Raw genomic sequence first — 72,089 nt, 5'->3', positions numbered from 1 at the left:
AATGTACATGTACGTTGACAACAGCCAAAACCAAAAACGAGTCCTCACTTTTTTGTGTTTGGAGGTTTACATCTGATCTGGAAAAACACAACCCCATCTCTGTACATTTCTGTGAATTCATGCTCAATTTTATAAACTTGAAACGTAGTACAGATTCTTGTGAGATCTGCTTGCAGACATTAATTATTTGTATTGTTAATGCTAATGTTCTTAGCGTGTGAGCTCATTTATGAAAATGAACTGCGAGCTTTTTGGAACTAATTTAGTAATATTGAAAAGCAAATTCAAAAATAAAATTTTGACATCAAAATTGCGTGAGTAGTTGTATAAAAAGCATCACTTTAATCCAACAAGCAAATTCTGATCCTGAGTCCTCTTTTTCTATTTTCCAATATGAGTCTGAACCATATCAACCATATCTATAGTCGAAAATGAATTGTTGCTTTTCATTGATATTCCTCTTTTTTTTACTTTAATATATAGGGCTCAGCCCTTAATGTCTAGCCAAGGGTTAAGATTAGAAATGTTATTTGTAATGATTCATTAGTTATAGTACAGGATAAAACAGAATTAATTGTTACTTGCTATATACGTTTGTACGACAACGATGCCAATTTACGGTGGCCAAAACTACCTGTTCTCCACATTCAAAGTCTGCGTCGAATTCAATTGTTTTTCTCTCACATATGTCTCGTACGGCGCGCCAAATGTTTCAAAAATATTTATCGATTCAGTGCAAAAATAAACTGTCTTTCTCAATTGACATAAAAATTCGGTGTCATTAGGAAGGAAATAAGTAAGAAAAGTATAATTAAAAAACAAAAGACAGAAATGTCATTTAATACTTCATTTTAACTTGAGAAAAAATCTTTTAAGCGTAATTAGGAAATAAACAATTTTCAAGGTTAAGATTAGAAATGTTATTTGTAATGATTCATTAGTTATAGTACAGGATAAAACAGAATTAATTGTTACTTGCTATATACGTTTGTACGACAACGATGCCAATTTACGGTGGCCAAAAACTACCTGTTCTCCACATTCAAAGTCTGCGTCGAATTCATTGTTTTTCTCTCACATATGTCTCGTACGGCGCGCCAAATGTTTCAAAATATTTATCGATTCAGTGCAAAAATAACTGTCTTTCTCAATTGACATAAAAATTCGGTGTCATTAGGAAGGAAATAAGTAAGAAAAGTATAATTAAAAAACAAAGACAGAAATGTCATTTAATACTTCATTTTAACTTGAGAAAAAATCTTTTAAGCGCAATTAGGAAATAAACATTTTCAACGATTTGAAAAAGTCATACATCATACTTATCGACATACATACACGTATAATAGTTCGCGAAAAAGGTGCAATGAGTGCTGATTTTACAAAAAGAAAAAGAAAAATATGTTATACAGTGATACGTTCACAAAATTCACAAGAAAATCACTAAAAATCACTACTACCACTCGGGAAAAATAGTACAAAAAATAAAAACGTGAACAACATACAGAAAATAATTGTAAAAGAATCAGACAAAAAAGCCATGCATACATAAAATTATTTATGTACTTAAGAAAATTAAAAAGCACTACGTCTCATAATAAACGTATTATAGATTATCAAAAATATAATATGAATCACCAGCCGCTTTGACAGTAAAGAGAGAAAATCGGTGAAAAAATTCGGCAGTGATGGCTCTAGACAAAAGTGGATCTCATCTACAAAAAAATAAAATAAAATAAAATAAAAACGAAAAAAATAAAAAATGCCATGAACAGAGATACAAAAAAAAAACGCGTGGGCCTGTGGAAAGAAAAAATAAATGAGGACTCGCCACAGCAAGAAAAAAGAAAAAAGAAAAAAAAAGAAAAAAAACGAGCACTCGCCACAGAAAAAAAACAAGCCCGAAATTACAATTATTTTATTCAAAAAACTCATGGTTCACGTTTCCTTCGATCGATGAATCCCCAACAGCCGGGAATTCGATCACCACATACTCCAATGTTTGACGAAATATTAATTGAGCATTTCAGTGATAACGTGACATCTTGAAACCTAGCTCTGTTTGGCTGGGCCCTGCTCTACTTGAAACCATACTTGATGAAATGAAGTGGGCAATATCACCTAAAGAACGTCCAAGTTAACAGTGAATAGTTCCAGAGAGTCAAGTTAAATGAGCCAATTTCAGGCAGTCCACAGGTCAGATCACGAGCGAGACGTACAACCCATGACCCTTCATAGCAACACTGCGAACATATCGATGCCTTAGGCGCGGTATGGCAGGGACCCCACTGCAGGCCTTCCACCGAGCCGCACTGTCATCGCCGTTTGGCCTACATGATTTCTACACAGTTTTATAAGTATGGTTCGATACATCGGGTTCAAATACCATGATAATAAACCACCTCGTTGTTTGCTAATTCCTCGTCTATCCTCAAAGATCACCCAAATCATGATAAAATGAATAGTTTTGAAGAAATCTGCCGCGTGTTGAGACAACGTCCATGTTTTCCGTGTTCGACAAGACGAGCGACGCAACTGTACAAGCCTTACGACTACGAGTAGGAGTATGGCGAGAGTGTCCGGCCTTCGCAACGCCAGACACTCTCACTATACTCGCAGGGCTAGACCGGCACATACACAACATGTCGATCCCCATTGCAGAAATCTTTATATCCACACAGTCCAATATATAGAGCTACGATATTTGTGCAGTATTGTGGAGGGACTGTGCCTATACATAGCTCTGGGTGGCAGAGCAGGGCTGTGAGTTACCGGCCTGGCCGTATAATGCCGGTGTTATACGACCTGGCCATATCCGGTAACTCACAGCCCGTATAATGCCGGTGTTAGACGACCTGGCCATATCCGGTAACTCACAGCCCGGCCTTGCTGCGGTTCCGTAGCCCTACCACTCCCTTTGCTGGTTGTGTTGAGCCTCAGTGTACAGAGAAATAGCGGCTGCTTGATCAGTGTTTGTCAAGTCGGGCGCGTTCGCGTTCTACAGGTACTAGTGAAAACGTTGCCTCGAATTTAAACGGCGTGTTTCAGCCCGAGTATTTTTGCCTTTACCATACTCCGTTTAGAGGCTAAACCCACGGGATACGTGTGTGGTTCGATACATAGCGGCCGCTGCTAGCTTTGCATGGCAGGGCTGTGTACGTGTTACCGGCGTTATACGGGAGGCCGTGGTATGCAATTTTACTATGCATACCCACACGGCGCCCGCTGTGTATCGAACCACACGTAACCGTGGGCTAGCGGCAAGCCATCGTTTTCTTGGGGTTTGGGCACAGACTGTCTATGATTTGGGAGATGCGGCCCTACACTTTACAGCGAGGGGATCGCTAGTTGCCGGCGTGTAGGCCTACTGTACTACCGACGGGACCGCCGGCGGCTGGCTTACCACCTCGAGTGTACATTGGAACGAGGGGACCGCTGGCAGCGTCGAACCACCACGAGTGTTTTGTCCACTTTTTATATAGAATGGGACGTGTCGGTAACTTGGACGTCCATGAGATGATATTGATGACTAGAAGCTGAGAGTTATCACTGAAATACCCCAAAGATCATGTCCAACATCCGAGTGTGATAATCCAAAACCCTCTGGCATTAAACTGTGACAATCATGACTTTGACAATTATCCAATTTTCATGTTGGGCTTTTTCTGCGGGGTGTCCCTCTCTGTTTTCTTTTCTCGAACGGGCCTCTTTTTTTTCTACTGTTTTTTTTTTTTTTTTTTTTTTTTGGTAACCTCTTTTTTTTTTTTTTTTTTTTTTGTAACCTCGTTTTGGTTTTTTTTCCAAGCTGACCTCGTTTTGGTTTCTTTACAGCCTCAACGCCGGCGCGATCTCGGTCGACTTTTCAATTGTGATTCTCTTTCTTTTTTTAGTCAGACCTAATGGTGGTTCGTTTTGTTTTTTGGTAGTAGTGCAAGTGCTATTTGTGGTTTTGTTTTTAATCATTTCAATATTTTTGTGTGTGTGCTTGATTTATTTTTTTTCTTTTTTTCCCCCTTATAATCAGCATTCATTGCACCTTTATATCAAATACACGTGTATGTGTACGTCAATAAGTATGGGAGTGTGGTATTTCCAAATTTTTGAAAAGTTTATCTTCTCATTACGGTTTAAAGAATATTTTACAATTAAGCATTACATAACATTCTGCCCTTTTTTGCAATAATACTTTTCTCGTTTATTTTCTTACGTAATTCCATCGAATTTTTATTTCAATCAAGAAAGAAGGTTGCACGTCATCTTTATCTGCACAGGCACATTCAAATATTTAATGACACGTATTTTCAAATGAATGCTATTTTTATGAAAAGGTACATTAATAAAATGCAATGATATGGACGAAAGAACTTTTTCCTTTATTAATCATACACGTTTAAGACTTTTTTTTAGAAAGAAAATTTGACAGTTTATTTTTACTCTATGACGATAAATATTTTTGAACATTTGGCGCGCCGTAGTCTCCGCATTCAAAGTTTGCGTCGCATTCAATTGTTTTTGTCTCACATATGTCTCTGCACTCAAAGTCTGCGTCGCATCAAAGTTTTTCTCTCACATAAGCTTATGTCTCCGCATTCAAAGTCTGCGTCGCAATCAAATGTTTTTCTCTCACATATGTCTCCGCATTCAAAGTCTGCGTCGCAATCAAATGTTTTTCTCTCACATATGTCTCCGCTTCAAAGTCTGCGTCGCAATCAAATGTTTTTCTCTCACATATGTCTCCGCATTCAAAGTCTGCGTCGCAATCAAATGTTTTTCTCTCACATATGTCTCCGCATTCAAAGTCTGCGTCGCAATCAAATGTTTTTCTTCACATATGTCTCCGCATTCAAAGTCTGCGTCGCAATCAAATGTTTTTCTCAAACAATTGAATGCGACGCAGACTTTGAATGCGGAGACATATGTGAGAGAAAAACAATTGAATGCGACGCAGACTTTGAATGCGGAGAACAGGTAGTTTTGGGCCACCGTACCAATTTTTACCCTCTGATGATACAGTTCACGTGCACGATGTCAAACCCTTGAGGTACACATTTTCTGTAATATTATATAGGGCTCAGCCCTTGGTGTCGCGCCAGGGGTTAAGATTGGCAATGTTATTTGTATTGATTCATGATAAACTGTAATTGTTACTTCATAACGTTTATATGACAACTATGCCCAGTTTCCCTCTGATGAAAGCAGTTCACGTACGTACATGACGTCAAACCCTGCAGCAGGGCAGGTATCGATTTTCTGTAGCGTGTAAAAATTTTGGACAAAAAATTGGCAATTTTTACAATGATAACAGCCTATTGCGTTAAACAAGGGACGTATTATGCAATCATTATCATTGCAATGGTAACCGCACTGCCCACCTTCCACTTGCAAGCTGAAAACTATAGCGTTCCGTCTAAAACTGCAATTTTTGAATCTAATTATTGACACAGGGGGCGCTCTTCTATAATTCCATCCCAGCATTCTTTGCGTATGCCACCGTTCATATGCACGACAGTTTTCTCCCTTTATCTATATTAACGATATTTTGTATCAGCGATAAGGTGCATAATAACATTTACTGGCTAATAGAGAGGTATATTTTATAAAAGGCATGTTATATAATTGTAATTTGTTTCGTATTTGTTTATTTACTCAAAAAAAAAACCATGGCGGCGCCTATGAAAGAAGGGTACACTTCCGTTACTCGCATAGTATATTATGAATAAGCGCATGCGTAGTCAGTAAACCGCTGGCGCGACTAAATATAAAAATTTGGACAAAAATTGGAAATTTTTACCACGGTAAGTACCTATTGTGTTTAACAAGAGACGTATTGTGCCACCATTATCGTTGCAATAGTAACTGAACAACCCTACTTCCACTTGCAAGCAGAAAGTTAGCGTTCCGTCTAAAAACTGACCTTTTTTGCATCTAGTTATTGACACGGGGGGGGGGGGGCTTTTCTAAAATTCAATCCAAGCAATCTTTGCGTACGTCATCGTTCATATGCACGACAGCTTTCTCCCTTTTTCTATTCTTAGGCATGATAGTAACGATATTTTGTATCAGTGGCAAGTAGGATAATAATACTTACTGAGATATATTTTACTAATGGCATGTTATAAAATAATACTTTGCACGTTTCATATTTGTTTATATACGAATACTCAAGCGAACATAGCGGCGCCAATGAATTAAATCGCGTACACTTCCGATTACTCGCATAATATTATTAATCTGCGCAGTGCGTAGTCAGTAAGCCGCTGGCGCGACTATGAATTTCTCTGCTAGTAATACCATGGACATTATAAAATTGTAAGTCAGTGCAATCAGTAGAAAATCATTCCACTACACAGGGTTATTTACTTTCTGAATAGGAACTATGTTTGCCTCTTTCATAGACGTTTGAACTATCTATTTTAACATTATGTGTTAAAAGATGTCGCATAGGGGAATAGATATATCTGCAACGAATTCCTTAAAGATTGAATATAGTATATTGTCCGGATCGCTTTATTGTTTCTGTTCATTGGCCTTACGGATTCACCTGCTATGAAACGTATATTATTTCTACACCCTTATTGTAGATTTGACATAAATGTAAATGGTATTTCATTGACATAGACCAAAATTTATGCCATGAAAATATATACAATATATCTATACATGGACAAGGATTCTAAAAAAGGTTGCTGTGAGAAAACGAACTATGTTTTAGTAAGCAGAATAATGAATCATTTTTACAGACATACCTCAAAATAAGTTATTGTCGATGACAAAGTGTCCGCTGGTTTATTAAAGATGTTTTTATTTTGTATTTTCTTTAACATTGAAAGATATTCGCATCAAAGAAGCCATTCAAGTATTGGCCATCTCGCAGTCATATTTGATTATATGCAGCTGTAATGGCGCACTTTAGATAAGTTTGGTCGGAAATCCTGAGTGCCGGACAGAGCAGAGCCGTCATCAAGTTAAGCGCCGACCGGCGTGGGCCATGCTAAAAGTAGTTCCGGCAGTGCTTATGTTTTGTTTACACTAAAAGATAATCTGTTCACATATGTTGACATAGAGATTAATCCTCTGATAACCAACTCGGGTTACTCGGGTACTTCTAAGTTAATGGAGCGTTCCCCTTATGGAATACTAACTCTGTATGGATTGATTGGCCGCCAGACAGATTTCCCCAAATCCGGGTTACATTTAATGGACTGAAATCGAGTGTATTTTCAATCTTAATGTACCATCAAATTCAATTTGTAGAAAAATTAACTGGGCTTTAAAGGGACATGTCAAGAGGTTCCACAGATCGCCTATGCACAATCCCGAAGAAGTTGGAGGAATTCATCAGCTGTCATTGACTGGTTCAAGGGGATACGAGGTAAATCAAAATGTAGATTCATTACATTTGACATTGTCAACTTCTATCCATCTATCTCAGAAGATCTCTTGCGTAAATCGCTTGATTTTGCGAGAGAATATACTTCAATTTCTGATGAAGTGGTTGATATCATAATGCACTCGAGGAAGACCCTCCTTTTTTGACGACATAACACCCTGGATTAAAAGAGAAAATAAGGATTCGATGGTGCTGAAATATACGAACTGGGGATCTGTATATACTTAACACACTCGCCAAAAAGTATGATAAGAATCATATCGGCTTATACCGGGATGACGGGCTTGGTGTACTCAAAAATATCACGGCAAGCAAGGCGGATATGATTAGAAAGGATATCACAAAGATATTTCGTTACATTGGCCTGAAATCACGATCGAGACAAACCAGAAGATTACAAACTTCTTGGATGTGACATTTAATCTGAACGACGGCAAGTTCTACCCGTATCGTAAACAAAACGACCAAACAATGTATGTCCATAAGCAGTCTAATCACCCGCAACCATTATTAATCACATACCTGACGCAATAAGCAAGCGCATCTCAACAATATCTAGTGATAAGGGCATCTTTGATAACTATAAAGGGCGACACAATACAGCGCTAAAGGCAAGCGGTTACACCGAAGAAATCGAATTCACCAAGACCAACCAATCAGCGAGGAGAAGCAATAACAGAAAGCGTCATATCACGTGGTTCTACCCCTCTTTCAGCAAGAACGTGGAAACTAACATCGGCAGGACATTTCTCCAACTTGTCGATAAATATTTTCCAAAGGGGTCTAAACTTCACAGGATCTTCAACAGAAACACAATTAAAGTGAGTTATAGCTGTATAAAGAATATGGCAAGTATAATCAAATCGCACAATAAGAGATAATCTCCAGAGAACAGCGTAAAGACCAACCAGCTAATTGCAATTGCAGGGTTAAGTCGGCATGCCCCTTGAAGGGTAACTGTCAAGTCAAAGGCGTGGTGTACAAGGCCAAAGTATCAACGGAGGACAACGAAGAGAGGGTTTATATCGGCCTCACTGATAACACCTTCAAGACGCGCTACACTAATCACATGAAATCGTTCCGTAACGAGAGATACAAAAACGACACCGAGTTGTCAAAATTTGTATGGAACTTAAGAAATAAGGTACAAGACTTTGACATTTCATGGTCAATCATTGATAAAGCATTGAGCTACTCTAACATGAACAAGCGATGTAATCTTTGTATATCAGAAAAGCTGCACATTATCAATGCTGACAAATCTACACTGTTAAACAAGCGCTCTGAGTTGGTTTCAAAATGTCGCCACCAAAACAAATATTATTTATCGAATTTTAACACTACCTAATAATAGAATGGTTCGTCCCAATCATATATGTAAGAGTGTCGAGCTAGTAATCCTTCACTCTATCTGGGGATTGCAAGATGCATGAAACTTAAGTAATATATTTCATTACTTTGTACTTGAAGTATTTATAACACTCTGCTTTTGCATTGAGCACTGTAATTTCCTACGAGGACATCTGTATACTTCGATATATATATATATATATATATATATATATATATATATATATATATATATATATATATATATATATATATATATTTATATCCCTGCATTTAAACTAAACCGCTTCTGGTCATTTTGCTCTGTTTGTGGGAGATAAATAATCACCAAAACAATGATGAGATGGAGCGAAAGGCCAAGTATCCTTGACGTTTTAATGAAATATGAAAAATGAGAAAGCAAGAAAAATTCCTCGCAAGTTTCCTAGATTTGAGAGAAAACTACAGAACAACCCCAAACAATGGAGGTCACAGGTCAAAGGTCAACTGGCGAGGAAAAATTTACACAACAGTAAAACACTGGAGAAAAGGCACATATTAATCTACCACAAAGGTGTGGGCCTCAAAAACGCCAACACCAACCTATGACTAGAAATGGAGGTTGGAGGGGTGGAGGCCGGAGGATAAAATTGTTGGAAAAACCAAACTGCCAGCTGCTTGTTTGGCGGTGTGATCGAAAAGAGGCAGGGCAATGTTGTGACCCCCCTCTAAGGCACTAATGAATGGAACTCTATTTGCCGTAGAGGGCAGTCTACCCTTGAAAATATGAAAACTACAACTGCATGTATATAAATCCGATTATCTTTCTATAATCGTGGTTTTATATCCCTGCATTTAAACTAAACCGCTTCTGGTCATTTTGCTCTGTTTGTGGGAGATAAATAATCACCAAAACAATGATGAGATGGAGCGAAAGGCCAAGTATCCTTGACGTTTTAATGAAATATGAAAAATGAGAAAGCAAGAAAAATTCCTCGCAAGTTTCCTAGATTTGAGAGAAAACTACAGAACAACCCCAAACAATGGAGGTCACAGGTCAAAGGTCAACTGGCGAGGAAAAATTTACACAACAGTAAAACACTGGAGAAAAGGCACATATTAATCTACCACAAAGGTGTGGGCCTCAAAAACGCCACAAGCCACACATCGTGTGGCCGCCCCACCCAAAATGACCAGAAGCAAAGGTAAAACCTGATGAAATTACAAAACTGGTTAACGCAATTCAAGAAAACTTAACTATTTTGGTAAACAACAATGCTAAAATCTAAGTATGGTGGCCCCCATCTCGCTAATGTAGAAATGAGGGAAGGATCAAACCAGAAATGGCACCCATATATAGCGGCCCATGCCTGTCCTATATATGAGTGCAGAGCACCAATTTCCCTTTTTCTGTTCAACAAGTCATAGACAATGACACAATCCCCTCATGTTAATAGGTACTTAAACTCCCTGCCTGTCAAGTCCATATTTCAACACCAGGTCAAGATGGTTAAAATCAATGAAATACATATTCCATATGGTGTATTTTAACAGAATACTGTACATTTGAAGGCTGTTGAAAACAAAATACTGTTAACTTGATGATACTTATCTATTTTATTTATTTATTTATTTATTTATTTTATTTGACTAAAGATGCTATAACAGACCAAGCCAAGTGAGTGATAAAACGTCGTGTTTTGGCTCAAAACCCCTTATACTGACTTGGCTGATGGGGAATTGATACTGTCTGGCAGGAAAAGGGGTTAATTACAAGTCCTCTGAGAGGACTACTGTAAGCTTCCATACTAATAATGCTCATTTAAATGAACCAAATAGTATCTAATCAACAGGATGCTGCCAAACATTTTTGCATCCTATACTATAACTGACAGATTATCACCGGTACCACATTTCATAAAGTTTGATGCAGTACTTTGGACATTCACCCTAAAAACAAAAATCCATTATGTAAATGCAAACTACCCATTAATTTATATATATGTATGATACCACTAAGTGCCAATGATTTGTATTAACAACACTATGAGATCAAAATCTGTACCAAGTTTATTAACGCAGTATTTGTGGATATATCACTAGAATTAGGAAAGTTCATTACATATACAATCACCAATTGATTAACTTGACACTGATAAATGTCTTTTACACTGTTAAAGCAATTTGAGCTCAACATCTGTACCAAGTTTCATGAAATTTGATGAACTATTTCTTGACATATCAGCCTAATTACCAAAATCAAATAAGTATGCAAATAAGCAATTAATTGATAAGAAACTGCAACATATCTTTGCACGGTATTGACCACTGATACAGCATTATTAGACATATGACAATAATTATGAAAAGTTCATTAAATATGTAAAAAAGAAATGAAACTCCTTAATGTGTTCACAAAGTATAATGATGCTGACGGATCAACATCTGCTACACATTTCATAAAATTTAAAAGTATTTCTGGAGATAGCCCACTAATAAGGAAAAGGAACGAAATATGCAAATTACCAATTAACTAACATGATACTGCTAAGTATCTTTGTACACTACTGTAGGGCTATGTGCTAAAGATTTCAACCATTTGTTTCATTAAATCTGCTGCAGTAAATTCTGGACATCACCGTATATTCTAGACATCACCCTAATTGCAAAAATTCATCAAATATGCAAAATAGCAATTAATTGATGCAATACTGACATATGTCGTTGACTGATATTAGAACTCTCTTTGAAAATCACCTGCACAAAGTTTCATCAAATTTGGCACAGTTGTACCAAAAACAGTGCTCTCATCCAGAATTATGCAAATTAGCACTAATTATGCATGCCACACCAATATAAATTGACATGCATATGTATGCTACAGTGTAGTATCCCTGTACCAAGTTTAAAAAGAATTGGCACAGGCATATCTCAGATATCTGCACTCATGAGCCCCTATGCATGGACACGGCACTAATATTAATTTCATCCTTGAACCCCTGTGGATTATACCTGGGGACCCTGTGGATGGATATAGAATACAGGAAAGATGCACAGTCACCAAAATTTACATGAACGAATGCACAGTCATCAAATATAAGAAACAAAATGGCTGCCACACAGCCATTTAGACCGGATACAAACAAATTCAATGTACATATGTATAACATATAGAGTAATCTATGTACTAAAGATGTGCTGTGAAATCACAACGTCCTATGTCCAATGCCCCTGGAAGCAGAAAAGTGGGCCAGGCTCCACTCCCTAAAAGGTCAAAAATCCCACACATAGCCTGTACATGGCAAATGTCAGCCACATCAATCTTCTGAAATGAAATAACAAATGCTGTGCCCGGCCTGCTATGCTTAAAATTGAAAAGAGTTAATATCATTGACTGAGGTTCACCTGAAGTTCCCGAAACTGCAACATATTGAACCGAATGACACCACCTATATCGTGCTTATTCTTAGTGGTGATTTCCCCAATCCTGAGGAATCCATAGAAGGCTGTTAGAAACATTGCTCTGAATAAACAACACTGATAAGCTGAGGTAATAACATCTGGAATGGTCTTAACTAGACAATGTAAAATATCGCGTGTGATAGGAGACGAGTACCCAGTTTATGCTCTAATGTGCGATATAAATGAACCAGTTTGTGTACCATAAAAGAATTGGTTAGGTCTGAAAAACCTGCAAGTTTATGAACATAGCTTATGCCTGACGAGTAAGTTGACACAGTCGATGGGGCTAGGTGCTGTCTGGAAAGGTAACCAATAAACAATGCAATAGCCGTGTCTGAGAGTGGTAGTGATGGACAATGCACCCCAAAGTGGCTGCCTGTGAACTGTATAAAAAGTCTCCATGCACGTCTGACAGTGGTAGTGATGGACAATGCACCCCAAATTGGCTGCCTATGAACTGTATAAAAAGTCTCCGTGCACGTTGGTATGTTTTCCTAGATGAACAGACAGTTAAGGGCTTGCAGCAGAAGCCTGCTCACTTCCACCTTCAACTGATTGGTAGAAACTGTGATGGGATTGGAGTTGGGTGGTATCCATGCCCTGAGCCATAGATTTGAACTGGCCCACCTGCCAGTTGCCTAGAAACTAGAACCCCCTGACTGGTAATGTCATTGTTAACTGATTGGGCTACAGCTGGAGATGTAGTAGCTGTGGCTGGGGTTGCGGAGGTGAAAAGGCCAGCATCCTTTAAACCCTGGATGACTGTTCACGACATAATGGCTGCTAATGCACTAGTATCGGTGTAAGTGACACTAGGTGTTCAAACTGCAGCAACAAGTTGTTCGCTATGTTGACTGGTACTGGGAACTTGTAGGAGCTCTTGAATAGGTTCAGCTGAATGAGAAGGATTGACCGATGCTCTCACTGGGACAGCAAATGTTGTTGTTGATGAAACCTTGCGTTAAGCTGTAGCTGCTCTGGTGGCCGATGCTTTTTGCTTCGGTGGCATGCTGTTGATAAAGAGAAACACTAACAGCAAGTAAAGTGGACTAGACCTTTGGCCCTATTGGCTAATGATAAGAATAGTCATGCCAGCATAGGGAAGAAAAATAAGGTAACGCTTGCACTGCATAATAAAAAGTAAAAATTGTAAATCCTTCACCCTGGTAAACATTAATTTAAGTACAAAGAAATTAAAATAACCACTGCATAAATTAAACAGTGCACGTGGCTACAAATTAAATCAACCCTTGAAACAGAAGGTAAATCCAACCAATAATATTGGTAAACCACTCTCCCCTGACAAGGTATGTGAGAGGGTATAAAAACAGCACTAGTGCAAATGGCCACCAAAATGGTTACCGGTAAGATATTGCACTAATCATGCTGTAAAAGGGAATATACCTTCATAGGGTAATTAAAACTATGCAAATAAAAATGCATACATAAGTAATACGTAATAAGGTATATACAACCAAAATTAATACATGATAGTGAAACCACTCTGTCATGACGAGATACGTCAGTGTGAGTGGCAACAAAAACAACTGAAATAAGCCCAATATGCATGTACGCAAGGCTGAAAAGTGTAAACGAATGTACGGAAACTGATAACATCGACACTACTGGCAGTACTGCACCATCAAAACACGCCCAAATTAACCGTAATGATATAAGAACTGCCCCCCGTAAGCTCCTATAATAAGCAAACGTTCGTGTGCCCTTGTTGATGATAGATGGCGCTTTAAAAAGCAGTGAATGTACCATGGGCCAAAATTCCCCCATGGGTCACAATTGCCCAATTTACCTTACCTGATCTCGCCAAGTGCGCTAAAATGAACCCCATCGGCGCAGAAAATCTGTGCACACTTGCTAAAACACGTTTGTGTTTCCAGAAATGCCCATAGGCCAAGCCTTCTAACTGCGGCCTCTAAGAAAGTGTACAACAGTGAGACACGCTTCGTTAAAAACGGCTACTACATTATTAGTCAGGTGCCTAGCAACAAAAAACAGCAAGATCGTTACACGGATGACAAAAGTGCCAAATTTGCTACAGAGGTTCACATATGTGTGTAGATCAAAATTAGCTATTGCTCCAAAAATTTGGGCCACCGGAAAGGCTCGATGACGTCATAAATTAAAAATGGCCACCATTATAACGCTTAAAAATGGTAAAATACAGTTTATTCAGTCAGTTTTCACTATTCTTGTAAATAAACTGACTCAAACCTTCTCATCATAAATAAAACATTGAATTAATGCAAATTAATTCTTATGATGACGTCATAAAGCCAAAGTGGCCGACCATATTCAAAATGTCCGCCATAAATTGTCTAAAAATGTTAAAACACTGTTAATGAAGCCTGTTTTCAGCATTTTATCACCTGAACTGAAATTGAACACCCCAAATTACAGACAAAACAGATAATTGATGCAAATTAATTATTAAGATGACGTCATAAAACCAAAATGGCAACCGAAAGTTACAAAATGGACGATTATGAAGTTTACTATGCTTGGTACAATAGCCCATTTACGTGACAAAATGATAGTTTAAAGGTAATGTACAATTTGTATTAATATGCCATAAACTTAAAATAAAAGATAAATGTATCAAAACTTAGCCAATAAGTTCAACACAAGTAAAAACTCTTATGAGATTATTGATTACTAAAAATGGTTTGTGTTTGAAAAATCGAATCGATATAAAGGAAATGAAGGCAACTTCACACACTGGTTCTACCTTTGCTTGTGATACGGTATAGTGGGTAGATCAATGTGGTTTCGTGATAAGGGAAAATGGTGAGAAACCAGTGAATCGATAGTGCTTTGACCCTCGTAATGTGACCTTGGTCCCAGAAAAAAGTTTTGTGTTGGTGATTCCTCCTAGCGGCATTTTGGGCCACAGTGGGGTCCTTTTGGCAGTCGGCAGTCACTTGAATGGTTTTGTATTCCCACATGCTCAGTTTAATGGTAGCCATTGTTCATCAAAGGGATATGCTAAAATCATTATGTTTTGGTCAGAATTTTGCGTGAATGTTGCTCAGACCGTTCATTTGTTACTCTCCTTGTGTTTGAATTTTGCTTGAAGTGCGTGCGATGTAGTCTGTGTATTCACGATAGTGTATGGTGAATGTGTGTGGGTGTGGTCGACCCATTGTATGTTTTTCTCCTTTCATACGTTATTATAGGTTTTCTGGAAAACCATGGCCAGCGTTTAATCGCCCTTCATAATTTTCCAGATTCTTATCACACTGTTTGACGTTTAGGCGGGTTTGATGAGGTTGTGCTGACTAGTATTTTGTTACATCATAACTTTGTTGATGAATTATGGCTGACGTTTTTTACATTCTTTTTTATACAAGCTATGTTTTTCTTTTTGTAATCTCTTTGTTGAAGATTTTGCGTTGAGAAATTGACCTTTTTATGAAGTCCATATTGTTGTTGCATGTACATATCTGAGTAATTCACCTTCAATTAAGCATTTGAAAGTCGGTGGCAGATAAATATCGTCAGATGGTTTTTTGTGGGTTTTAAAATCGAGCCATCTCTCTCAATTGCGTCAAGGTATGAGATTTTGTCGATAGAATGTTCAATTATGAATTTCCAAGTTGAACGTAGAGTACAGGGTGTTGCACTCCTCGACAAATGTTCTGAATGTTAAAAGTTGATGTTCAATTCCTGTGTAAACCATGAACATGTCATCTTTTAAATTTCCATACGAATATTTGACCGGATTTGGGATTTAATATAACTTTCTCCGTTTCATGGTATATGATATCAGCTATTTCTGGTGAGCCCATACTGCATCCATAGATTCGTTTGTATTTTTCTAAGTTGAATTAAAATATGTTGCGTTTCAGAATAATCGACAGTTAAGGCTTTCATGTACATTGATGGTGGGTTTTTGTATCATACCAGTTGGCAGTACTGTTTCAAAGTCCAACGCTACGATCGCTGCATTTATGGCTTCATTTTTAGCATGTTTTTCTACATTGATACCACGTCTTATGCTACCAGAATAGAGTTTGCTTGTTTTGTAATTGGTTCTAACTAGAGAATAAAGTTTTTTGTGTCCCTGGCATTTAAAAGTCGTTTTGGACGATTGGTTTTATGACAAGATCTAGAAATTCCGACTTTGTTTTATTGGGCTTGAGCAGCCATTTCTATTGAGACGTAGGGTGATGATTGTTTCTTCTGCTTTGGTTTTGTGTATTTTTGGCAGGAGATACCATCGTGGTGTACAAATTATTCTACTTATGGGAATGGGGAAACTGTAAATCACCTCGTCAATGATCTTCTTGTCGCAGATACAATATCCACTGTATAGTCAATGTCGCCAAGTGTATTAGTGAACATTTTCAATTCACAGCTGTCTATAACTTTCTTTAATGTCATTTATCTTATTCACAATTGCTATTGATGGGTTTCATTAAGATTTGTTTGTTTTTAGACAGATTGTCTATGGCAGTCTTTTCTGCCAGAGGCATATTCTTTCTGAAGTGGGTTGCGCATGGAATTTCCTCTATCGATCTAAGTTGCTTCGAGACAGTTTTACAATTTTGGGTTTCGGCGGTTACTAGTGTTGAACATGTACTTATCTTAGAACAGATGTCTGATTGATTGATTGATTGTTTCTCATGATATCGCATAATGTTATGATGCGAATAAATTTGTTGATATCTCATACGACAATTTTTCTAGACACTCTGGAGTGGGAATAAATTTCAAGCCTTTACTTAATGCTTTGAATAAGGTTTGATTTGAAAAATTGTTGATGAATCTGAGAATCTTTCTGAGTTCTTATCTTTGTTTAACCTTCCATTTCTGCTTATGTTCTTCCTGGTGGTTTTTTTATGTTTTTATGTTTTGGGTTTCCAAACAGCAAAACTCGTCTGGTCACTTTTTTTGCAGTTTCCTTCATCTTTGAATTCCTAACCAGTCTGGTAAGTGAACAACGAAAGGCAAAGACGCTTTTCATAAAATTCATGAAGGCTGCAAAAAAGTCAGCTAAGCTAGATTCAAAAACCAAAAACTAGTCTTCTTTTGTTCATAAAACCCTGACCAAACGATCTTTTCAGGCCGGCACATCCTCCAAAGAGAGAACTACAGTAACTGTAGCACAAAACTATGTCACTACACATGTCATCGAAACATAAAAATCCAAGAAATTCAAACGAAAAAGGCTTCTGAAACAAAGAAAGCAAAAGTCTAGACCAAAATCACAAACATAAAACCTTTTTTCAGGGACCAAGGTCACATGACAAAGGTCAAGGCATGATTTATTTACTGGTTTCTCGCCATGTTTTCATTATCATGAGATCACATCACTATTGATCTACTCACTATAACGTAACACTTTCAAAGGTAGAACCTATGGGTAAAGATAACTTTATTTCCTTTATATTGGTTCAGTTTTTCAGACAGAGGTCATTGTTAAAAATAAATAATTTTATAATAGTTTGTAATTTGTGTTGGGCTTATTGGCTAAGTTTTAGTACATTTATCATTTATTTTGAGCTTATGGATTATCAAGACAAATTGTAGATTACCTTTAAAGTATTATTTTGTCACGTAAATTGGCTATTTTACTAAGCACAGTGAACTTCATAGGTAATTTTGTAATTTTCGATCACCATTTTGTTTTTATGACGTCATTACAATAATGAATTGGTATCAATTATATGTTTTGTCTATAATTTGGGGTGTTAATTTCAGTACAGGGGATAAAATGCTGGAAACAGGCTTAATGAACAGTATTTGAACATTATCAGACGATAATATGGAGGATTTTTTGAATTTGGTCAGCCATTTTGGCTTTATGACGTCATCATAATAATTGATTTGCATCAATTTTATGTTGTATTTGTAATTTGGGATGTTTGTGTCGGTTTATTCAAAAAATATTGAAAACTGCCTGAATTAGACGTATTTTACCATTTTTAAGCCTTATAATGGCGGCCATTTTGAATTTATGACGTCATCGAGCCTTTCCGGTGGCCAAAATTTTTGGAGCAATAGCTAATATTGATCTACACATATATGCGAACACCTGTAGCAAATTTGGCACTTTTGACTATATGTGATGCGCGGGAAAATTTGGCAAACAAAAATAAACTTGACGTCCATGTAATCGAGCAAATCTCCACGAAATGCATTAGACTTGAGCCGGCAATAGCTGCTGAAAGTTAGGACAAATCAATTGCACCTAGCTGTAAAACAACCACACTGGGTTAAAACACTGTACGACATGTAAATCAAAGCCCCGTACGTACATTATTCACCGTACGGCCTCCGATGCCGTGTAGCTGCATTTCTGCAGAACTGCACATGTTGAATGACTGCGGCATGGGACGTGCGTTACGCGGTAATGACATGGACGCCTCGCCACGAAAGAATGACTTAAAATTAACACCTTTGGCTTCATACTGATTGACAAAAACATGTGCCTGGATACCCAGCACTTATATAAGGGTAGGACCCCTAAGACAAAATGAGAGCTTGCCTGAAAAATGTAGAAACGAGGATAAAATTGTTGGAAAAACCAAACTGCCAGCTGCTTGTTTGGCGGTGTGATCGAAAAGAGGCAGGGCAATGTTGTGACCCCCCTCTAAGGCACTAATGAATGGAAAACTATTTGCCGTAGAGGGCAGTCTACCCTTGAAAATATGAAAACTACAACTGCATGTATATAAATCCGATTATCTTTCTATAATCGTGGTTATATAGACCTCCCTCTTATATATAGTCTCGGCGTGAACCACCATGGTGGGTGAACACTTTGCCCACCCCTTCACGGGCACGTCGGACGCCGACCGGGCGCCCACGCAACTCCGACCAACACCGCATACTCAGCAAGCCCTGCCATCGGCTCCTAAAATGGACGGTTTTCAGGTGCAGCCAACGGAGCTATTCATCGAAAAAGCTATTCCAGGAGCAATTTTTGAGGGCAGGGGAAATTTTAATTTTGCTAGGGCAGGGAACATGTTTTTAGGTAGTAGGGGAGCGAATTTAATTTTTTTTTGTAGGGCAGGGCGGATATCGGTTGATTGTCCTGAGGACAGGGCTTGGCGGAAAACTTGTTGAGGGGAATTGTTTCCAGGGCAGGGGGAAATTGGCAGGCAAGTTTTTTTGGTCACAGGGCGAGGGAGCTTCAAAAATTCACAGTGGGGGGGGGGAACAGGCAGAAATAAATGGGGAGTGAGTAAAAATAAAGTTTGAGTGTGGGAGGGTAAGTCGAAAAATTTTCTGTGGGAGGGCAAATTATGAACGGCTAATTAATTACCCTCTTGACTTAAAATTAGTAAGTTCACATTATTTGTCATGCACAATATATCTTATCATTGTTAGGACCTTTTTAAAAGTGCATTGTTCGTTGGCTGCACCTGGTTTTTTTTTGTTTTTTTCTGAAGTCCACTGCCATTATGCTTTCCACTACCCAATCATTTAATAGGGGTGATCAAGAGGTCCAGAACAGCCAATTTTCACAATCCAGATTCACGAACATGGGAAAAGGTGCTAAAAGCATGCGATAGATATAAGTACGAGATAAACATTGAGAACAGTAGGATTACGGGAGGTGTGACTAGTCCAACCTGTTCAGTTTCTGTGTTCGGAAAAGTTGGTATGACTGCGATTTGTGTTCAACCACCGTTTCCCTTCATTGTGGAGGAGGATAACGTAGTGAACGCAACATGTACACAGTCATTCTTCAGCTGCAACTATTTCCTTAACTGCACCCCTTGTCCACCAGTTACAGTAATCGACGGCCTCAACTTTTGCATTCGCTGAAAATGTGTAATGTGTCATGTTTTCCTGTGTTTCACCAAACTGCTAACGACTCTTGTAATTACAATGTTGCTTTCAACCTCACCTACCATTTTAAAGGGGCAATCAAGGTGCCAACCACCGTCAGGAAACTGGGAAAAGGTGCTAAAAGCGTGCGATAGATATATTGACGAGATAAACAATGAGAACAGTAGGATTAAGAGAGGTGTGACCTGTTCAGTTTCTCTGTGGAAAAAATGGAATGTTAAAGAACAGAGGAAGTGGTCTTCCGACATATATAGAAGTTGCTTAACAACCAATAGCAATAGAAGAGAAAGATATATTCGTCACACCGAGGATACATGTTTAAATACTTTTTATTCTTTGAATTCTTCATTCCTGTGGACTCAGCAAATAGATAAAAATGGATTAGTTGCTTTGAATGACGGTGTCTGCTTCAGTGGTGGAAACAGATAACTGCAAGGTAGATTAAGCAGGGAGTCACAGTACCGTGGGCACACAAAGGGGGATTACTGATGACGAAACTTTTGCACACACTTTTGAATTCTCGAGTAAATAAAGGTTAATCAGGAGGTAAACACGATCTGTTACACACTACGGGGAATATGGAATATCCAATTATTACCTTCTATCTTAATGTCAAAAGCGTGGTCTCCGTGACTGAACACGATCATATTCCGTAGCTAGGAGAATCGTAAATCCCTTTCACCGCAGCATCTGCATACCAGTCAGTGCGAACACCGAGTGGGAATACAGCTTTTTAATTCTACAGGATGATGATAGCTAAGGGCCTCGCGGTCAAGAATTGTCAGACTGTCTATACTCTCAAAAGACACTTTTTGTGCTGTTTTGACCTTGCTTATCTATAATTACGAAAATTTGGAGTAAATGCGTATTGCGCTTACACTCCACTTATTGGTAATCGCTTGTAATATTTGTCATGAATCAAATGATTGCTCGACTCTGAGCGTGATCGACACAAACAGACGAAAAAAAATGGCAGTTGAGATGCAAACAGACACATTACTACCGTTCACTTTTTGTAAAAAGAATGCAGTACGACTTAAACATAGTCACATTCGTATAGGATTTTTTCGGGCAGCAGAGAAGACTCAATCGATGATATACAATCACTGCCTCACCGTTCTTTGAACGGGTATTAGGAAATGACTAAGATTACGTTTATCATCATGTAAAATTTGATAAATGTAAAATCATAAGAACTGGTCCTTGGAGAGAAAGAAATCGATCTGTGTATTATGTACCATTTTGCTTACCTAAAGATATGACAATCAACACTTCACTCATTCAAATTACTTTTACATTTACATTTTTCCACTATTCGAGAGATTGGATGTGATATAAAACGTAAATTGCTAATAGTAGATGTAGCATCAACAATTTAAAACTTTCGTCTGTAAAACTTGATTTTCAGTGACAAAGTGATTCTTCCACGAGATTAAGAGAAACCAAGTACTTGTAAACCATCTTGAGAATATTTAATGTGGTCATTTCCTCGTTGTTCAAAGACAAATGTTCCTATCTACTCTTTACAACATGTTGAAATACACAGTATTCTGCTTGTCGATATATGTTATACACTCCATTCGTATCGAAAATGTTTTGCCAAGTAGAGTACTGATTAAGGCAATACTGTGGTGAAATTATTTCCGTGGTCGAGACAAGGAACAAAATTTTTAAGGATTTACAAGGAACAAAATAGTTTTAAGGATTCACATTAATTATTCTTTACATATATTTTCTCCTCGCTTTTTCGTGGATAAATTAAATTATAAATAAAAACAAGAGATTTCACAAAGGTCACACTGTATGCAGCATTTTGTCAAGGAGAGTAAAAGACGGGCTCTGCTTCCCACTTTTTAAAATTTATTAGAATGATGTTTTGAGAAGCAACAGGTAAGACACACCGGGTGCTAGTGTACATGATACAGATAATGTAAAGGTAGCGGATCGTTTGAAGAACTTTTGTTTTTGTTTCTTTACATACACGCTCAAAGTCTGTTGATTTTTTCAAACTGTACTGATCCAGTCCAGAGAAATTTCAGAATACAATGAATTAACGAAAATCCTGCAACATCCTGCAACTAATGCTGTTTAAACAATTGTGTCGACTTGATATAACATATCTTAGCGGGCAGGCGAAATATTGCACTTTCTCTTGGACGAAAGCAAATGCATTTATTATGATCAAATGTTACAGCTCTCTCTCTCTCTCTCTTCTCTCTCTCCAATTTTTAATCCGTTTAATCATGTCTAACAAAGACAAAAACCTTATACACCGAAGAAAAAGGAATGGCACTTACCGCGCCCGGTAACAGTTCTTTAGGATTCTCTTAAGGCTTCTTGGTCTAATTGTATATTTGCTGTTTTAAGTTCCATAAAATATATCAGAATATTGGAATAAAATCTAGGTTACTTGCAATTTATTCCGAAATTTAGTTTCCCCTACCCCCACTTTTGAAGATAGAAATTTGCTAGGTGTGTCCACGGGGAGTCGTTTTGTAATAGTTGATTAAAGTGAGATAACTTAAAGCTTTGTTCTTTTTTATGATATTTCTCATTTTCAGCCCCCATTTTCCAGGTCTCCCATTGATATGTCCTTCTACCTTTCCATAAGAATCTAAAATAACCTGAAATGGCTTCTTTTACAAAGTCGTCTGGTAGGGATAAAGCCTTCAATGTGAAAATAAGTTTGAAATGCCAAAATGTTTTGAAAGTGTGACTTTCCCGTTAACGTTAGATCTCTGGCTTTCCATGCATCTTATTTATCTTTTAATTTTTGTATGGTACATATCCAAGCAATTTAGTTTCTCGTTTTGTGTTTTATCATGTCAAACATAAATTCCAAGAAGCCTAAAAGGATCATTAATTTCTGTGAAAAGGGGCGGAAAATCACCATATTTCCATATAATCTCTTTAACCGTCCAAACAATAAAAGGTCTGTTTTTTTTAGTTTATTTCCAAACCTGAACATATGGTGAATTTATTTGTAATTGCTATACTTGTTCTGATATCTTGTTTATTTTCTAAAACAAGGTCGTATCATCTGCAAAGATAGAAATTCTTTTTTCATACTTTGGACGAATAGTAATTCCTTTCAAATTGTCTGATTTTCTAAAAGCAATCGGTAAAAGTTCTATTGAAATGAAAAATAGGGCTGTTGAGAGACGACAGCCTTGTCTTGTACTTCTTTCTAGAGTAAACCATCCTGTAGAGAAGCAATTATTAACAACACAACTTTGTATACTATTATAAAATACTTTTATCCAGTTACAGAAAACTTGCCCGAAACCAAAGAATTCCAAAGCCTTATGCATTATGTTCCACTCCAGGCTGTCAAAAGCTTTCTTGAAATCTATAAATAACATTGCTCCTGATAAATCTTCCTTTTCCATATATTTTTAAGTCTGAAATTAATCTAATATTATAGAAATAACGGGCGACGCGCTGACCATTAACGTTTATTTGTGGGCAAGGGCGAGAGGAAAGCCAAAAATTAACAAGCCTCGCCCGTTAATTTGGCTTTCCTCGAGCCCGCGCCCACAAATAAACGTTAATGGTCAGAGCGGAGTCTGTTATTTCCATTATATTATCAGCGAACCAAAGACAACCGTCAAAATTTGCGAAAATTTCAGGAGCGAACGACAACTTGGCCCCAGAAACTGAGCAATACGTGACGCACTATCACGCGCGCTGTAAAATATTGGCAAATCCGGAGATATTTTCAGAAAAAAAGTATCTCATCTTGACCTACAAGTGCTCCATTTTATTTTGTGATTGATTATGATTTACGTTTGAGGTGTAACGTTACGATATTTTGACTTTTTGATCTTATTATTCATATTCACGGGCATGTAAACAAACCATTATTGTGTATTTGTGGGCAGTCACGTGGTTCAGCTCGACCAATCAAAATGCGACTGGGCAGGGCATGGTAATATAATTTCCATTATACTCCTGCCTTTAATGATAGCTGTTTGGTCTCGATGTTTTATGGATCGAAGAACTTTAGAGATTCATATGGCAATACATCTGCTTGCTGCTTTGTAATTAGAGTTTAATTAATAGTGAGATTGAACGCCAATTTTGTAGATAGAGTGTGTCTTTATTTGGCTTGGGAAGAAGTGTAATAACTGCGTGTCTCTGAGTATTGGAAAGTTTGCAAACTGTATAGGCGTAATTTAAAGTGTTTACCATGTGGGGTCCTAATTTATTCTAAAATGCTAGGTAAAATTCTGGGGGGAATCCGTCACTACCTGGGGTTTTATTTTGGGCGATAACTTTGATGCTTCGAATGCTTTCCTTTTCTGTAAGTTTTCCTTCGCATTGTTCAATATTATTTTGTTTTAATATTGGCATGTTGTCAGGATTAAAAAAGGGGTTGCATCTGTTCATCTATAACAGGATTTGTTTGTTGTGTGCAGTTATTTGTAGAGCTGTTTAATTTTTGCTAATATTATCTCAGTATTTTCGGACATACTGTTCCAAATCACATTAAATTTTCTAAAGACTTGTTTGCGCACAGTTTTGAAAAAACGGCTGTAACTGATAATTTTGTGTACACCAAAGTTTTGAATAGGATCGAAATTCTTAAATTTGTTAAAAATGTACACCTTCTCTCTAAACATGGACGTTTCAAATAGGGTTTTACACATTTAAATATTTTGACATGAACTATATGCCGGACATAGGAATGTCGGAACATTGGATTTGTATAGTCGGGCCCCATACTTTCGTCTGTTGTAAGGATGATCGGACCACTAAATTTTTACCAAAATTTTTTGTTATTTTATTAACCCTTTATGTGAGGATGAGAAAACGATAAAAAATCTGTATGTCACCTGATTGATTTGGCAGCTAGAAGGATTTGAAGTACACCCACTTTATCCCCTTGGAATGATAGAAATTATTATCTCCGGTAAGCGTTGCCCAACCCGATGTATTTACTTTCAGTTCCTTTCTTGATATGCTGCAATTGTTTATTTACATTTGAACCACATTGAATAACAAATGAAAGTTTAAGCTATTTTTCAGCTGAAAATGCGCATACGAATTTAAATTATCACTTCTCAGGCCTTCCAAAACAAAAGTTAAAGCTGTTGCAAATTTAAAAGTAATGATTACACCTCATCCATACTTTGTAGAATTATTCAGATTTTCAATCCAACAATTCTGTTTGAGTTTGTTTTTAAAACTGGTGTCAGACCAACTACAGTAACAGGTACTAGGTGGCAATGAAACTTGGTCTACAGAACCAGGTACTTGTACACCCTGCAACAAATGTCGAGCATGTCCCCTCATGCTGAAAACAAAACAAAATTCAATAACCAACCAACTCACTGGAAAATCTCAACTTCTTGTCGGACATGTTACATGTAATACACGCAATATCATCTACGTCATTATCTGTGATAAGTGTAACAAATTATACATAGGCGAAACGAAACGTGAACTACGTACTAGAATTAATGAACATTTATACAGTATCAGAACTCATAAACATACTCTAGTAGCCCAACACTTTCATGACCCGGGCACAACATCAATAATGTTCGCTTCTCTAGTCTTTGCAAAGTGTATTCAAAAGCAGATAAAATAAGAAAACAGCTTGAACTTCATTTGATTCATAAGCTTGGTACTCTGTCACCCAAAGGCATCAATAAAAAGGACTGGTAAAATAGTACACTTCCTATAGGTTTTCACATCCGTTTCACCTACAGCTAGGGAGTCCTTTCCTCTATCTGTAAGTTGTTTGTTCTGAGGAGCCCTCCTTTCATTGTATTTCGCGCCATTGGCTTTGTACGATCCGGCCGGGCAACATCGCTACTTTTAGACTGAGTGTTCACTCGTCTTCTGTTTGTAAATTCAAACTTTTTCTTCTCGTGTGTACAGATTGATTTTTAGCTATATTTCCCTTTAAACCAACAACTCAGTTGTTCTAATATTTTTAAATGGTTTTACGCCAGTGCTGCTCATTTCATTTTTACTAGTCCCATATTTACTGTAATTTTTTTGTTTTTTAGATTCTGGTGAAGATTCCCTGTGTGGAATCGAAACGTCGAAGTTTTAGAAATAAACTCTTCTTTGGAACAGAGTCTTGTTTTTATCCGCTCAATTCTGTTATTTTCACATAAATTATTGTTCAGATATTGCACAATATATCCATCAAAAAACTGGGTCACAAGCCTATTTACAATGCTACATCGCTCAACATCCCCCCTCCCCTATGTGAAATGGGAAAAAATCACAATTTGATGACAAATATACCCCTTTCAATTATTTTGTGGGATTTTAAAATACTTTGCGAATATATCGACATTCAAACATTTAAAACTTACAACTCGAAGGTAATATAATGACCATTCAATCATCACTAACAATGTCCGCTTTCATTCCAAAAGTTCTGACAATAAGTTGTATGAAGATAGGTTTCCATCAAAACCACGGTGTAATTTTTACAGTGAGCACGGTTCCATACAGTGGACGTAGCAAGTGACTCGATCACCCTTAAACCTTTATCACTTCTTAAAAGTATGACATATTTAATTACAAAGTAGAGATTCTGCGTTATATACCACTGCATATTCGTAACTCAAAATCGTTTTGATTTTGTGACGAGCGTCGAAAACTTCAACAGAACCGCATCGGTAGCTGCCATGTGCGAAGCGTGTGCCGGGATAAGATCAGCAGGGGATAAAAGCGGCAATGTGCCGATACACGTTTTGTGGACCATCTAGTGCATCACACAGGAATAACCCGAGATATCCGATAGCGTCACGAGACGTATCTAGAATTTCGAGAGCAACTTAGGGATGCCTACATAAATGCTGAAGACATATGGATGGGAGTTACTCAATGAAAATAGGTTATGTCAATGTATTGATAATCAAGCTAGGACCTATAATCTTTAAAGCGCCTTAAGAGTTGTCGGGCCCAGAGAAGACGACTTAGTATAGTACGCGTTTGATTTGATTCAGTTGAAAAGATGACGTTAAAGAAACAACGGCAGACGTGCCATAGAATATTTAGTACACATACAACAATAATGAGTCAGTGAATTCAATGGCCAAGACCTCGCACTACATCAACCTTCAATGAACAAAGAAAGAGAAGTCAGCACGGGCTAAACAGGTTACAGTAGGTCACGTGACCGTCCGAGTCTTGCTTGCACACACGTTCATGTAAACATTTCCAGATAGCCGACAACTCCATCGGCAGACATGGATAACAAGTTGGCTCTCTTATCCATTCTTTTGGCTGTGTGTGGTGTCGTCCACGCTCAGACTGAACGTCCGCATATTCTGTTCATACTAGCAGATGATCTTGGTAAGTTTATTTACACTTATATATTCGAAACTGCTACATAAAAGAGAACGTTGCAATGTTCATGAAATCCCCAACTGCAGTGAACACACATTACCTCTGATAAGAGCCGTGGGGGCCTACACCGTTAAGTCTTATGAGTTTTCGTGTTTTCGTAGCATCTTCTGCACCGATTGAAATTTCTGAAACAGCCGTCATTTTAGGCTAATTTTAACCTAGTTGTAGCATACTAAGGTTTTTTAAGTCAGTGTACTCTTCTCATTCATTCGACTCCTTGAACACGTTCAAAATCATTCCCTTAAGAAAAAAACAAGAAAAGGAAAAATAGGGAAATTATACCGGCTTTTGGTCTGCGTTACGTCATTAACGAGATACATATTAGCATAGCGCTTTGAATTCTGGCGTTAAATAGCTAGCAAGGTTCAGCGGGTGTCTATGTTACCCGCTCTTTGCGATTAACGAATTCACACGCCATTTCGAGTGAAGACCAACTTGTTATTCTTAGTTTCAATGGTGGGTGGAGTTATCAAAAGTCCATTACTTGATTTACTTTGTTTGGTCGTTTGTTTGACTCACTACTCACTGAAGGTTCCCTATGATTCACCCCCAACTACGAGTACGATGACCCTGGCGCGCCAAGGCGTCTCGAGTGTCAATAACATAATACTTTATGTACTTGCAAAACGTAACTTCCGTTAACCATAGACCCTCGAGAAAAACGGGACAGGCAACTGCTGAGGTTTCTTTGTGAGATCTATCTTTGAATACATTAAAGTTATTTGCCAAGCGGTCCCCGACAACAATACTTCGTACTTAACACTGAATCTCATTAACGATCAAACTGACGTTCTGAATATGTACACTTTGCTCTTGCATGGCACGTTCCGAGTAATGACACAGAGAATTTTGAGGTTTTTTGATACTAGTCATGGTGAATGTTCTGGTAACGATGAAGATCACATTTTGGATTCAAGCCGAAGCCAACGGAAAAAAACAGACGATAAAAACAGTGTACATTTAGCCATAGACGCTACAGAAAACTCTTGCTAGATATCGACAATATAAGTTTACATTCCCTACCATAAAAATCTCCGATAACAACAAACATTTACAAGTTAGACAGGTTTACACTTCCCCAGTCCTGCGAAACGAAAATCTGAACTTTATTTCATCTGTCACGCAACATTTGACGAAAATCAGGGAACACAAAAATTGACTACTCCATGGGAGCTCAAATACACGACCTCTAACATTTTGGCACTGTTTTAGCCTAAAGAAACAGCAAAGTTCGGATAAGCTACACATGTTTACATTCGCAAAGTACTAGAAAATACATTTGTAACACTGACTTTCGCTGTCAGGAGAAACTTCGCGATAAATCGGGACTATCCATCGGTTGATGGAGTCAGAAGCGGTAAGGTAGACATGCATTTACACAAAGCTGAACGCTGTCCTCGTAAATTTGGCCGTTCACAGTTTTCAAAGAACAACATTTCAGTAGTTAACATACATACTTTACCGAATCATGGAGCACTCCTCGCACAGAAAATATTCCGACGGTTAAAAAACTGCAAAAACGAGGGAAAATTCGGAGATACACGGACGATTGCGGAATGTAAACAACTCTGTGATGTCAACTGCTGTTAAGTCTGGAACTGCAGCGGTATGTGTTTCGGATTTCTATTCGAAACTTTGTCACTTTACAGCAACATACTGACTCCCTGCAGACTTCTAGTTGCATCGAATCTCGCTACCAATATGTAAAAGTACTTTAAAATCATTTTGACGAATTCTTCTCAAAATAGTTGTAACACTTTTCTTTCTAAAAATGGACTTGCGGGTAATCCGAAATAACTTGTAATCCGAAAACATTATTACCGTATACCCGCTTGCACGTGTCTATGAACCGGAATTGTGCAGCCGATCGGGTCCAGCTTCATTCCGTCCCCGACCCATTAACACCTCTTAATTATTCCAAGATAGATCGCAAGCTGCTAATCCCATAGACCCTTTGTTCTCTATCGCAGTTGCCTGTCCCGTTTTTCTCGAGGGTCTATGCGTTAACCTTTGATTAGGTCGTATGGGTAAAGCGTCGTGTGATTGTCAATAAAACATCGTCAGTTCACTTAATTAGCCATTCTGTGTTATCGGTATTGATCCAAATGATACAGAGGAAATATCAAACATTGATAGTCGTCTGTCCAATACGGGAACTTGTATTGTTTAATGAGTGCACGTTTTCACGATGAAGGGTGTGTAAACAATCGTTTGATGTGTGGATAACAAACAGAAGTATGTGCAAAATATGTACAATTTGATCATAGCTCAATAGAGGCTGGGACTGCTGAGAGAATTACACTGGTTAGAATATACAATACGGTAAAAGTTTGGTTGGTCAGTTTCTCTATCAACGTTAATGTCATTGATGAATGCAAAACATATATGACTGAAGTTGGAATCCAAGAGTAAACGACACAGTATGAAAACACGATAATACTTACGGATAGGCATGGACTATAGCCTGTATTTTAGCTGAATATTGCTCATACAGGGGAATAGAGTTAAGAAACCATTGCTTGTATTCAGCAAGCCTGTATTCATGTGGATTCATGTGAATTCACGTCTATTATTATCATTGTATAATACTTGAAATGTATTAAGTGTGAATTTATCTGTATTGTTGCATATTGATGCAGTGAAACGAATAGGGAAACCAAACTTCCTAGTCCGACACAAGCAGGTGCAATGCAGTGTATGAGTCGCGATGCCATACATGACAAAAGATCTGATTTTCAAAACATTTGCAATGCAAACGCCGACTCAACTCTTGTGAACCACAAGACCATTTGAATATACTTAACTAGTGCACTGGTTTTTAACGAATGAGCGGAGCTAAAACGAATAATAGCTTTAAAGGAAACAGCGCTTGTTATTAAAATAAGCGTTAGTTTAATTTCTAAGTCAAAATTAATCTCTGTAGTTTATTTTATAGCTTAAAATCTAATTTTCAGGATGGAGTGATATCGGTTACAACAATCCATACGTCATCACACCGACCCTGGATGCGCTGGCACAAGATGGCGTCATCTTCAACAAGTCTTACGCGCTGGCTGCATGTACACCGTGAGCAATAAGATTATTTCATTTTACACTGAGCTAGTTGAATAATTCTGAGGGTATTTCATTTTAAGCATTCACAAAAACAAAACGCCAGTGAAAAGTTCATTTACACATAGTCCGGGTGGAGGGACTGTGATTTACGCAATAGCTTCAAAATATTACTGAATAGGACTCCGTACAAGTAACAGACAAAGTATTTCAAAAAAGTGTTTCATTCTCAGATTACCCACCTTTATTATCGTTTTCCTTACTCATTCAGTTCGTCGGCATGCAAGTCAGTCTGCCAGTCAGCCATCCAGCCAGGCAACTAATCATTCATTAAAACATTGATACTAATGTTCTTCTTCTGTTTTGTCAAGGTCACGGGCATCTCTCATGACCGGATATTTCGCCTATCGCACTGGATTACAGGTACTATTGACCGTTGTGTTCTTGGAAGTTTGTCATCATGAATGTTTGATTTTTAGATATTAAACCTTTTAGGCCGTCATGTAGAGGCGGAAGAAATGGAGCATCCGTGTCCCATTCGACCAAATTATTCAAAGACTAGATTTGTCAGATCGAAAGACGCTGGAGGCGAGTCTCTTTCTTGTATCTAGACAGCTCAAATCTCAAATTTCAATGATCTATCATTCTTCGATATATAAAACAGGTCAACCTATACCAGTTACAATAATTCATGTCACTACAAAACTGTAAGATACATTGAACACGGGAACTGTGAGATAGCCTGGTGTAGCCAGGCAAAGGACCGACACTGTCTCTGCTTTTCCAACAGCATGACGTGTTGTGAAAAACAGACCAACCGGTTTACCCTTACATTTCACAATCCTGCCACAGAAACTGAAGGAGCAGGGATATTCTACGTATATGGTGGGAAAGTAAGTGTAACACATGTTACAATACCAATATTTCCGGTACGCGGAAAGGAAAGAACGCAGAGAAAAGAGAATCAGACATAGACAAAGGTGGTCTGAGAGAACGAAAATTGGACGTCACGACGACATTGAGTAAAATACGTTTTCAATCAAAGGGAAAAAAGAGTTTACCAACACATGAACGTATGAGTTTTTAACTGTACTATTTGAATGTTAGGAACAATAGTTTGAACCCTCTGTAAGATTTTCCTTGATTTTGATCTACTATTAGTAAGGTTTTTTTTCCTTTTCTAAAGTAGATAGAATCTAAAATATCAATCAGGCCTTACTTGTGTAAGATATACAACAGTATTATCGACGAATACAATTCTGTTGAGGACTAATATTTAGTTGTCAAAAATAATACTGAGTATTACAGACATACAGGTCGTGTCGACTCGTAAATGCACCGTGCCTATACTGACAGGTAAAAAATACATCCAAAGACACACATGCTTTCAGATAATACACTCCGACCCCTTGCAGGTGGCATTTGGGCTTTTGTAAAGATGAGTATACACCGAATGGAAGAGGCTTTGATCACTTCTACGGTTTCTACACTGCAGCTGGTGACTACTACACCCATACAACTGGTCAGTACTTGTGACTATATATATCATGGTTAATTGCAATGTAATTACTTGACATTAAGTTTAATTGGTTTAATTTTTATAGCATGATTATGGTAGCAATACTAAGTATATATTTTTTATGATTACATTGCCAAAGAATTGTTTTCTGTCCGGCGATATCTATTTGCTAAGCAGTCATCATCGTAAAATAATTGGAGTATGATTTGTAAAAAATGCTGGCTGCCATTGTTGTTTTGTCAAGGTTATCCGTATAGTCATCTTAACCATAGAGAAACATGGGTAGAGTGGCAACGGGTATTATTTAAGGCGTGAAGCGGTTACGTAACCCATCCATGTTCGCCTCGCCTTAGGTTGCTCTCGCCTCTCTTTTCCGAAGAGTGCAGACCATGAATCCTTCGGTAATTGTCGGATTTTCGCCAATTGTTAAGCGAAAGTATGTTCGGCAAAGTTTGTGTTGTTGTTGTCGTGTGGTGCTGAGCAGAATTGACGTGCTGGCGAAAACGGGAGTGTTTTGAGCTTCAGGAAAATGAGTTTTACCGTTTTAAAAATTCCTCTCATATTTTATGAATATATAATGAGTGTGTTTGAACCAAATTTGAAAGTCTTTTATCGATACTGTCTGGTTTTACTCAATGGTTTACGGTCAGTCATACCATCTTTTACACTTGCGTCAAGGAAGGACATCTTTATGAAACTGCTGGCGTGTTATGTTTTGATTGGCGTGAAGCAGTGTTTCTGGCCTGAGAGCTCACAAAATAACTATGGTTGCTACGCGACTGGCAGTACGATGCCATCTCGTCGTATTTTTGGCATATTCTCGTGTAATTATCAACCACAAACAAAGCCTCCAAAATGTTTAACACCTTTGAAGCTCATTTTAATATGAAAAGCCAATAGTCTACCGAGACGACCATGGAACAAAAGGCATGCAAGTGTTGCCACTCTGTTTATGTTTCTCTGTGTCTTAACGTCATAGTTAGTAAGTGCGTCATTGACAACTTCATATCACCAAGGTAACCATTATCATCCTTGCTACCTCATTCTTTATGTTGTATCCGAATGTGGCTCAAAAATACGACTCAACATAACACAGTCATTGTTATAACATCATGTAGGTCCGAAAAACTTCTTAGATTTAAGAGAAGACTTTACGCCGGATAGAGATCAGGGTGGCGTCTATTCATCGGTAGGTTTTTGCAAAATTTATTTTCTTTCCGAGTCTTATCTTATATTACTCATACTCAATTCTTATTTTACAGTAATTCTTCGCTTGCAGCATAATTCGCATTTCGCTTTCAATCAATTTCTGATGCCAATGCTAAACATTACCAGAGAGAATATGGTGTGCCAAAGTACAGTTTTAAAAGAAGTCACAGTAAAACATACACCACTAGTTGGGGACATACTTTCTTTAATGTGTGATGTCACATGTAACATCAGGTGTACCCAAGGGTCTATTTTGGGTCCGCTCCTTTTTGTACTTTATATCAATGACATGTCTGAATGCATGAACCATGCAAATTTATCGTTGTATGCTGACGATTCCAAGTTATTTATGGCCATTACTGATATGTCCGATTGCGTCAAACTACAACAAGATATCAACCAGGTTGTGAAGTGGACGAGCAAATGGAAGTTGTCATTAAATGTTAAAAATGTTCATGTATTTCATTCACTTTGAAAAAAAAGTCAAATATTTCCTTACAGATGTGCTAAGCAAACTATCTTGACTCGCACCAACTTTGTAAAAGACCTTGGTGTATTTTTAACAAGTAAACTTAACTGGAGTATGCACATGAACCATGTTGTTTCAAAGGCGTTTTAAAATGCTTGGATTTATCAAGCGTTCTTGTAAATATTTTAATAGCATCAAAGTTTTAAAAACATTGTATGTCTCCTACATCAATAGCCATGTTGAATACTGCTCACCCTTCTGGTCCCCTAATCAATTATATTTAATAAAGAAATTAGAAAGAGTCAAAATAAAATTTATCAAGTATCTTTGTTTCCGTTCATCGATGGCTTACTCAAGGGCTCTGTATAGTAACCTATGCTATGAATTTCACCTTCCCACATTGGAGAACAGGCGAAAATTTATAGACACTCTTTTTCTTTATGAAGCCTTCACTCAGCTTATAGTGTACCAGATGTTCTTGCACAGATTCATTTTAACGTTCCTGCTTTTACATTGCGTCGTGCTATTCTTTTTAGATCAGTGTCAGCACGTACGAATATCTTGAAACATTCATTTTTATCACGATCTCAGACATATTTTAATTCTATCTGTAACAAGCAAAATTTAGATATTTTTAATAACTTCAGTAATTTTCGTCATTGATTATGTAAGATCCTTTTTTCTGAATAATTACTTTTATCTGGATGTATTTCTGTGTATCTTTTGCTTTATTGCTGTTTTTTTGTTTTTTCTTATGTGAATTCTCCTGTCTGTTTGTTTACGTTGTAACTGTTATATACTTTTCGTTTTTGTGTTATATTTTTATTTTTAAACGAACCTGTTATTGGGGCAACCTGTTGGTTCGAGATTAAATTAAAAAAAATAAATAAATCACTTGCCGATGAGCTGTGAGAAGGAATATCTGTACAGAGTTGCAAATTTCTGCGAAAAAATGGACGACACACACGAGTTGTCGTATACAGCCTTAATCGACAATAGGAAATTGTCCGTTCCAAAGACCTGTAGCCACAGTAGCACTTGATTTGTAGTGCCATTGAAAATATGCACATCGTCTGTCGAATTGTCTGCTTCAAGAAAATGTTGACAAAGTGTATATCACTCTGACCTTACAGGACCTTTTCTCTGAGAAAGCTGCCAACTATGTAGCCAATCATGACACGAGTAAGCCGTTGTTTATGTACTACTCTTTGCAAAGCGTGCACGGACCACTGCAGGTGTGTTGCTAATGTTCTGTCATGTTTATGTTTCACACGATCAGTTCCTAAAGAAGTATAATAACTTCGTTTTTACACATGGTGAGCTTATTATCTTACCCTAAACGACAGTTGCACCTTTTCATGAAGTGAATTCACTATTTAGTTTTTTTCGTTGACTATTGTTTCTTGTTTTACTTCACCCGCATGTCGGAGACATACATTTTAGAGCTTACAACTACTAGTAGTTGAAATCTTCCAGACCTACACTGTAAAAATAGCGGACGCTAGACGCGTCTTTACACGTTCAAAATGTACGTGTCGGTGTTCAAATTTGAACGGCTAGTGTTCATATTGTTAACACTAGTGTTCATATTATTAACAATGATGTTCTAAACCTGAACACGTAGTGTTAACAACCATCTCCTTCAAGTGTTCAAAAGCTCAGCATCACAGAAATGTTACAATACTGTGAAACAATTAACAATCTTTTGGGTTTTTTTACCTTACAATGGCTATATTAAATTTATTACAGCCTCACTGTCCGGCAAACGTACACGGACTTTTGTGTAACGAATTTCCCACTAAGTGAAAAATATTTCCAGTCTACAATTGCTGAAAGCATGTTTTTTCTAAAAAAGAAAGTATACAAAATATTTTACACGTTTATTACGTGTTGAAATTTTGAAAATTTGAAAAGAAAATCAGAAAATCACCATGAGCGTTTTAATTTTAACATCGGCGTGCAAGAGGTGTTCTATTTCTAAACACTTGGCGTTCAAGTTTGGTGCTTTTTCCTATCCCATGATGCATCAAAACGGAAGTTGCGACATTTTTCTTGTAAACGCACCCTGAAGTCGTGATCGTGCGGAAGCATGACCAGAAAGGGTAAGTTTTCTCTCCAAAATAGTAAAGAGTATTAGATTTTGAAGCATCTGTATTAATATCCTTCGAAATTAATCTTATTGTACTTTGAAATAGCCTTACTACGTAAAGAAACCTGTTTTCTTTTAGTGGCTGGTATAACCAACAACAAGCTGTGAATACGCAGTGATACTTTTGCCATGGCCTATCGATCGATCTCACTCGGGTCAAGGGTCATTGCAACACAACTTTAGCTATAACCCTTCACCTGAGCGCGATCGATACGCCTTGCATAGTAACGCTGCGTAATCACAGCTAGCACATGTCTTTTAGTAGAGACAATCGCATGTAAAAAATCAATTAAACATTGTAGAGTATACAATGTATGTTTCGGCATAGGAGAGTTGGCTTTTCTATTTTAATCAGTTGATGACAAGAAAAGCCAATATTTTGTAACAGTATTGAAGAGAGGCACTGTATATGAAAGTCTTCCCTTTTCCTTAACCTAATCAGCCCCTTGTCTTTCATTTAAAGTCTCATCTCGCCATATACCTATTGTTGCATTATTTTCAGGATGTAAAAAGTTGGATATAACTGAAAATCGAAGAGTTGTTACAGAAGCTGGTGGTACAGATAATGAAGAAGATGAGTGTACAGGTAGCTGTCTGGAAACAAGCTTGAGAACCTACAGTTCATCTCTAATGTAGATTTAAACTTCCGAGGGTCAGTAACTGAATTTTGATAAGTTTCTGTATTTTTTTCTGAATTAATCTAAGCTTTGGTAGCATGCTATGATCAACTAAATGTTGCCGGAGAATAAGCTTTCACAGACGTGTAGTCTCCTTTTTCAGATGCAAGGGTGGAATGAAAAATAAAAGCTGAAAGCGACGGAAAATTCAGAGTAAAATGTTCACTCTGAATTACTGAATTTTCTGAAATTTTAACTCTGAATTTTCTGTCACTTTCTGCTTCAATTTTTCATTCCCCCTTGCATCTGATAAAGGAGACTTCACGTCTTTTGAAGCTTATGCCCTTCTAACATTTAGTTGATCATAGCATTCTACCAAACCTAAGAGAATTTTGTATTGTAGCTCAACACGTCTCTTGTTCTTAGCAACTGGTTTTTAGCTTTGCCGTCAGCTAAATAGGTGGATGTGTAGCATTGCCCTCAAATTTGTACATCCCAAGGTTTTTCTTCAAAACAGCCTGTACGAATCCTTTAATATTTGGATTACAGGTCCCCAGGGATTACCCTAATCACATATGTTCAAATTATGATGAACTATGCAAATTTATATTTTTGAGGCTAATTTTGCTATTTTTGGCAAAAATCTTCTTCTCTTTTACTGACGTCTTCAATATTTGGTGAACATGTCCCTAAGAATGACCCTAGTCAAATTTGTGCTAGTTGTGATGAAATATTCAAATTTTTATATTTCATGGCAATTTTTGTCATTTTTGGTCAAAAAATTTTTAAAAATTTTCTTCAAAACTGCCAATTGACAGCTTTGATATTTAGGACATAGATCTCTACTGATAGCCTTTTTCAGATTGTTCAAATTATGCAAATTTGGAACTTTGTATTTTTAAGAAATTAAAAACATTTCAGACATTTAATTTTTAATATGACGGATTACCAGAATATGATATATATACGGTATGATGAAATCTACATTTTTTATTTTAAGGGTGACTTTTACCATTTTTGTTAAAACATTTGTATAAAAATTAATAGCAAGGTACATCAGAATTTGAAAGCTCTTTACTAATATGTTTTTAATTTCTGAGTAGATTGTTGAAATGTCATCGATTTATTTCCTTGTTTATTGAAATATATTACAAACAAACAACCTTTTTGTTATGAGGGACTTTCTTGGACAAGGAAATAGGTTTTACCCTGCCAAGGACCCACTTTCCCCACTTTTTACATGTTGTGCCTTACTGTGACACTTTCACAACTTGACATGTTGTGTTTACTTTAGTGTGGACAACTATGTACCATGATGTGCACTAGGGAAGCCTTGACTAACTTTTTTTTCTTCAAAATTTACAATTGTCTATAAAAGAGGAAATGTCTTTAAGAAACCATCTTACAACAATGAAGTATGCATTCCACACATATATGTATATTCAACACAATAAGTAAGCCAGATTTTGAGCTTTTTCAGATGATTTTTTGTACATTTTAAACAAGTATGAACCTTAAAACATAATCCACAATATTTCAGTAAAACCTGTTTTGTCATTACTTTGTTCATATTTTTTAAAACGATCTACAGTGTTCATGGGGATTTTTATTGCTTATATTTTTGATAGGAGGGTGGTAACACCGTTGGTATGTTCCTTTGACAAACTTTACATACAAATTGGCAATGTTTATTTGCCCATTTTACAGTAAATTATTGTATTTTACTCTAGAAATGTTTTGTGTATTTTTAGAATAAAATAATTTTACTGAATATCAGTGGTCTGTAATGTTATTTCAAGGCTTGAACACCCCCTGAACGCCCAAAATTAAAGGTGTTCAACAAGCGCGCATCATGTGTTCTAGCCTTTAACGCACTTATCGTTGAACGGCGTCCATGCGTTCAAAAAGTGTTACAGCCCTTTGAACGCGTAAATGCGTTCAATTTTTTGAACACATTTCATGTGCAACGTGTGTTCAGAAATGGAACACCATGGTGTTCAATATAATGTCTGATGAACACGTAGCGTTCAAAATCTGCACACGTGTGTTAAAAAATTGAACGTTGGTTGAACACGTAGTGTTAAATTTCTGAACGTCTAGACGCGTTCAAAAAGTGTTACAAAAAGGCGTTTAATTGGTGTTCTATCCTTGAACACTTAACTTTACAGTGTAGCAGATCGTGTAAGCCGTCGGGGGGGGGCGGGGGGGGGGAGTATGATATGTGAACACACCCTCTCACGAACAGTTCAGTTCACCAAAACCATGCCCTACGCTTACTCAATGTCAGGGACTTCAGACGTAGTACCAGCATGCATGCCCAAAAAGCGAGGGAAGAGTTTTACTGTCAGCTTAAGCGACCTCAAAAATGCTGGAAATACACATGAACTGTGTCTATATTACAGTTTCTCACTATGATAAACAGGCGACCAATATTTCGCTTCTATAATTACTTCTGATCAATCTTTACGTTAACTTCAAACATCATTCTACTACAGTGTGTAAATTATGTTTATTTATTTGGTTGTCACATATTTCAGGTGCCTGAGAAGTACCTTGATAAGTATTTGTTTGTGAAGAATCTGGGAAGAAGAACTAAACTAGGTAATAAAGGTCATCTATGTTTCTTGTAAACGCTGCCTTGTCGTTTATAAAAAAGTTTGACCTTCGTAAGCATTTCGGTAGAAATTCAATACGTTCATAAATCGTTCTATTTGTTTCCCTTTTGCAATTATCTCAGGCATGATAACAGCAATGGACGATTCTGTGGCTGTTCTAGTCGAGGCATTCAAGGAACATGGACTATGGAACAACACATTGCTGATATTCCAGTCAGATGTATGTACCTGTAGAGGGAGGGGTTTTACGAACAGACAGGCATAAAGGAGAAAGATCTGCGATTTTACAGAATAAATGCCTATTTACCAAGTTCAGTCAACTAACTTATCTTGTGTTTAATAGAAAGCATACAACTCACATATGTGCTTGTATAAAACTCACTATTAAAACGGACGGAGAAACCAACAAAGTCTTTTAGATACTAAAATATATTCGTCGCAAAATATGTTTCATTCGCGCATTCAAAGACCTAAATTACACATAGCGACCAATGAAGAATTGCGCTCTCTTTTTACGACGTCTGAAAGTGGAAGTCATGAACAATAACTAAAGTGGTTAATATGATTTTTTTTCTCAGAATGGAGGGCCGGCAAACGAAAATAATTTCGGTAACAACTGGCCACTGCGTGGTTCCAAGAAGACCCTTTGGGAAGGCGGCACACGGGTTGTCACTTTCGCTCATGGTCCAATGCTGGAGAAGACTGGCTATGTCAACGACGAGTGAGTAGCGTTGTAGATACTCTGTATGTCAAAATAGTTGCCATGATTCAAAGGTTGATATAAGGCCGGATTCTATATTGAAAGTTAATGTAATAAGGACTAGATAACGTTTTTCTCTCTACAGTAATTTATTTTTGTTATTCTTGTCTCGTGTAAGTGAGTTATCTTGTAGAATGATCTTGATCTTACAAAAGAATAATGTCAGTGTGAGCACTATTACTATCAAACATCACGAGACCGTTAAATTTAACTATAATCGCAAAAAAAAAATATTTACAAACTGACGATTGCTAAATCTGAATGTGTAAGCTCAAAAAAGTATTGTGAAAAGTTTGATGGATTCATTGTGCACCTTTCAAACAATTGCTTCAAGGATTCTATCGGGCGTAATGTGAAACCAGCATTACGTTATACACGTGATAATAAAAAACAGTTATTGTGACATTCAAACAATATGCCTTCAAGAAACAAAGATTTTTCTTTTTTGGTCTTTTGCACCGCGAGAAAGTAATATGTTTTTGTGGGTAAGTGTGTTTCGGGTAGGTGCGCCTCAAAAGCTTTGCTAAATCGTTCGTAAAGGAATCTTTGGAACATTTCCTTTCCAATTCGTTTGGTCACCAGGAAAATGTAACAGATTACCGCCAAATTGCCGCCATACCAGTGTTTAAACTATTATTTGACAAAATAACATTGTTAGATATTGACATTGTTGATTTTTGATGTTATTGTAATATACTTAGAGGTTATTACCCAATATCGCCTGTTCCTGTGCCGTATCAGCATGAGTGTCATTTGTGCTGGCATCGAGTGTCTGAAGCAGCACAAATGACACGAATGCTGATACGACACAAGGAACAGCCGATATTGGGTAATAACCGATTTATCATATACCCATGCCCATCATTTTACTAATAGTACGAAAAACCTCAAATTTGGAGGCTTTACTTTATTACGCCTTGCGCGTAATTTTGTGAACAGGCTTCATTCATAAAGTATAAGACAAAGTCAACATCAACGCGCGACATCGCTGCAAGTCATCCATGAACCCCGAGAAGAAAGACACCGGGATTCAAAAATCTTCCTACAGGAGGGACCTTGTAAGGTGCAATATGCTATTACAATTGTAACTGATCAAAAACTGTCCACAGCTTTACATCTATCCTGATTTCGATCGCGCTCGATCGTCGTAGGGCACGGAGCTCGCTCGGAGAGGGGCCGCTATTTTGGTTTTTTTACCCTAAGAGTTGTCATGTCAACAGTAATCGCGCGCGACATCGCTGTCACGCCACTCGCTCACTACCTGTTCGGGGTAGACCGTCCATAGTGCAGGCGCCGTGCGAAAAGCAGAATATTTGCTGGAGCTTGGCCAAAAAAATACGAGAACTTTAACAGGAAAACCATGAGAAAACATAAAAAGACTCAACATGTTGTTTCCGTATTTGGTAACCAGAAATACCCGTGTTCCTCTCAGCCCTTCAATTTTTTACGTCGGCGACATCGCTTCGCAGGCGGGGAGTGGCAGCCATTTTGTTCGTTTACATTGTTTACAAACAAACTGCTAAGGTAGTATGGGAAAATTACAAAACCAATGACGTTTATTGTGCATATCTCAACGTTTACCGTGAAATATCACGGCTGTATTTTACGGTGAACATCACTACACTGTAAAGTTAAGTGTTCAAGGATAGAACACCAATTAAACGCGTTTTGTAACACTTTTTGAACGCGTCTAGACTTCAGAAATTTAACACTACGTGTTCAACCAATGTTCAATTTTTGAACACACGTGTGCAGATTTTGAACACTCCGTGTTCATCAGACATTATATTGAACACCATGTGTTCCATATCTGAACACACGTTGCACATGAAATGTGTTCAAAAAATTGAACGCATTTACGCGTTCAAAGGGCTGTAACACTTTTTGAACGCATGGACGCCGTTCAACGATAAGTGTGTTAAAGGTTAGAACACATGATATGCACTTGTTGAACACCTTTAATTTTGCGCGTTCATGGGGTGTTCAAGCCTGGAAATAACAAAACAGACCACTTATATTCAGTAAAATTATTTTATTTAAAAATACACAAAAATTCCTTTAGTAAAATACAATTATTTAGTGTCAATTGGGCACATAAACACCGTTGGTGTTTTCCTTTGACAAACTTTACAAAGTGGCCACATGGCCACTTTGTAAAGTTTGTCAGAGGAAAACACCAACGCTAATTAACACCTTCTTATCAAAACATAAACAAAAGAAAATCCACATAAACACTGTAGATCGTTTTCAAACAATATGAACAAAGTAGTGACAAAACAGGTTTTACTTATTGTGGATTACTTTATATGTTCATACTTGCAAAAACGTACGAAAACATCTGTTTGAAAAAGCTAAAAATTTGGCTTACTTGAATATATCACATTTTGATAATTCCTTATGTCTTAAAAATGTCTGAAATGTCTTTAATGTCTCAAAAATACAAATTTGTGTATTTCATCATAACTTGTACATATATGATTAGGAAAATCCCCGGAAACCTGTACTCCAAATATTAAATGAATCGTACTGGCCGTTTTGAAGAAAACGCTTGGGATGTAAACATTTGAGGATGATGCCACACATTCACCTATGATATAAGGTCTACGTCCTTAACAGCAAAGCTAAAATCAGTAACAAACCGAGAACAAAAGACGTCTTGATCTAAAATATAAAATAATCAAAGTTTGGTAGCAGGCTATGATCAACTAAATGTTACTGGCATAAGCCTTCAAAGACGTGAAGTCTCCTTCATCAGATGCAAGGGTGCAATGAAGATTTGAAGCAGAAAGCGACAGAAAATTCAGAGTGGAAATTTCAGAAAATTCCGAAATTCAGAGTGTACATTTTTCACTGTGAATTTTCTGTGGCTTTCTGCTTAAATTCTGCATTCCACCCTTTGCTTCTGATAAGGGCGACTACAAGTATTTGAAAGCTTATTCTCCAGTAACATTTAGTTAATCATAGCGTTCTGGACATAGCTCAGATAAATTCAGAACAAAAATACAGAAACTTATCAAATTCAGTTACTAACCCTCGAAAGTTCAAATCTACATCAGAGATGAACTGAGGTTCTCAAGCTTGTTTCCAGACAGCTACCTGTACACTCATATTCTTCAATTTCTGTACCCTCAGTTTCTGTAATAACTCTTCGATTACCAGGTAAATCCAACTTTTCACATCCTGAAAATAATGCAACAATAGATAATATGGCGACATGAGACTTCAAATGAAAGACAATTTGGCCTTATTAGATCAAGGAAAAGGGGTGACTTTTGTATACAGTGCCTCTTTTCGTCAATGTTACAAAATATTGGCTTCTTCGTGTCATCAACTGATGAAAAGTAAAAGCAAAGCCAACTCTCATATGCTAAAACAATATTCTTCGATGTTTAACTAAAGTTTTAAATTTACATGCGATTGTGGTTACTAAAAGGCATGTGTAAGCTGTGATTACGCAGCGGTAATGTGGCATATCGATCGTGCTCGGGTCAAGGGTCATCGCTACAGTGATGACCCTTGACCGAGTGCGATCGATACCCCATGGCCCAAAACACTGCTGCGTATTCACAGCTAGTGTATGGTCCACCAGCCACTGAAAGAAATAAAGGTTTCTTCACGTAGTTAAGCTTTTTCAAAGTACAATACAATTAATTTCGAAGGATAATAATACAGATGCTTCAAAATCCAATACCTTTTAATATTTTGGAGAGAAAACTTACCCTTTCTGGTCTTGCTTTCGTACGATCACGACTTCAGCGTGCGCTTACAAGAAAAATGTCGCAACTTCCGTTTTGATGCATCATGGGATAAGAAAAGGCACCAAACTTGAACACCAAGTGTTAAGAAGTAGAACGCCTCTTGCACGCCGATGTTAAAATAAAACGTTCATGGTGGTTTTTTTATTTTTTTTCAAAATTTCAAAATTTCAACCCGTAATAAACGTGTAAAATTATTTTTTATACTTCCTTTTTTAGAAAAAACATGCTTTCAGCAATTGTAGACCGGAAATATTTTCCACTTATTGTGAAATTCGTTACACCAAAATCCGTGTACGTATGCCGGACAGCGAGGCAGTAGTAAAGTTAATATAGCCATTGTAAAGTAAAAAACACAAATATTGTTAATTGTTTCACAGTATTGTAAAATTTCTGTGATGCTGAGTTTTTGAACACTTGAAGGAGATGGTTGTTAACACTACGTGTTCAGGTTTAGAACATCATTGTTAATAATATGAACACTAGTGTTAACAATATGAACACTAGCCGTTCAAATTTGAACACCGACATGTACATTTTGAACGCGTAAAGACGCGTCTAGCGTCCGCTATTTTTACAGTGTAGGATGAAGCAATATGGCCATGGGTATATGATAATAATGACTATTATCTTTATTTGCTGTGATCTTTCAGAATGATGCATATTGTAGACTGGTTCCCGACTTTGGTCAACTTAACCGGTGGTGAATCAGGTAAATAAAAGTCCAAAGTTCTTATTTGCATAACCATCGTATACTTCAGACCACGCCTGAAAGTGAGCTTACTGTAAAGAAATGCATATTCTTTGTTGTTACGATCTTCAGTTTCACATTAGTGTGTTTGTCCGTTTAAGGGGGACACTGAACATAACACGTTTTTATTCCGCTCAAATCACTCTTTGCAAAGGATTAATTCACTTTTCAGTGATTTTTAACGAAAAATATTAAAATTTATAGAATTCATCTTCTAGCATAACAAACAGTCGTACCTTTGATGAAAAAGTATTGTAAATATACGCAAATGTTTCCAAATCACCGATTTCTTTACTTCTTTTCCTACTCCTGTTTTGTAACATTTCAAACGAAGCAACCGATGACTTTTGTGCAAAAATTAGTAAAACTAATAAAACTGTTAAGTGATTTGTCAACAAAAGATTACAATATTGGTAGGTTTCACCTTTAAACATGACAGACCGTCCTTCGGTTTTGAAATTCCATGCAAAAAAGAGGAAGTTTTGAGTTTTGCTCATAACGATTTAATTACGCTTTAAAGATTAGTCTTTCATTCTTTACCTGCCGTTGTTTTTCTACATAAACCCCTGTTTTCATCTTTCAGATATTTCGCATATTGTAGATAGATCCCTCGCAATTTTGACAGTACTCAAGCGACACTGTGAAGCCTTTCATCACTAATTTCTATTTCGTTTCAGATTCAGACATGGACGGTCTCAATTTATGGGACACAATATCCAAAGGTGACCCTTCACCTCGTACGGAATTTGTTTACAATATTGACGAAGAAGATGATATTCCACGTCAAGCCATTCGGTAAGTTTCACTGGTATCACACGTCCCGTCACCTACTGAGTTAATTAAAAAAAATGAAATTTTCATCCTCCTAAAGGTCTTGGAATAGAAACGATAACATCATATGAAAATGGTCTCAAAGTCGAAATTAGATTTTTCCTAAGCCACTTTGGCTCATTTGCGCTTCAAATCGAGGTTTTCGAACAGTAATCTATATGTTTTTGGTGAATTTTAAATATATATGGATGGTTTCACCTATATTTATGTTCATAATTATTGACAATTTGTGTCAGTAAGTTTCCCTTTACATTTTGTGATTTTTAAATTTTAGTAACAAACTGATACGTTCTTTTCATAAAACGGTAATTGCTGGACTGCGCCAGAAATTTCTGTACTTTGTATATTCTATGACCGATGGAAAGGTTTCACGATCCTTAACTTGCTCGAGATCAACTTCTCATTATGTAGCCTTAAAAGGATTCGACTCTCGATGTGAGAGCTTGAAGTAGTGCCTTCGTACCACTATTTAATTCTTCCCATTTAAACGTGGCTTAATTTTACGAGATAGGAAGGGGATCAAGTATTACCGTTAACTTTATCTTGAATTTTCATCTTCATCTGGCGACGACAATGCAGCTGAAATCTTTTACTCTCCGTTGTCGAGAAACGTTATACAAAGATAGCTACTTCTTAATTCCTTGACAATGAAGACAGATTGTAATCTCTTCAGTTCTTTCCAACATCGTGTGTTTACACATAGTTTTAATTCTTCTGACGTGTGACTCATCTCTAACAATCGAAGTCAAAGACGCTTCTTACTTTCCCGCCAAAATCGGCTATATCACAGCCTGAATTAGCCACTTTACTTTAGTATATGTTTATGCACAGTATAGTGTATGTGTATGCGTATACTCAGAGCACATCGCTCACCACTGGATCTGGTCGTCACTTATCCACCCACTGATACATTATATTACAGTGGAATTTGACTGAGTGTCCGGTTTGCCTTGCAGACCTCGACAAGTCTATACGTTGCTTATCATTAGAAAAGTAAACATTTGCAACAAATTGAGTCTGTGGTGTCAGATTACAACCTGCGGCGAATGTTTCCCACACACTGTCTAGCCTACATTCTCAGCAAGCTTACTTTTTCACTACTTGTACATGTACACACATCATCAAAGTTTTCTTTTGGGTATTTATTTTGATTTTGGAACTTTCAGAAGAAACAAGTAAATTCTTTTCAAAATAAACTTTTCTTCTCGCGATTTCAGCAATCACGACAACAGTCCTTTCATCACAGAGTCTGTAGCGATAGCATGTCCAGAGCAATCTACACTACTGTATCAACAAGTTTGCACACAAACAAACCTTTTCTCTCAAGTTGATCGGAACGTTATGAATATTATCAACCAGCAAAGTCTTGACACTCCTACATGAAATGTTTTTGCTGCCTTCTCTCCTGTCTCAGATAAATGAAACTTCCTTGGCACTTTTCTCAAATACATGACAGCTACAAAATAGACTAGAACAACAGTGTTTATTTTACACACAGTGCTCAACACTGTGACAGTGCATTTTGTGCCATTAAATAACACACCCAGTGTTTCTGAAAAAATTCACTGTATTTTGGCACGTAATTTCCCGGACGGCATCATACACGGCAACGGGTAAGTTAGCATGGAGGAGACGGTGATATCTCTCTGCCTTCAAAATTTTCTTCACCTTGCTGAAGCATTGTTCAACTGGGTTCAAATCGGGGGAATACGTTGGTGTAAAACTGTACTCAATTCCAAGGGTGTCAAGCCAGTCGGATAGAATCAGTTCACCTTCGTTGCGATGAATCGGTGCATTGTCAGAGATTAAAATGTCACCCTGTTGCAAAGCACGCTGTCCATCCTCGCCGAACGATTGCACAGCTTCGTGGATAAAATGGACATATTCGTTGGTGTCAGAGCCGCCTTCAATTACACGATAATGTTTCACGCCGTCATATCCAACCAGCAACTGCAATGTGTACATCGGTGACTTCATGTATCGGCAAACTTCTACGCACGGTGTTCCAATCAATGAATGTCCATACAGAGGTTGACCTGTTGTCACTTTAATGCCAGCTTCATCCATAAATTTTAGCGTGAATCGGTTACGTTGACTGACAAAATCAATGAACACTTGAGTGTACTGCATATTTCGCAAAGTAAAACGATCTGGCAATGGCGTTGTCATCTTTTTGAATGTCCATCTACCACCACTCAATTCATTTCTCACTGTTTTTCCTATCGTAGAAATTGAGACGTCTGTAAGAGAAGAATGCTGTAAAAGTTCGTCGCGAATTTCCTTGTATTGTATAGATGGTCGAGAACGTTTTAAAGTCTCTATGAATTCAATGTCTTCTCTTCCTAACCTTTTTGTTTTCCCGCCGCCGTGTGGCTTTGGTTCCACAGAATCAAAGTCGCAATATCGTTTCCCACAGCCTTTGCACCCCCCTTTCATCCAACTTGAAAGTCTTGCTTACAGCTGTTAAAACACCTCTGGGGATTTGACCTGTCCCTTTGTCAGCTCCACAGTCTTCGAGTTCTGTAACAACAAGTTTTCGCAGATCTGTACTCAACGGACGTCCACGCTCGTAGTATCTTCCTTTGACTGAGGTCGACGCGCTCAACATTTCTGTGTACGTGTGTATGCCAAACGTCGAGGCAAAATCAATTGTTTATAACAGTGGGCTATACATTGTATACGAACAAGGCGCATCGTGTCTCGATTCAGTGGAAGAAAGCAATCGAAGAGAGGGGTGTTGCAGGAGTTCAATGTTTTATTTTTTTGTTCAAATTTATGTATTCTTTTTCTTCTTCTTTTGAATTCGGGGAAAGAATTTATGCGATAGTACTTTCATTAATAAATTATTAAGGAAATATAGTATTTATGTAACAGCTGGGGAGAAAAAGTGCATAATTTACGACATTCCCTAAACAAAAATAGTTGAAGCTTTGGCGGGAAGGAAAGTTGATGGTATGCAAATTTTGCCAGGCTCACAACATCAAGTACCTGTCGCCGTGACTTCGTCGGCACTAGAGCTGAAAGTTTCGAGACAAAATGAATACGCCTAGAGTCAGTCCGGTTGATGTTGAACACTTTCTTCGAGATATAGATCCTACACTCGAAAAATATGCCAGTGAGTTTCGTCGTTTGGACTTTGTTAATACAAATCACATGAAATTTTTAAAGCGAGGGGACTTGGAGAAGTTCACGTGCAAAGTAAGTGATGTACATCGAAGAATGCTGCTAAATGCTGTAGCCAAACTACAAACCCCTTGTTCAAAACTAGGTTTGAGGGATGAGGAAAGTCCAAAGAGTGTCGAAGGACTCCAAACTGACAACTTGTTCAAACCCAGAAAGCTAAGCTATAAACAAACCAGAGAAGTCGGTGAAAACTCAGAATCTCCATCACCTTCCTCGAGCTCGGCGTGTGGTTCAGTACGGATGGAAAATATGGCGCCAACAAATTTCCTAGACACCTATAAATACAAGTCGCCCATTGACCGATACATCGAACAACGGCAAGAGGAGGTCAGATTGCTGGAAAGAGAGCTGAATTTGCTGGAAGAGCGTCATTTGGTCATTTCGAAAAAGTACTGCCACCCAAGTTCAAGGTTACCAGGAGAAAAACAGTGCGGAAAATGTCATTTGTATGGGTCACACAGGCGAGACAAGTGTCCGAATGGACCGTGTAAAACTGCCGAGCAGTGCGGAGATGTCAACGCAAAGGGCCATGAAGTCGAAAAAGCAGAGCTGAATGATATTGTGTCCAAAATACAGAAAACTAAAAGTGATGTCAAGAGCAAACAGCAGACCATCGACATAAAACGTCAGGCACAGAACAGCATAAAGAACTCCTTCTCAGAGCGTGTTCATGATCACCTAATACGGAGCAATCAAGAGAAATACCTCTTTTTGACCAGCGCTGGTGAAGTTGTTGTGCGTACCCAAGAACTAGCAACGGACAAGGCTATACTCCAGAAGTATTATAAAGGAAAAATACCCGAGAATATAGAAGTTGCAAGTGGTACATTTCGAGCGATTATTGAAGAGTTCAACAACACTCATCGACAAGACGGCGTATTTGCCAAACCTCGCAATAATCCAATCAAAGAAAAATTGGAGTCGAACCCAGTATTTCCAGTGAAGTTCCCCACAAGTCGTGCAACTTGTGATAGTTCAGAAGATAAATCATCTGATGATGTTGAAGATAGTCAAATGCATCCTGTTGAACAGCAGCAACTCGACCAGGCCATACAGAACAGTTTGCATTCAAGTCGCAGTCAGGATAGACACGCTGATCCTTCAAGTTCAGCAGTTAGGATTCCGCGTCCTGTATCACATGTCGATACTAGTAGTCAGCTGTCTCAAGCTTTACCTCAACGACAACCACCGCATAATTATTTCTACTATGATCCGTACGTACAGATGAACCAATATTACCCCCTTACGTATATTATAACCCAATGTACGGGAGTCCTTTCTATTCATCGACGGTTCAGCCTCCTATTATGCCGACGTGTCCAGCCGAGTCACAAGAAGAAAGTGAGCACAGAGCAGGGAATACTGACGGTGACAAGTCTTTTGAAATGCAGGAATAGATTTGTGGAAATAAGCAAACATGAAGCAAAATACAAAATAATCACGTCGAGAGTCTCTCGTGTTTCGTAGTAGTTATTTTTAGTACATTTCCTCTGAACACTCGCCGATCTCCTTTGGACTAATTTACCTATGTCGTTACTAGAGAAATTACATGCCAAAATACAGTTCATGCATTTAAGCAGAAAATCTGGCTGTATGAAATAACATTTAGCCTAGTGGTATTTCTTGTGTTCATGTGAAATGTTCATCAAATGTCCGTTGAGTAAAGTTTTTAATCGTGTCATGTAATTGAGGCAAGAAAAAGAGGAGTGTAAAGGTGCATCTTAAGTAGGATTTATTTGTTTACAACTTCTTAAAGTTCCCAAATCAAAATAAATACCTGAAAGAAAACTTTGATGATGTGTGTACTTGTAGTGCAGTGTGCTTGTGAGTGGCATGCTGAAACAACTGTCGTGATTGTAGACTAGACAGTGTCTGGGAAACGTTCGCTGGAGGTGTAATCTGACACCGAAGACTCAATTTGTTGCAAATGTTTACTTTTCTAATGATAAGCAACGTATAGACTTGTCGAGCTCTGCAAGGCAACCGGACACTCAGTCAAATTCCACTGTATTATTGTAGCAGTAGTTCATCGTAGCTGTAGTAATAAAGTTTGAAGAAATACAGTCGACGCCTCTGTCTCCATCACTTGAACTCAAAAGATCCTGATTCGTAAACAATCCCACACATTGTTTTTGGTGCCGAGACCAGGATGAGTTCAAAGAAGAAAGCTAAGCCGAAGTCAGCGCAAGCAGAGGGAATGGCAACTCCAGCTACGACCAACCTGAAGAGGACACGAGGAGTCTACCGCGGAATAGTGACGAACCAACTCAAGAAAACCAAAACCACAATGTCTGCGTTTCAGGGCGACCCCGAACAACTGTTCATACTGGAGATGATACTGGCAAGAGTAGAAGAAACGTACGAAGAGATACAAAAACTCGACAGTTTGATCATCACTAACGCCGAAGATGGAGACATCGACGATATATCTACCGACCTCCAGCAATACAACGAAGAGACACACGAGAAGATATTCAGAATCAAGCGTTTCATCGGAGAGAAGGAGAACAAACCCATCGAAGCAACCCCAAGTTCAACCTTCAGGCAAGCTCGCACACCGCCCGTCTCAGCACCTCACAAGACGGTAAGTCTACCAAAACTTCAACTACCTACGTTCAGTGGCGACGTTCATCAATGGATGACTTTCTACGATAGCTTCAAGTCCATGGTCGATAATGATACTACGCTAGAACCCGTTCGGAAATTTCATTATCTGCGCGGTCAATTAACGGGCGAAGCCGCGAACGTAGTCGCTGGTTTGAGTATTTCGGACTCTAATTACCAACGCGCCATTAACGCGCTTCAAAAGCGTTACGGACAAAGACACAAAATAATCCACGCGCACATAGATTCGCTATTAACTATGCCGAAGCCAAATTACGATCGCACAAGTCTGAGAAAATTCTACGATAATATAGAGAACCACATTCGCGAGCTAGAAAACCTCGACATAACTGTTGACAAATACGCTGTTATGTTAGAAAGGGCGATCTGGATAAAACTACCGAAAAAGATAATCGCTGTATTCAACGAACATTACGGAGACAAAAGCTGGGAAATCGACGAACTTCGCGACGCACTATGGAGACACATACTTTACGTGGACGAAGAAACCGAATCTACGGAAACGCCAATAGCTACCGCGACCTTCTTCGCGAACGCCGAGACGAACGCAAAAGGCCGCCACGCCTCGAAGCCGAAAAAGCCGAAAACTTGCGCGTACTGCAAGGGATCACACTTCCACAACGACTGTACGGTAGTAACCGATCGAAGCAAACGCCACGAAATCGTTAAAAGGGATAAATTGTGTTTCAACTGCCTCGGGAAACACAAAGTCGGAGATTGTAGATCGAAAGGGAAATGCTTTCGCTGCGGAAGAAAGCATCACACCTCGCTGTGTACCACGGAATCGAGTCACGCTACGACGGGACCAAGTCCCAACAATCAGGTTACGGACACTCAAACGCACGCTACGGGAAATAGAGGCGACGACAAGCCTACCTCATCTACTCAACCTGCCACGCAGATTGGAGTAAATTTCGCGAGAACGGAGAGTAACTCAGGTAAACGGAAAATGGAGCCAGGCATACACAAAACTGCCGAAGTTCCAATCACTTACGGTCCAAATACAATCAACGCTACGGTATTGTTCGATGAAGGCTCGGACATTTCCTTCATCACACGGGATCTAGTAACGAAGCTAGACATGAAGCCACAAACCTCGGACGTATACGGATTAAAGAGATTCGGTGACAAAACTGCTAACGCCAGATCGTTTGAAATGGTAACATTCGCACTTCAGACACGCGACGGTCCGAAGTCAATGAGCGCGCTAATCGTTCCGGAGAAATCAATCAGCGTGAGAAACAAAATTTCACGTTCCGTATTGAATTTACCTCACATAAAGGGTTTAAAATTAGCGCACCCACCCTCTAACGCCGAATCATTCGAGATATCGCTATTAATCAGAACTGATTATTACTGGGACTTCATCGAAGATGACATTGTAAGGGGACCAGGCCCGACCGCCGTCCTTTCTAAATTCGGTGGATACTTATTGTCGGGACCCACTGGTATACGAAGTGCGCCCAACGCCGACGCGACCACTCTACACATCGCTACGATTACAGTTGAAGAGGAAATGAAACTTCAAAACTACTGGGCCTTGGAAACTCGGAATAAGAGACCAAGTAAACACCAAGGACACTGAGGTAAGCGAATTCGAATCATATCGTGATACGCATTTACGAGTTGAAGACGGAAAATACGTTGCTAAGTTACCATGGAAGGTCGACCACCCGCCATTGCCGACAAATTATCATATTACTGAGAAACGCACACGCGCTATGGTGGGTCGGTTAACGCCCGATTTATTGAAAGTATACAACAACATCTTAATTGACCAACAGTCTCGCGACTTTATCGAGGAAGTCGACGACGATGATAAAACAAACGGACATTATCTTCCCCATCGCGACTACACCCATTCGTGTTGTATATGATTGCAGCTGCAGACAATCAGATTCACCTAGTCTAAATGACTGTTTACAGACTGGACCGCCACTTCTTAACGATCTCTCATCAATTCTACTCAGATTTCGAGTGCATGACATCGCGCTCAGCAGCGACATCGAGAAAGCATTTCTCAATGTACGTCTTGACGAAAATGACCGGAAATTCACAAAATTTCTCTGGTTATCTGACCCAAGCGACCCTGAGAGCCCGTTCAAAGTTTATCGTTTTAAAACCGTTCTCTTTGGCGCGGTCTGTTCACCCTTCATATTGAATGCAGTCGTCAAAACACACTTGGAGTCAAACAAAACACTCCAATCGCCGCTGATCTTAAAGATAATATCTATGTTGATAATGTCATCTCAGGTGTCAACAATACTACGGAAGCTACGAAATACTACACTGACGCAAACTCTCTCATGAAATCCGCTGGATTAACCTTCGCTCGTGGTCATCGAACAATGATGAAATACGCAAATTAGCCGCTAAGGACAAAACGCTAGAAACGAACACCAACGTGGGCGTTCTCGGATTGCGCTGGTTAACGGACTCTGATCAACTCGCTTACGCTAAGAAAAGGGATGTGAAGAAATCGGACTATCTCGCGACAAAGCGCGAAGTCACACAAGTAACAGCAAGTTTATTCGACCCCCTCGGATATCTTTCACCCGTTCAAGTGAAAGCAAAGACATTTATTCAAGACATATGGAAGAGAAATTTAGATTGGGACGAACCGCTAGAAACCGACCTCGCAAATCGATGGAAACACATAGTATCGGACTTCAACGCGAGCACCGAAATCAAGATCGACCGTCGTTATTTCGCCGAGAATACGAGCGCCGATCATGAACTACACGTATTCGCAGATGCCAGCTGTAAAGCTTACGGTGCAGCCGCATACCTTCGCCGCGGTGACCAAACGTCTTTGGTCATGGCAAAAACACGTGTCGCTCCAATCAAGGAATTATCACTGCCCTGCCTCAAACTTATGGCAGCCATAGTCGGTTCTCGACTACTATGCTTCGTTCATGATGCCTTGAAAGACAAAGTCAATATCGCAAATCGTACACTGTGGTCTGACAATCAATGCGTTATACATTGGATAACACGAAAAGACAAGAAGCTTCCGGTATCCATTGCAAATCGAGTCAAAGAAATTAGAAATGTGCCATGCACGATCAAATATTGTCCAACCAAGGACAATCCAGCCGACTTATTGACACGTGGAATCTCAACCCGTGAGTTAGAGAAATCCATTCTCTGGTGGCAAGGCCCACCCTGGCTAAAACAAGGTGATTGGCCTATCTGTCCCGTGTTTGACAGCTCAACATATCATGTATCTACTGAGGAGGATGTCGGTACCCTCAGTGAGGATTACAATAAGCCTAGTGATGACAGAAGCAAACCTTCTGTAAACGGAATTCAATTAATCATAGACGTCAACAGATATAGCGGTCTCACAAAGTTACTTCGCGTAACCGCATTAGTCCTGCGTTTTATCTCAAACCTGAAACAAAAGGCAACTCGCAAACCGGACTGATAACCGCTGACGAACTCAATCGCGCTGAGATAGAGTGGATTAAAGATGTACAAAGACAAGAATTCGCCGACATCGCAAAGAAAATACGCGATAACAAGAAGAAGACGTTGCTAAGCAGACAACTCGGACTGTTTACTGATAAAGACGGCATTCTACGTTGTGGGGGGAGGCTACACAATGCTCCCCTGGACTTTGTGACAAAGTTCCCAATTCTACTACCGCCAGCTCATCGGTTCACCGATCTCGTGATTCTGAACGCACACGCACGCGCACTTCACTCTGGATTACAGACAACGGTAACCTACATTCGACGACGCTTCTGGATAGCCAAGATTCGCCAGACCGTGAAAAAATTGCTAAGAAAATGCGTCACCTGTCGGAAAACGAACGGCAAACCTTATCAAATACCGATACAAGCTCCGCTGCAATCGTATCGCGTAAACGACGCCCCTCCCTTCGCAATTACTGGAGTGGATTTCACCGGAGCGCTATTCGTTAAATCGCCTAACGGTAAGAAACAAAAGCCTACATATGTTTTTCACCTGTGCCGTGACTCGCGCCGTTCACCTCGAACTGGTACCTGATCTATCTACGGGATCATTTCTACTCGCCTTCCGACGATTCGCAGCAAGACGCTCTCGCTACCCTCGAAGATGATTTCGGACAACGCCTCTACTTATTTATCCGCCGCGGATGAAATACGGAAATTATTTTACGCGCCAGATGTGAAACGCTATTTAGCTAATCGACGCGTACAATGGTCCTTCATACCTAAACGCGCCCCTTGGTTCGGAGGTTTCTGGGAACGCATGATCGGACTGACTAAAAACGCGATAAAGAAAGTACTCGGTCGCGCCTTCGTTACATTCGACGAATTGAACACTATTGTTACAGAGATTGAAACCATGTTGAACGACCGACCTCTCACCTACTTGTACACGGATTCTGAAGACACGACGCCCCTATCACCGTCTCACCTTCTGCAGGGACGGCCACTTACAGGCGTACCACACCCACAGTACGACGACGACGAACTTTCGGACCCAACCTATGGAAATAGCAGCAACTTGAACAAACGGTACGTACGCATTGCTCAATTACAAGAACAATTCTGGCGTCGATGGATTTCAGAATATCTACCTGCTTTGCGTGAACATCACAAATTAAACGGAACTACCAACAACAAAATCAATGTCGGAGATGTTGTTCTAGTTCACAGTGACACTGAACGACGAATGCATTGGCCATTAGCCATCGTGGAGAAATTAAACTACGGAAAAGATGGAATGATACGATCTGCGGAAATCAAGACTACGACCGGACTCACTAATCGTCCTATTGTGAAACTTTATCCCTCCGAAGTGAAGGCAGACACTTCTACATTGTTACCAAGCAACAATGACACGGACACAATTCTGCCTGACCCTAGTAAAGGTCAACGACGTTCTACACGTACAGCAGCAGCCATCGCACGTTGTAGGATACATGACCTGAACACTAAGTGAACTCTATATATCGGACAATATTGCGACACTATTTAATGGACCCTATATACTCATATATACTCACCATATGATATCTAGTCATTTTATTCAGTATTTCGATTACTTTCAATTTTTGCATTTTTCTCGAGTTTTAGTTTCCGATTTTTCGAATTTTAGACTTGATACCTTTTCTGTCGGGCGGGAGAATGTCGAGAAACGTATACAAAGATAGCTACTTCTTAATTCCTTGACAATGAAGACAGATTGTAATCTCTTCAGTTCCTTCCAACTATCGTGTGTTTACACATAGTTTTAATTCTTTCTGACGTGTGACTCATCTCTAACCAATCGAAGTCAAAGACGCTTCTTACTTTCCCGCCAAAATCGGCTATATCACAGCCTGAATTAGCCACTTTACTTTAGTATATGTTTATGCACAGTATAGTGTATGTGTATGCGTATACTCAGAGCGCATCGCTCACCACTGGATCTGGTCGTCACTTATCCACCCACTGATACATTATATTATTGTAGCAGTAGTTCATCGTAGCTGTAGTAATAAAGTTTGAAGAAATACAGTCGACGCCTCTGTCTCCATCACTTGAACTCAAAGATCCTGATTCGTAAACAATCCCACACATCCGTATTCATTCTTTAAATGAGTTTATTGATTAAATTTCAGGGTGGGAGACTACAAATTGATTCATGGAAAGGCTGGCAATCCAAGTAAGTTAACGTAATTGACTATAAAGCTCCACATTGCTAAAATTCGATGAATGCATTATACGTCACATAATGTTTAACATATAGTCAATATAAGTTGTGCTATAATCCTATTACTTTATTTCGATTTTAATGCTTTCCTTCAATTACTATTACAATAGCATTCAGCATCGTCCACAGTTTTTTAAAATTACCACGTCAGGTAAATTTAAAAAATGACATCCGTCGAAAGGCGTCACCAGCACTGCTACATAGAGCAAATTGTCACAAATTGAATGTATACCAGACTACGGCGGGTGTTTTATAATTGCATTGAATGAACAATTTTGTGACTGGCGTTTTAAATTAGATTTTGCAGCCTGCAAAGGAGAAAGCCAAATAGACTAAAATATTTCTACATGAATAAGTGTTCGGGCTGCGATATAAGTTAATAGATGCCAGAGCTTAACTTTTGCATACTATTGGATTTTGTACGCAAGGAGCCGCAAGCATAGTCTTTTTTTCTTCCGTTGAATTCATTGCAATTCTACGATCATTTATCAATGATAAGCTATATGAAGCGACAATTTACAATTGCAGCTTTACAATTCACAATTTTGTTTGAGTACATTTGACTTATGCATGCAAACGCTTTGTATCCTGGCCGGTGAAATGTACTCCTGGCCTTAAATGACTGTCACTGACCGTTCTTTAAAAAAAATGGTTTAAAATAAGTTTGAGGAAAAGATCGAGTAAAAATTTAAGTCTTTCATTTTCTAGACGCGAAATACCTTGATGGGTGGTTTTGTTGATGGAGATAAGTTTTGCTGCGTCTTTGACGAATGTATTTCTGTTTTAAGGTCACTGGGTACCTCCTCCAGAAACTACTGCCTTGGAGAAGCAGAGAATGGTCGTATCTTTAAGAATTACACAAGGCTTTTTAAACCTAAAAGGTAGGAGTTTACACTCCAATATATGACTATCACTACTAAGGACGTGCATTAATTATCAATAATATCGAAAAAATCTGGCAAAATCTGGCAGAAATAGATTTAATCGAAAACAACTCGACTTGCTTTGCATGTCTTAGGAATTATTTTGCTGTGCTATTTGTGTCGACAGGAAATAGACCATTATCATTGTTGAATCTTTGGGAAAACACAAACAATAGCTCGATTTTCGTCTTCTCGCATTTCTTATAGATGAGCGCTGCGCTCTAAGGCTGCTCTCTAAGTTTTTTAACAATACTAATAATTTGTAAAATCTGCTTACGGCTCCAGTAGCTGTATTTAATCACCTACTTTCCTTCATTTACGTTCTGTTCAGAAGATAGAGTTTCTTGTTCTAACCTACAAGACGTACCGAAACCCCAACTTGTCAGTGTAGCGGTTAGGTGTTTAACGTTCAATGTTATTGTTGACAAATAAATGTTAGTCCAAGCGAGAATTCATGTTTTCAACAAGTGCATTGTATACCGTACTCCATGAATATTTTATTTCAGAAAACCTGCGGAAACAGAAAGAAAATTTCCTTGTCGACCACAACAACAAAATAATGTCACTTTGAATTTTTCATTAATTTGTCACAACTTAACTCTTCTCTAATGTAATTGTATTCATAGATGACCCTACCGAACGAAACGATCTCAGCAAGGCGATGCCGAAGAAAGTGGAAGAAATGTTAGCCCGGCTTGAAGAACTGAAAGAGAAGACCTACCCTGTGTTACACGCCCCTGCTCTGAATAAAGAGTCATCACCTGCACGTTTTGGTGGTGTGTACTCACCCGGTTGGTGCTAGCATAAACGAAGCTTGCGAGGCACAGTTATTCCGAAATCCTTGTCGCGAGATTACAATACGCGACAGCTAAAAGTGCAGCATATGTAGCTCTATATTTATGTAGCTTCGTTTGGAAGGTATTATTCTCGTGCAGTGTTTAAAGGTTTGCAGCTGGTAGAGTGAAATTAATGGTAATTTATATTATGTAGCCCGACAAGGGACTTCTTTGTCGAGGAAGGGTGACTATTAGCCTGACGGCTGGGGCGCAAATGGTCTCCCGCTTCAGGATATATAGTGCCTTGTTTGGGCTGTAGTATGTTGACATCATGGCCCGCCTACATATATACTTTTCGTTCCAATTGTTTAGGTCTATTTGTAATGACAATCTTATACCCGTACTCCCATGAAAGACAAAAAACATCAACACATTAAATGTCAATTTAGCGACCCGTCATTATGTATGGCCTGGGGGTCGAAGGAATTTCAGTGGGGGTCTCTCAAAAATTTAAAGTCACAAGGGGGTTTGCTCAAAATGTGGTGAGAAAGAAGGAGTTACTCAATTTTTAGTGCAAAATGAGTTGGAATACCTCTCAGATTGCACCATTTCACAAATCAGTTTCTCAAACTTTACGATGTGAGAGCGGGACACCCCTCTCATGCTCTTCCCTTGGAGTGTTCTAACAGTTTTATGTCAGTTACTGTAGTAAAATACAATTCGGGAAAACTCTGAGCTTGCAACAGACTGCACCAGTGCACACATCAATTGCTTTAAATTTTCCAAGCAAGAGAGGGGACAACCTCCTCTGACATAGTCCCCCCTAGCCTTTTGGGTGTTCTACCTCCTGTTTTTTTTTTAAATTCTGCCTTGTCAGATATCTTAGTGAAAACCCTGTCATGATACCCATCCAAAGTAAAAAATAAATTATATGGTTGGATACTTGTTATGTAGCGTGAGCCTTTTATACCTACAATTTGTTGTGACAATACATGATAATATAGCAGGGTACATCATGATTTGAAAGGTCTTTACATGACAGCGTATCTCCACACAGATTTAGACGAGGTGGCTACGGCTTATTTGGGCCAAATGGGCCATTCCCATCACGTAAATTAAAATTAATTAGTTTACTTTTCTTGTTTAGGCACACACTTTATCGATGGATATCTGGGGAATGGCCATAACATCAGGTTGACAACCCCCACATGTGGACAGCGAGAATACTCTTCGCATGGAGCTAAGTCTTTGTAAGACAGTTGCGATTCCGAATAAAGCAAGACAAATTTGTTGATTTCACTAATTTCCCTACAATTACAACACTAACGTTAATCAAACAGGGAAAACTATGCAGACCTAGCAAAGCCGTGTGTAATGACATTTGAAACACAGTGAGCATGCAATGACCAAGATATTTCTTAATGCTTGCCGAAAAGCATGGAGGTACTAGCTCCGCTCCTGGGTCTTTGACTAACCATGGAGGTAGAAGAGAACTTTTTACCTCCTTGGACTGACGTATGCGTGACCTTAATATAAAGTCACGGAGGTTACTGTTAAATTAATTTTCTGCCACAGTATCAACCAATGGGCGATGGTCAGCTTATAGCCCTACGGCCGGTATGAGTCAAGAGTGCTCGGCTATGACTACGCAGTAACCGTATTATAGCCCTGCCAGGCAGAGCGGAGTAGCGAGTGTGTAGACGGCAAAGAAGTAGCCGTGGCCCTTCTTTTATTGTACATGTGGTCTTTGGTCCTCGCAAACTTTGCAGCCACCTAAGTCTGTGTATGGTGATTTGTGTTCGTCCACAGTGTTTCCCTCTATTGTAGTGCAGGGTAACATAGTGAACGGAACATGTACACAGAGGTCCACACAGCATCGTACCTATGGTGCATCATAAAACATGAGAATTTTTTTCTCTCTTTAGAGAGGGATTGAATGCATATAATTAGCACCTAGTTAAAGCTTAAGCATTTCCTCTAGACTAGTATTAACAATCCATATAGGCACAGACCTTGTCCGTGATGCAGGGGACATCATAGTTTTTCACTCCACGGATCCACTATGTGGATTGGTGGAACACCATGGAATTTAGTTTTCTATATTCGGCCCAAACACGTCTGTTGCAAATTTTATAATTGTAATTTTATCTTTTTCGACCTGATATGACCGTCACCAACTTGAACAATTTGATGTCGATTTGTGCGTAACAGCTTTTTGAAGTTTAGTTTAGAACATAGATAGTAGAGGGGGACTCCCCCCTCTACTGTCTATGTTTAGGACTACTATTGTATAGGCAACATGATGTCTGACCAGTACACAGGCCTGGGGTAATTACAAATGCTAAGAACAGCCATTTTATCAAATCACATACGCGCTTCGTGAAAGGTGTCAAAACATTGGGCTGATCTAAGATATGTAGATGAACATCGAGAACAATAAACATGATTGGAACTAATTTGGGATAATTGGATTGTGAAGTAATGTCGATTTAATCTACAAATATTATCTCATCTGCTTTCCCTTTTATAATACACACTTGTTTTTAGGAGTAATATTTTGCAATATTGCAACATTCAGCTATATGGTACCCAACACTTTTGAGAAATTCGCAAAATATGAAAATCCAACTATCCCAAATTAGTTCCAATCGTGTTAATAGTATTATGCATGTGTTATAATCTAAAGCTGGCCATTTTGTGTGGGGGAAGAGTTGGAATGTGCTATTGCTGTATTTTTTTTAAATTTTACAAATACATGTATTGATATATGAATTTTTCTCGGGGGGGGGTCAGTCAAAATTTCTGTGTTAGAGAGGGGTTACTAAAATTCATCAGTGTTGGCATGGGGGTACTCGAAATTTCCGTTCCCGATGAAATCCCTTCGACCCCCCCCCCCCCCGGCCATAAATTATTACGGCTCCCTTAGTATAACTAAACCATCTATGCGGTTTATCGATTTTTGGCATACTTTATTACTGTATTTCCAATGTAAAACATGTATATTTTATCAACTTAAAATCCCGAAGATGTCTGGTTAAATGGTTGTATTTTTGTCACATTCAGTCAAGTGATGACTATGCGATCCGCTATGACATTACCATGTTACCGTTGAATCTTTTGGGTCGGCATGGGATACATTTAAAATGCTTTTGTTTTGTAGAAGTTTGCAACTGCACTTTCCGGAGAACGAATGTAGAGAAATAAAGATAACATCTTTGTAAAAAAAAAACTCATATAGCATAAGAATACACAAGTCGTGTCAGATAATAGAAAAATGGAAACGTTGAATGCGATACGTAACATTGAATACGGCGAAATCGACTTCGAAAAGAATTGATAACATCGATTATTAACAAAAAATTGCATAATGACTTTGACAAACCGTTGTGTTTGACAACATAAAATTAGATCTGTCGGAGGCGTGAGGTATTTAGTTATGCACAATATGAAGAAGTTAGGTTACGTAATAAAAGATATTTTTAGCAATGTTGGTTACAAAGAGAAAAATGCGCATTGTTCGTTCGAATAAACCAAAAATACACTGCGAATTTTGCATACCTATTATCCCATGACAGTACAAATCATGTTTGAAAGCGCTCTACGTTAATTTAAGAACAACTATGGTGCAAGTCTTGACATCGTTATTTTTACAAATATTGTGCAGCAATTCTACTGAGTCCTTTGTTACGATTATACATCTGTCGAGTAAGGTAAACACCGTCTACATAATTACTGACTGAAATTTGTTTTACTGCCAGCTGTCGTGAGGAGTCTCGAAATTCCTTTGCTTTTCAATAATTGCCTACGGTGATTTTAATAAACAAAATATCGTTCTTAACAATCCAAATACTGGTCAATTTTGGTAAACCTTATCACTTTGAGTCAAGCGTCTCGATTTTAGATCGCTTGTGAAATCGAAACCAATCATTAAAATGACTGCGTTTTAACAAATTAATATTACAAAAATGCTAAGTGTGCAGTTTACCTTCACGGTAACATTGCCAAAAGAACCTCCAATCGACGTTTACAAAGTGTTTGCATCAAAGTTCTGTCATTGAATGTAAGAGGTCTTAGTAGTTTCAAGAAACGTAAACAGGTGTTCAAATGGCTGAAAGATAGTAAAGCCAATATCATTATGTTGCAAGAAACTCACAGTACAATTGATTCCGTAAAATATTGGACAAGTCAACTTAATGGTCATATGGAATTTTCCCATGGTACAAACCTCAGTAGAGGTGTGGTGACTATTTTTAGAAATATCGATTTTGAGATCAGAAATACCATCACTGACCCACAAGGAAGATTTGTCATTATAGATACTTACTTAGCAGAAAAACATTTTATTTTAGTCAATTCATATGCACCTAATAATCAGGGCAGTCATGTCAGTTTTTTAAATGACTTGCTTTCTAAACTAAAGAATATTGTCTCAGACCCATTTGCTTATATTATTTGGGGAGGCGACCACAACGTTGCTTTAAACACGGTGTTAGACCGATATGGTGGAAACCCAGACCCTAGAAGTATTCAATTAAGAGTTTTAATGAAATAATGGAGACTTTTGACTTAATTGATGTATGGAGAGTTTTGAACCCAAACAAGAAATCCTTCACATGGAAACGATTCAACCCAAATGTAGTTATGAGTAGAATTGATTATTTTCTGACAACTGATAATTTACAGTCTGATATCACAGACGCAACAATTGTGCCATGTGTTTGCTCTGACCACTCTGCCATTGTGTTATCCATGAGGTGGGAGCAGACTAAAAGGGGACCATCATACTGGAAATTTAATAACAGTTTATTGAGGGATCCTAACTATGTAGAGTTGATGGAAGAGAATCTTATTCAGTGGACAGGTAACCCTGAAATTACTGATCCTGCTGTAGAGTGGGACTGGGTAAAGTTTAAAATTAAGAAGTGTACAATGAACTATAGCAAAAGAAAGGCCAAAGAGAGAAGACTTAAGATCTTAAAACTTGAGCAAAGAATTAGAGAAATTGAAAATTGGTTAGAAGCGGACCCCGAGAATGAACTAATTTCCCGGGAATACAACTTAGTCAAAGAGGATTTACAGACTGAAATGGACTATATTACAGAGGGTTGTATTGTTAGATCTAGGTGTAATTGGTATGAACTTGGGGAAAAGAACAACAAGTATTTCTTAGGTTTGGAAAAGGCAAACTACAAAAAGCTGCAGATTAATAATTACTTTCCATGAAGGAAAATTTAATTCTTGTTAATCCTATGGAGATAAACCAAGAAATTAAAGAGTTCTATCAGGACCTGTACTCTTCAAAAATACCGTCTGTCAATGTGAATAACGGTACTGATCAGAATTTATTTTATAATAACTGTAATATTCCAAAGCTGTCCCAGGAGGATTCAGATTTCTGTGAGGGGTTAATTACCTTAGAGGAAGCCACAGTTGCAATGAGAGATTTACCAATAACAAAACACCTGGTAATGATGGGATAACAGCAGAGTTTTACAAACAGTTTTGGCATATTCTGGGTACAAAATTGGTCGCAGCTCTAAATAACGGTTTTGAAAAGGGGCAGATGTCACCCTCACAAAGACAGGGTGTAATTACTCTTTTAGAAAAAAAGGGGAAGGATCGTAGATATATCAAAAACTGGAGACCTGTGTCATTGTTAAATACGGACTACAAGATTTGTACAAAGTGTTTGTCGAAGCGTTTAGAAAAAGTTCTTCCAAAATTATTCATGAAACTCAATCAGCATTTGTTAGCAATAGAATATAGGGGATGTTATACGTTTAATTGAGAATATTATGTCTTATACACATGAAATGAATTTACCAGGTATACTTTTGACAATCGATTTTGAGAAGGCTTTTGATAGTTTGGAGTGGGATTTCCTATTAAAAGCACTTCAGGCATTTAATTTTGGACATTCATTCATTCATTGGGTGAAGTCTTTATATACTAACATTGAAAGTTGTGTTATGAACAAAGGTACGACTACAGGATACTTTCCATTGAGTAGGGGTGTGAGACAAGGTGATAGCATATCCCCAGCACTATTTATACTTAGTTTAGAAATTTTTTTGATAGAGTTACGTAGTCAAGAAGGTATTAAAGGTATTCAAATTTGTGGTAAGGAAATTAAGAATGCCTCCTTTGCTGATGACCTGAACATGTTTTTTAAAGGATGTGAGATCAGCGAAAAATCTGTTTACACTCTTAAATGCATTTCAAAGTTTTTCGGGTTTGAAAATTAATTATGATAAGTCAGAAGCACTGTGGCTTGGAAAAATGAAAAAGTGTAAGAAAAAGCCACTTAAAGTCAAATGGCCTAGAGAACCAATCAAGATTGTGGGTATTTATATCTCATATGACAAAGAAGCTGCTTCCAATATGAATATTGCAGGACCAATCGAGAAATTAAAAACTTCGCTCAATTTTTGGAAGAGTAGGGATCTTACACTGCTGGGAAAGATACAAATAATTAAATCAATGGGACTGTCTAAAGTTCAGTATGTAATGTCAATAACAGATATTCCCAATGTAAAACTTAAGGAAATTAATGGTATGTTGTACAAATTTCTGTGGCGTGGCCCAGACAAAATAGCGAGACACACTGTTATAGGTAAAAAGGCAAATGGGGACTGGAAATGCCAGATATTTATGCAAAATATAAAGCAGCGAGAGTCATTGGATAAAGAGATATTGTGATGATTCTTTAAAGCATCCATGGAAATTGTTTTTGAAGAGAATTTTATATCCAATAGGAGGTATAATTTATTGTTGAAATGTAATTTTAATATTGATTTACTTAACATAGAGGTAACTGGTTTTTCCATAGCATGTTAAAGACTTGGTCAGAGTTGCAAACAGAACAGCCCTCTTTAGACCAAGTCTCTCCACAGAGAAAAATATTTGGAATAACAAAGATATTTTAATTGCGGGTAAATCAGTGTTTTATCGGGATTTTCGCAAATATTGGCATTTATTATCTTGATCAACTCTACACAGAGAATGGCCATAAAATCAGTTGGGAAAATATTCGAAATAAGGGAGCTCCACAGTCTTCAATTCTGAGGTGGTTTGGGTTAATGAAGGCCATACCTAATAGAATGGGCCAAAATGTAGATTTCCATGAACCCGAAGGGGAAGCCAGAGTACAGTTGGGGAATGATTCGGTAGCTTTAAGTAAATGTACGACAAAAATGATCACTGAAAAAATCATTGAGAATATTTTTATTAGACCTCGAGCAGAACATTATTTTTCTCACATATTTGATTTGCATTTTAACTCCTGGGGTGAATTTTATCAGTTGCCACAGAAAATTACTACTGATACAAAACTTCGTGAGTTTCAATTTAAGATTCTTCACAATATTTTAATGACAAATGTTAAACTGTATAAAATGAAACCCCCAAGAGTGGAAAGCGCTTTGTGCACATGTTGCAAGCAGGAAGAGGAAACTTTATTGCATTTGTTATGTGAATGTGAATATGTTATGTTATTTTGGGATAAATTTTTTCTCCTTTGGGGTTGTAAACTAGGGTTGCAGAGTAAACTAAAAGGTTGGCAAATTGTTCTTGGAGATCCAAGTCTCTCATGTCTTGTAAACTTTCTTATTCTTCTTGGTAAAAGGTTTATATACATTAGTCGTTGTAAAAAGGTTAAGATAGAATTTATAGCTTATAAACAATATGTACAGTCAATACAAAAAATCGAGTATAATATTGCAAACAGAAAGAACAAATTTGACTTTCACATAAAGAAATGGGCTGGATACCTAAAACTTGTTACTTAGGACCAAACATTCAATGCAAACAATAACAATGTATGGTATTTATTTAATTGTTTTGATTGTATAACTTTCCAGATATTTCCAGATTTAATCAACATAACTTTGTAAAAGCATTACTGTAACTCAAAAAAAACTAATAAAAAAAAAAAAAAAAAAAAAGTGTTTTGCATCACTGTAGTATGACCCATTGAAAACAATGACGGTAAAATGCATGTTCACAGTTGCAAAATATTTCCGATTTTCTAAAAGAAGCATACATTGTGCAAACTCCAGGTCCGATTGTGTACTTTTTGACTTGTAGGAGAGAGAGAGCGATCCTCTTGGCCACTGATCTTAAGTTTACACGAAAGTGTTACCAAAGCGGAGTCATCGAGCTGAAAATCTCGATCACACCCAAATGTCACATGAAAAACCTATTAGGTTGTAAAAACATCACAGGGGATGTTTATTTTATTAAGTTTGTTGGTTATGAGGGTAACAACATACGTTTGTTGCCCGAGGGCCTGAAAGTCGCTTCTGAACAGTCGGTTTCATAATGCCGCAGGCAGATAGAAACACATTGGCTTGGATGACTCTCGTGCCCTTGAGAAAACCGTATCCTGTTACCAAAAAATGGCCAATCAATATGTGTACTTCATTAAACTGTCTCGCCGGAAGATCTTGAAATTCCTCAGCTATCATTTCTTGTCTAGGTCGCAGACAATACTGCAGTCTGTTTTGCACATTCCACAATGTGTACATCCGTAGATGGAACTTTTACTCAGTCAATAGTTTTTCACGATTGTTTACCAGTTAACTTATGCAAAATGTTGACCGGTAACTTGCTGTTTGCCTTCATCAACGTCAAAATGAAAGTTGAAACATGATCATTTAAAATCTGCCTTGATTCGTTACATGGAATGTGTGATGTTTGGGTTAATACACGCGTGCAAAGCGCAATTTAAAGTTACTAGTTCAAGAAACTGTTAATATATTGGTCAAAACTTTACACGACTGATATATGATAAAGTTTAAAAGCACCATCTACGCATGCGCCCATTCTGGAACAAATAAAATGGAATAGCGACGTTTACGTCTGCAGTCAAGACAAATAGTGGAGGTATTTCTCCATTTTAGGCGAGAAAATTGGATTGGTTTAGGGAAAAGCATACGTTTGTTTTCCCTCAAGCCAGGGAGACGCCCTAAAACAGTATGTTTTACTATTCCAGCAGCCTAAAAAACAGACTGCTTTGGGGCGCCTCTCATGGCTTCGAAGAGCATAAGAATACCGGTTCGCTCATGGCAATGAATATTCTGTGTCATTTCTTCTCTCGAAACAGGCTTGTGGAATCTCTTGATAGCAATCTTGCCGATATTAGGTAAGCTCAAGAGAATAAAGTTTCTTGCATTTTGTAAATTAATCTTAAATGTAAAAAGGCAGCTAAACGATTCATTTTTTGCACTGTAAAATCTTAATTAATTGCAGGCTAGCATCGTATTTCGTATTTCATAAAATTAAAGTAATGCGGCTACATTTAATTGCCTTTCTGTACAAGCTTTTGTTTGCTTTGGTGATGATATTGAATCGGGTGCCATCTCGTCGGAGATCGGCTTTATTTTTAATCTACTATTCCGGACACTTAATGCGATGGATGTAGTCCTTTTATAAGTAGTATGTTGCTTAACTTGCACAATTTGCTTTATTGAAGTGTACGTCAACTCTAATTGTCTGAAAGGTATATAATTGATCCGGAAACGATTCAATTTGCATGCTTAAATATATAGAAGTCGATAAGTCGCCACTAGATCATGCCATAGGAATAGCTGCAGATCACGAACTACTTCGTCAGTCCCTTTGCTTCGACTTAGCCTGTTTTGGAAAATCGTCCGTCATTGTTCATTTGATATACCCCATAGGCGTCGAAGTTCTGTATGGCGAAAACCTATTTGTCTGATACCTGTCGATGACAAACGTCACGGGAGTGACTAGCTGCGTCGTAACTGGTGATATGGTGAATGGCATTAAACGAAACAGGCACCACGATGAATTCGGCATCTTAACTTTGCAGCATGATGAAGTTCCTGAAAATCTGCTACCACGATATTCTGTATTGTTTTTGACAATTTTAGCACGCCACCATTCATTTCGATAAAAATGAAATTCCGTCCACATTTGTGATAACATCCCTTTTATCGGAGACCGCACTCATTATAACGATGGATGCAACTTCCCATTGGCATTCTCTCAACAGTACAGGTGAAACATTTTTCGGTTTCTTAAGTCAAACATGTTTTTCTCAGGCTTTACGGGCGTTTGGGGTTGATTAAATATATATCATAAAATTTTCGATCGTCGAAAAACTAAGACAGTGAAAATAGTTCTTTAAGAGCCGTAATATGAGCCCCCCAAGTTGAAGATTAGAAAAAGAAAACTAATTTTAAAGTTTGGAAGACCGACTATCTGTCCCTTAGGCCGTGTTTTCAACTGTAACATGGTTCTTCTGTAGGTCTACTGTTTTTAAAATATTTGAAATTCTAATTTCACCGCTTTTTTTATCTCACTTAGTAATTTCTTAATAAATGAATGAATGATGTTATAGTATGATAAAGTATGAAATTTCAAAACCCGCACTTGACGAATTCTAGATACGTTGCATCCGTTAAGAAATCACTAACTCATCACGTGTTCAATGTTAATCTAATGTGTGACACGAGGAATAAAATGTCAACTGAACCATTCCAGTATGCATTTCTTTTTATTCTTTAAAGCGGAAAATAATTTCTCGCCTAAGCATTTAGTGTCTGAATCAAAAACCTTGGCTTCACTGTAACTAAAGCACTCAAATTTCTGAAAGTGTACATATCTGAGATTTTCGAGTAAAACAACTTCCGCAAAAGTACATTTTCGACGTTATCTGAGACGAGAAATTCCATGAATGTGAACAGAATGTAGATATTCTTACCCTTGAAATTCGAGTGCTTGTCAGAGGATACAGACCCAGTCTTCTTTCAAATCGTGTTTACACGTGAATGCCACGAGTCCCCATGAATACAGGCTTGCTGAATACAAGCAATAGATTCTTGACACTTGGAAATTTGACTCATCATACTTGTCTTCTGAAAGGTTTTGTTTTGGTGTGGTACCTAAGGACTGTGGGTACACGCAACCTTACCATTACATGAAGCACGGGTTTCGCTTGGATATCTCTGACAGACCGTATGTTTCATACTTTCCCTTTCATACTTTTTGTAAACCCCATCTCTTTTTGTGTAACTTAAGAACCTTTTAAGACCGAGCCAGTCTTCCATTTAAGAAAATGTAGTAGTTTATAAAAAATCGTTGGGTTTGGCATCTGAACTTTGCAACTGATGTACCCTGTTAACAATCAGATAACAAGTCCGAGGTTCCGTTCGTTAGCCGAAATGCCTGCGAGTGTATGAGCGCGGGGAGTATCATTACGCGTCTATTTGGCTTGAAACTGTTACGTCCACGGTCAAATATGTTGTCGCTCAAGCTACATGGCTATAATTACAGCAACGTGGTAATACATTTGTGATACTGTATTATGGCTTTTGTTTTCACAAAAGTGAACATAAAAGATTTCCAATATATTAAACAATCACATTGCAGAAAATTTTAAATGTCCCCTGCATATTTTACTCTCAAATAACTTGTAATTGAGAGGCTCACAAAACAAAGAATTTACATCTTATGACCTTCGAACTTCTGTATGCATTAACAATTCTCAACCGACTGTATGGTGAGCATTTGTGTCGTTCCTTTTTGGGACATCGTCAACATTGAACTTGCCGATTTAGGCGGGTGGGAAGAAAATGAGCGTGAAGACGGGTACACAGTTACTGCTGATATTGACGATGGTATTTGGCACTGACCAGTAGTCGAGCAAAGATAACGCTCTGATTATGCCAAGAGAAAGCATAAGTTACGTGTAGCTTTGATATTACATGTACAGCGGTTGTATGAACATAAAACCAATGTAAATAGTATAATTCAAAAGCCTCGACTATGGTGTTGCTCTAAACTTCAACGTGTGAATATGTTCTTCCGCTGTCAAACTCCGTGTTTTCTCACTCACTCACACTGTAAAATGTTTGAATCACGAAATGGCAGAATTGAAATTTATCATTCGTTTATGAAAGAGTGAATTGGATGAAAAGACAACTTAAAATCCTTTCTCCTGTGCTTTACACTTAACAATTGTTTAGTGTACATTAATTTCTCACTGAATCAGGATCAAAGATCAAAGAGCGCAATTTTCGTACAAAAGTAACGTTTCCTTATCAGTTTAAAAGTATATTATGGAAGGATAATTAATTGTAGCTTAATTACAACGAGAACACGACTACACAAACATCTCTTGATCCAAGCTGTAGCTCTTTAATAGGTGCTTGAATGCAAGATTGCGATTGGTTGTTTGATCGATTGAATTATTGATTCATTTTGCCTGCCACGCCATTGCGCAGTTATTTATCGTGATATTCTCTATTCTTCTAACGCATCATTTGGTATATGATAATCCTACTGATGCCAGGGTTAACATGTGCAACTTAGCGTCTGCCATGTGTTTTTCCTAAGTCTTCCTGGTCATCTCCTTGAAACAGTCATTTTAACGTTTAAAGTATAAGCGCTGCTGACCCTTTTTCACTATGGCATCAGTGTTATAATCCCATTTTAATAACCCAGATAAGCATAAAGTGATACAATTTCAACTTCTTGATTATGTACGATGGTCTTCTCCCTTCTGTGTCCACATCTCCTGAAATCAATGGCCACTATCTGCCACATCACCCAGTCAAGAAAGATTCGGCCACGACGCCAATACGGATTGTTTATGACTGTAGTTGCAAGCAGTCGACCGATTCTCCAAGTTTGAACGATTGCCTACTAACGGGCCCGCCGCTATTGAACGACCTAACGCAAATTCTACTTCGATTTCGGGTAAACCACATCGCCTTTTCGAGCGACATCGAAAAGGCCTTTCTACACGTACGATTGGATGAAAGTGACCGTCGGTTTACAAAGTTCTTGTGGTTATCCGAACCAATGAACCCGGACTGTCCGTTCAAAACGTATCGTTTCAAGGTGATACTCTTTGGCGCCGTCAGCTCCCCATTCATCCTCAACGCGGTTGTAAAGACCCACTTTAAGAATCTCGCGAACGCACTCCAACTTCGACCAACCTCGAGAACAATATTTACGTGGATGCTATCCTAACCGGAACCGACAGCAACAAGGAAGCGGTCAAATACTATCAAAGAGTCAAAGCACCTGTTTGAATCGTGTGGATTCAATCTGCGAAGCTGGTCCTGTAACTGTGAAGACATTCGCGTGTTTGCAGAAAGAGGCAATAAACTCGAACCGGACACTACCGTGAATGCGCTCGTGTTTCGTTGGTTGACCGAAACAGATGAACTAACGTACGCCAAGAAAGATCACAAACAAGTCGATAGTCTCACCACGAAACGTGAAGTCGTCAGAACCACAGCGAGCTTGTACGACCCGCTTGCCTACCTCTCTCCAGTTCATGTCAAGGAAAGGTGTTCATACAGCAATTATGGAAGAAGGATTGGCCTGGGATGAACCCTTGGTAACGAAATGTGTAAACAGTGGACAGATATAGTGCATTATATCAGTAAAACTGCAGAGTTAAAATTCAGGTGTCAGTTCTTCCATCCTTCCACTCAGCCTGACAGTCAAGACTACGACTTACACGTGTTTGCCGATACAAGCAAGAAGGCATATTGTGCGGTCGCATACCTTCGTCATGGCAACGAGACCGCAATCATAATGGCCAAAACTCGAGTTGCACCTCTCAAAAAAACTAACTCTACCACAGTTGGAGTTGATGGCTGCCTTGGTTGGCTCGAGGCTAATCAAGTTCTTGTGAAACACATTTATGGATAAACTACATATTCAACAGTGTACTTTATGGTCAGACAGCGAGATAGTTCTACACTGTTGAACAGCGACAAGAAACTTCCAGTCTTTATTGCCTATCGTTTTAAGGAAGTCAGAGGAA

The 72,089-nt window shown here is 38.2% G+C and overlaps 2 protein-coding genes across 2 annotated transcripts in view; both read left to right on the top strand.

Annotated features, from left to right (window-relative positions):
- The first annotated feature begins 27,131 nt into the window (after nucleotides 1-27,131).
- LOC139130096 (arylsulfatase B-like) lies at nucleotides 27,132-59,232 on the top strand. The gene is made up of 15 exons (XM_070695820.1): nucleotides 27,132-27,313; nucleotides 30,322-30,433; nucleotides 30,790-30,841; nucleotides 31,209-31,311; nucleotides 31,834-31,940; nucleotides 33,056-33,126; nucleotides 34,749-34,850; nucleotides 38,919-38,982; nucleotides 39,119-39,216; nucleotides 39,575-39,717; nucleotides 44,165-44,223; nucleotides 44,940-45,057; nucleotides 56,495-56,538; nucleotides 57,375-57,467; nucleotides 58,136-59,232. The coding sequence occupies exons 4-15, from the start codon at nucleotides 31,301-31,303 to the stop codon at nucleotides 58,309-58,311; spliced, it is 1,086 nt and encodes a 361-aa protein (XP_070551921.1). The 5' UTR covers nucleotides 27,132-27,313; nucleotides 30,322-30,433; nucleotides 30,790-30,841; nucleotides 31,209-31,300; the 3' UTR covers nucleotides 58,312-59,232.
- A 12,766-nt stretch (nucleotides 59,233-71,998) lies between these two features.
- LOC139142870 (uncharacterized) overlaps nucleotides 71,999-72,089 on the top strand; it is a 1,137-nt gene continuing 1,046 nt past the window's right edge. The window contains exon 1 of the mRNA XM_070713049.1: nucleotides 71,999-72,089. This exon is cut by the window's right edge and continues 1,046 nt beyond it. Coding sequence (XP_070569150.1) covers nucleotides 71,999-72,089 — 91 coding nt within the window.

The sequence above is a fragment of the Ptychodera flava genome, chromosome 1 (assembly GCF_041260155.1).
Source record: "Ptychodera flava strain L36383 chromosome 1, AS_Pfla_20210202, whole genome shotgun sequence".
In the NCBI taxonomy this organism is placed as follows: Eukaryota; Metazoa; Hemichordata; class Enteropneusta; family Ptychoderidae; genus Ptychodera; species Ptychodera flava.
This window is presented reverse-complemented; position numbering and strand designations above follow the sequence as displayed.

What these genes read in the sequence shown, in the direction of transcription:
- LOC139130096 (XM_070695820.1), top strand. An exon ending in GGGAAGAAGAACTAAACTAG is followed by an intron (nt 38,983 to 39,118) that starts GTAATAAAGGTC and finishes CAATTATCTCAG; the next exon opens with GCATGATAACAGCAATGGAC. An exon ending in TGGAAAGGCTGGCAATCCAA is followed by an intron (nt 56,539 to 57,374) that starts GTAAGTTAACGT and finishes TTCTGTTTTAAG; the next exon opens with GTCACTGGGTACCTCCTCCA.